This window comes from Pristiophorus japonicus, chromosome 5, assembly GCF_044704955.1.
Source record: "Pristiophorus japonicus isolate sPriJap1 chromosome 5, sPriJap1.hap1, whole genome shotgun sequence".
In the NCBI taxonomy this organism is placed as follows: domain Eukaryota; kingdom Metazoa; phylum Chordata; class Chondrichthyes; family Pristiophoridae; genus Pristiophorus; species Pristiophorus japonicus.
In genome coordinates, this window is record NC_091981.1 from 23,505,607 (window position 1) to 23,577,695 (window position 72,089).

The 72,089-nt window shown below is 45.5% G+C and overlaps 1 protein-coding gene and 1 long non-coding RNA gene across 2 annotated transcripts; both read left to right on the top strand.

The window, feature by feature from the left end:
• The first annotated feature begins 17,607 nt into the window (after positions 1 to 17,607).
• Positions 17,608 to 36,513, top strand: LOC139263763 (uncharacterized). The gene is made up of 3 exons (XR_011593199.1): positions 17,608 to 17,820; positions 27,045 to 27,294; positions 36,444 to 36,513. It is a non-coding gene; the product is annotated as an uncharacterized lncRNA (long non-coding RNA).
• Positions 36,514 to 63,931: 27,418 nt separating this feature from the next.
• LOC139263764 (C-C chemokine receptor type 4-like) lies at positions 63,932 to 65,576 on the top strand. The gene is made up of 3 exons (XM_070879811.1): positions 63,932 to 64,023; positions 64,214 to 64,291; positions 64,427 to 65,576. The coding sequence occupies exon 3, from the start codon at positions 64,438 to 64,440 to the stop codon at positions 65,485 to 65,487; it is 1,050 nt and encodes a 349-aa protein (XP_070735912.1). The 5' UTR covers positions 63,932 to 64,023; positions 64,214 to 64,291; positions 64,427 to 64,437; the 3' UTR covers positions 65,488 to 65,576.
• Positions 65,577 to 72,089: the final 6,513 nt, after the last annotated feature.

Below are 72,089 nucleotides of genomic sequence, written 5' to 3' on the forward strand. Positions count from 1 at the left end.
ATTCCATTACCGTGCACGAGGTCTCAGAAGGACTGACTCACGCAAGTGAATATGCGGAGATCAGCCACAGGGCCTTAACTTGGCACCAATCTGCCACCACTGTTAGAAGATGGAGGCAGAGTGGACTGGTGATTGCTGTGAATCAAGGATATCATCCACCGCAGCCCTAATCTACTGAATTCATTGAGAACTGACAAACAAGTACATGCACAATACGATGAATCCACCCAAATACTATGCAGACCGGTCAGTGGTGGTGGGACCCTGAGAAGGTCTCCAAATTCATTTGTGTCTGATGCATGTTGCATTATCCTGTCATCCTCTAGCTGAGCGTTGGGGAGACAGAAGCCATCGTTTCTTGGATGCTGCACAACCCCTACTCCCTTGCGACTGACTCCATTCGACTCCATGCTCCATAAATTAGGCTGTAAGAAACCTTGATGTCCTATTTGACCCTGATTTGAACATCAATCACCACATCCTGCCCATTGCTAACACTAAAACCACGTTTCCCTCTGAAACGTTTCCCACCTCGGTCCCAACGTGTGCTGACAACAACCTTGTTCACACATTTGTCATCTACATACTTTATTATTCCCATGGTCGGCTTGCTGGTCTTCCACCCTCCATAAGTTATTAATTGCTCAAAACTCGCTGTCCATATCCTGCCCTAAGTCTCGGTCTCCTGTCACCACCATCCTCACTAACCTACGTTGCCTCCCTGTCCCCCAATATATTACATTTCAAATCCTTGCCCCAATATTCCAATCTCCGCAGGGCCTTTCCCCATCTATCTCTGCAACTTCCTCCAGCCCATATCTTCAGTCAGCTGACTCTGGTGCTTTTATGCATTGTTCCTTGCTTATACCCACCCGCTCCCTGCCCACCATTGATAGAAGATCCTACCGCTGCCTCAGCCCTACACATCTGGCACAACTCTCCGCTTCTCCCTTTCTTGCTCAAGCTGAACCAGACAGTCCCAACATCTCCACATCGTGAGACTGCTGACAGAAAAAAAACTTTAAAAAGTGGAGAGATTCTGGGATTTATACCTTTGGACATTGACTACAATGGCAATGAAGTGATATATAATAATGTGTGCATTAAATTGGTTAGACCACAGTTCGGGTATTGCATGCTGTTCTCTGCAATTACATTATAGGAAGAAGCAGGGAATGGTTGCAGGGAAGGTTCAATAGAGTTGTACTGTGAGCGTAACGTTATACACGCCCACATGCTCTGCTCTCTACCTCTAACCTCCTCTAACATCCATTAGTGGTTGTATAGCATCAGGTATGGTGATACTAAACAGAGATGGAACAGTCTTCTATGCTGCCCAGAAACATGCTTACAGTCCTTTTACCTTCATGCTCATTGCTCACTTAAGTGGCAACATTGAATAATGAACATCACTGAAATAGGTAGATGCTGCATTTTAGATCCGATAAGCTGGAATGTTGGCGAATGTCATTCCTCTGTAGTCCTAGTAAATATATGGGAAAGTCAAGCAAGCTGATTTCAATAGCTGCTCAATATACTAAGGGCAGATAAAGACCGGGATTGGTATCCTGCTTGTCAGCACAGTTTCAAGAAACACGAGTAAGAATGAACTTCTACAAATGTCTTGGCACAAGCTGATTAAAAATATATCCCTGTGCCTGGTGGGGGTGATGTCATACATCAGCTGTGAACCTGACAAGATGCCCCCAGGTGACAGTGCAGGGGTGCTGCCTTATGCAGTAGCATTGAACAAAACAAATGAATATGCCTCACATGCTTTGAGAAAAGCAGATGAGAATTGTAGAATAGTATTACAGAAAAGAATGGAATATCAGAATAAGAGAACAGAATTACGGAGTAGAATTACAGAGCAGATTTATACTTAACACGAATAGAGTGAGGAGTGAGATTCGGAGAAATTATCTTTAGAGGGCTGTTGGAACATTGAAGTCTAGAAATTGTTGCGTGTTAGCTTCCTAAGTCCCCAAGATGGCAGACAGGAAGTACGCGGACATGTCTGGCTGGAAGTGCACCGCCCACTGGTACTGGAGGTAACGCTGTCAGCAGGAGCACATGCTGGCAACATTCTAAATGGGGAATAATGTATGTGAGTTAGTGTCATGTGCTTCTTGCACGACCCGTTCTCCTATTTAGACTGCCATTCGCCATGTGCTGACCTCGTTCATCGTGATGCTATCTGGCAGGATGTTTGGTCTACTAGGGTTGGCTTGAGGAATAATAGACAAGGGGGAGGAGCACGGAAGACACCACAGAGCAGCAGAAGCTGCCAGAAGAGGGAGGAGGAGGGCACTGAACAGGAGGCCATATCCACAGACGGTCTCCAGGGGGACCTCATCAACGTGTATGAAATGCCTTCGCTTTAACAAGGAGGTTGTTACTGAGCTCATCATCATAGGCAGTCCCTTTCACTTGCTTCCACTCTAAAAATGAGTTCTTAGGTGTCTGAAATGTCCAATACGAGAACCACAGTCCCTGTCACAGGTGGGACAGACAGTCATTGAGGGAAAGGGTAGGTGGGACTAGTTTACCGCTTGCTCTTTCCGCTGCCTGCGCTTGGTTTCTGCATGCTCTCGGCGATGAGACTCGAGGTGCTCAGCGCCCTCCTGGATGCACTTACTCCACTTTGGGCGGTCTTTGGCCAGGTACTCCCAGGTGTCGGTGGGGATGTTGCACTTTATCAGGGAGGCTTTGAGGGTGTCCTTGTAACGTTTACTCTGCCCACCTTTGGCTCGTTTGCCGTAAAGCAGTTCCGAGTAGAGCGCTTGCTTTGGGAGTCTCGTGTCTGGCATGCGAACTGTGTGGCCTACCCAGCGGTCACCTGCTGCAGCCACAACTCCAGTCTCAAACCATGGAATGGGCACACTGCCTGTGGCTGTCAAGATCACCGTCACACCCAACTTTTATTGTATTAGTATAGAGAAGAGATACAGGGTGCACAGAGGGCTGGAAGAGCCAGACCGCTTTATAATAAAGAGCAGTTCACAAGTAGGAAGGATCAGATGGGGGGAAATGAGAGACAGACTAAGATGGGTTTGGGGTGAATGTACGTAAATGGCTGGAGCATAGTTAATAAGGTACAATAAGGCACAAGTAGCCGCATGGGATTATGTTATAGTGGCAATAACGGAGACCAGGCTCAAACAAGGGAAGGAATGGTCACTTAATATTCCTGGCTACAATATATTCATTCAGGAAAGATAGAGCAGGAATAGAAACATAGAAACATAGAAAATAAGTGCAGGAGTAGGCCATTCGGCCCTTCTAGCCTGCACCGCCATTCAATGAGTTCATGGCTGAATATGCAACTTCAGTACCCTATTCCTGCTTTCTCGCCATAACCCTTGATCCCCCTAGTAGTAAGGACTTCATCTAACTCCTTTTTGAATATATTTAGTGAATTGGCCTCAACAACTTTCTGTGGTAGAGAATTCCACAGGTTCACCACTCTCTTGGTGAAGAGGTTTCTCATCATCTCGGTCCTAAATGGCTTACCCCTTATCCTTAGACTGTGACCCCTGGTTCTGGACTTCCCCAACATTGGGAACATTCTTCCTGCATCTAACCTGTCTGAACCCATCAGAATTTTAAATGTTTCTATGAGGTCCCCTCTCATTCTTCTGAACTCTATGTGAATACAAATCCAGTTGATCCAGTCTTTCTTGATAGGTCAGTCCTGCCATCCCGGGAATCAGTCTGCTGAACCTTCGCTGCACTCCCTCAATAGCAAGAATGTCCTTCCTCAAGTTAGGAGACCAAAACTGTACACAATACTCCAGGTGTGGCCACACCAAGGCCCTGTACAACTGTAGCAACACCTCCCTGCCCCTGTACTCAAATCCTCTCGCTATGAAGGCCAACATGTCATTTGCTTTCTTAACCGCCTGCTGTACCTGCATGCCAACCTTCAATGACTGATGTACCATGGCATCCAGGTCTCGTTGCACCTCCCCTTTTCCTAATCTGTCACCATTCAGATAATAGTCTGTCTCTCTGTTTTTACCACCAAAGTGGATAACCTCACATTTATCCACATTATACTTCATCTGCCATGCATTTGCCCACTCACCTAACCTATCCAAGTCACTCTGCAGCCTCATAGCATCCTCCTCGCAGCTCACACTGCCACCCAACTTAGTGTCATCCGCAAATTTGGAGATACTACATTTAATCCCCTCGTCTAAATCATTAATGTACAGTGTAAACAGCTGGGGCCGCAGCACAGAACCTTGCGGTACCACACTAGTCACTGAGTGCCATTCTGAAAAGTACCCATTTACTCCTACTCTTTGCTTCCTGTCTGCCAACCAGTTCTAAATCCATGTCAGCACACTACCCCCAATCCTATGTGCTTTAACTTTGCACATTAATCTCTTGTGTGGGAACTTGTCGAAAGCCTTCTGAAAGTCCAAATATACCACATCAACTGGTTCTCCCTCGTCCACTCTACTGGAAACATCCTCAAAAAATTCCAGAAGATTTGTCAAGCATGATTTCCCTTTCACAAATCCATGCTGACTTGGACCTATCATGTCACCTCTTTCCAAATGCGCTGCTATGACATCCTTAATAATTGATTCCATCATTTTACTCACTACTGAGGTCAGGCTGACCGGTCTATAATTCCCTGTTTTCTCTCTCCCTCCTTTTTTAAAAAGTGGGTTTACATTGGTTACCCTCCACTCGATAGGAACTGATCCAGAGTCATTGGAATGTTGGAAAATGACTGTCAATGCATCCGCTATTTCCAAGGCCACCTCCTTAAGTACTCTGGGATGCAGTCCATCAGGCCCTGGGGATTTATCGGCCTTCAATCCCATCAATTTCCCCAACACAATTTCCCGACTAATAAGGATTTCCCTCAGTTCCTCCTCCTTACTAGACCCTCTGACCCCTTTTATATCCGGAAATTGTTAGTGTCCTCCTTAGTGAATACTGAACCAAAGTACTTGTTCAATTGGTCTGCCATTTCTTTGTTCCCCGTTATGACTTCCCCTGATTCTGACTGCAGGCGACCTACGTTTGTCTTTACTAACCTTTTTCTCTTTACATATCTGTAGAAACTTTTGCAATCCATCTTAATGTTCTCTGCAAGCTTCTTCTCGTACTCCATTTTCCCTGCCCTAGTCAAACCCTTTGTCCTCCTCTGCTGAGTTCTAAATTTCTCCCAGTCCCCGGGTTCGCTGCTATTTCTGGCCAATTTGTATGCCACTTCCTTGGCTTTAATACTATCCCTGATTTCCCGTGATAGCCACGGTTGAGCCACCTTCCCTTTTTTATTTTTACGCCAGACAGGAATGTACAATTGTTGTAGTTCATCCATGCGGTCTCTAAATGTCTGCCATTGCCCATCCACAGTCAACCCCTTAAGTATCATTCGCCAATCTATCCTAGCCAATTCACGCCTCATACCTTCAAAGTTAGCCTTCTTTAAGTTCTGGACCATGGTCTCTGAATTAACTGTTTCATTCTCCATCCTAATGCAGAATTCCACCATATTATGGTCACTCTTCCCCAAGGGGCCTCGCACAACAAGATTGCTAATTAATCCTCTCTCATTACACAACACCCAGTGTAAGATGGCCTCCCCTAGTTGGTTCCTCGACATATTGGTCGAGAAAACCATCCCTTATGCACTCCAGGAAATCCTCCTCCACCGTATTGCTTCCAGTTTGGTTAGCCCAATCTATGTGCATATTAAAGTCACCCATTATAACTGCTGCACCTTTATTGCATGCACCCCTAATTTCCTGTTTGATGCCCTCCCCAACATCACTACTACTGTTTGGAGGTCTGTACCAAACTCCCACTAACATTTTTTGCCCTTTGGTGTTCTGCAGCTCTACCCATATAGATTCCACATCATCCAAGCTAATGTCCTTCCTAACTATTGCATTAATCTCCTCCTTAACCAACAATGCTACCCCACCTCCTTTTCCTTTTATTCTATCCTTCCTGAATGTTGAATACCCCTAGATGTTGAGTTCCCAGCCCTGATCATCCTGGAGCCACGTCTCTGTAATCCCAATCACATCATATTTGCACAATTAATTCATCCACCTTATTATGGATACTGCTTGCATTAAGACACAAAGCCTTCAGGCTCGTTTTTTTAACACCCTTTGTCCTTTTAGAATTTTGCTGTACAGTGGCCCTTTTTGTTCTTTGCCTTGGGTTTCTCTGCCCCCCACTTTTCCTCATCTCCTTTCTGTCTTTTGCTTTTGTCTCCTTTTTGTTTCCCTGTGTCTCCCTGCATTGGTTCCCATCCCCCTGCCATATTAGTTTAACTCCTCCCCAACAGCACTAGCAAACACTCCCCCTAGGACATTGGTTCCGGTCCTGCCCAGGTGCAGACCGTCCGGTTTGTACTGGTCCCACCTCCCCCAGAACCGGTTTAAATGCCCCAGGAATTTGAATCCCTCCCTGCTGCACCACTGCTCAAGCCACGTATTCATCTGCGCTATCCTGCGATTCCTACTCTGACTAGCACGTGGCACTGGTAGCAATCCAGAGATTACTACTTTTGAGGTCCTACTTTTTAATTTAGCTCCTAGCTCCTTAAATTCGTTTCGTAGGACCTCATTCCTTTTTTTACCTATGTCGTTGGTACCAATGTGCACCACGACAACTGGCTGTTCTCCCTTCCTTTTTAGAATGTCCTGCACCCGCTCCGAGACATCCTTGACCCTTGCACCATTGATGAAATCACCAATGAGAGAAGTATGCTGACATGCTTCCTTCTTATTTTCCCTTGACTATTTCTTCATTGTCCTCACTTCATCTTTGTATTCTCCTTTCCTGGCTGGTTGGCTGTTACTGCTAGGCTGGTGCTCGAACTGTTGGTATTTTGAATGTCTTTCAAGTCACTAAGTGCGGCAAATCTACTGATGAAAGCAAAGGTAGAATCGAGTGTCGGAAATGTTCCAGGTAATAGGGGATGAAGACATACCTGTCCAGGAAATAGTTGAAATCGCTAAGTAAGTCAGATTTGTGCCCGTTTCCTAAAGCAGCATTGGGGAAATTTTAATCTTTGCCCCCAGATTTCAATGGACTGAAAATCGCACAGGTTTTACAATGGGTGGGTGATCTTCTCTGCCAGGTTATTGTCCAGACAGCAAAGTTGAAAATTCCCCCATATATCTCCTGTGTTGAGGTTGCATCCCTTAAACATTTAACACAGGTAAATGTTCCACGGTGTTTCCACTCCACCCCCTCTCTCCCTCAGGTTACCGTACTGGCACACATGTTGTACACTCAGCACTGGACACCGTCTCCTCCCTTCTCTGCTCTGGACTTGGGGTCATCACGTTACATCTCTTAGCTCTAGGTTGAGAGGGGAAAAAACCCAACTGGTCCTTAAAGTGGTCTGTTTTAACTCCCTCTGGCCCCAGCTATCTTAGCAAATAACTGTCCGGCTCTGCAAAATTCTTGCTCTGCTTGACTAGGCCCTACTCCTGTCATAACCTTACTTCTGCAATCATTGTTTGGAATTCCCCTGCTGCTCCTGGGCCATGTGACTAGAAACATAGAAATCTACAATGCATTTCGGCCCATCGTGTCCGCGCCGGCCGACAAAGAGCCACGTGGCACTCGGTAAGCAGCCCTGAAGGTTACCTATAAACCTATGAACAATGAACAATGGCGGAAAGGTAAAGAGCATCCGGCCCAACCAGTCCACCCCACACAACTAAGACTAGTCATAGATACCAGGGCTTGAAGGTTTCAATTATGAGGACAGGTTGCATAAACCTGGTTTGTATTCCCTTGAAGTTAGACAGTTGAGGGTTGATGTAATCGAGGTGATTAAAATGATAAAGGGTTTCGATAGGGTAGATACAGAGAAACTGTTTCCTCTGATGGGGTAAATCCTGAACAAAAGGGCATAATATTAAAATTAGAGCTAGCCCAATCAGCAGGAAAATCAGGAATCACTTTTTCACAAAGGGGAGTGGAAATTTGGAATTCTCGCCTCCAGAATACGCTCCAGAAGGTCAATTGGAACTATCAAGATTAAAAAAAATAGATTTTTGTTAGATAAAGGTATTAAGGTATATGAACAAAATCGAGTTGAGCTATAGATCAGCCATGATCTAACTGACTGGCAGAACAGTCTCCAGAGGCTGCATAGCCTAGTCCTGTTCCTATGTTTCCCTATACTAACTGCTCTTTAATAATAGTAAGGTTAGGACATTCTAATATATGTCAAATACATCTGGCAGCATTGTCTTTGTTACATTTCTTCTTGCTGTTGTTTACTTCTGATTTTTTTTGCACTGCTAACCTGTTTTTCTCAAATCCTTTACACAATACTCTTGCTGACAGTTCTCTGTTTCACTTGCAGTAGCGGTTCCTTACAACATTCTCTTGGCATGGCTAGATTTGGAGGAAGAAGAAGGGTTTTTCATGGAAGAAGAAAGGGTATTTGTTCCTGGGATGTTGGCATCTCTGGATAGGCCAGCATTTATTGCCCATCCCTAATTGCCCTTGAGAAGGTGGTGGTGAGCCACCTTCTTGAACCACTGCAGTCCATGCGGTGAAGGTACTCCCACAGTGTTGTTAGGGAGGGAGTTCCAGGATTTTGACCCAGCGACGATGAAGGAATGACTCTATATTTCCAAGTCAGGATGGTGTGTGACTTGGAGGGGAACTTGCTCCCATGTGCCTGCTGCCCTTGTCCTTCTCGGTGGTAGAGGTTGCAGGTTTAGGAGGTGCTGCCGAAGAAGACTTGGCGAGTTGCTGCAGTGCATCTTGTAGATGGTACACACTGCAGCCACGGTTTGCCGGTGGTGAAGGGAGTGAATGCTTAAGGTGGTGGATGGGTGCCAATCAAGTGGGCTGCTTTGTCCTGGACTGTGTCGAGCTTCTTGAGTGTTATTGGAGCTACGCTCATTCAGGCAAGTGGAGAGTATTCCATCACACTCCTGACTTGTGCCTTGTAAATAGGGAGTTAGGATGTGAATACCTAGCCTCTGACCTTCTCTTGTAACCACATTCTTCAAACCACCCCTAGGCACATTAGCCAAATCAGTCTTTTCACCGCTGATGCACTAACTAACATAAATCCTGTTTACCAAGAAAACATTTTCAGCACTTTCATCAAGAAAGAGAGAGTGCAGCATTTACAGCAGCTCACAGGTTTCCCAAACATGCAAGGTGCCATTGATTGCACACTCGGGCACACCCATAGAAAAGCCTTGCATTCCATTACCGTGCACGAGGTCTCAGAAGGACTGACTCACGCAAGCGAATATGCGGAGATCAGCCACAGGGCCTTAACTTGGCACCAATCTGCCACCACTGTTTGAAGATGGAGGCAGAGTGGACAGGTGATTGCTGTGAATCAAGGATATCATCCACCGCAGCCCTAATCTACTGAATTCATTGAGAACTGACAAACAAGTACATGCACAATACGATGAATCCACCCAAATATTATGCAGACCGGTCAGTGGTGGTGGGACCCTGAGAAGGTCTCCAAATTCATTTGTGTCTGATGCATGTTGCATTATCCTGTCATCCTCTAGCTGAGCGTTGGGGAGACAGAAGCCATCGTTTCTTGGATGCTGCACAACCCCTACTCCCTTGCGACTGACTCCATTCGACTCCATGCTCCATACATTAGGCTGTAAGAAACCTTGATGTCCTATTTGACCCTGATTTGAACATCAATCACCACATCCTGCCCATTGCTAACACTAAAACCACGTTTCCCTCTGAAACGTTTCCCACCTCGGTCCCAACGTGTGCTGACAACAACCTTGTTCACACATTTGTCATCTACATACTTTATTATTCCCATGGTCGGCTTGCTGGTCTTCCACCCTCTATAAATTATTAGTTGCTCAAAACTCGCTGTCCATATCCTGCCCTAAGTCTCGGTCTCCTGTCACCACCATCCTCACTAACCTACGTTGCCTCCCTGTCCCCCAATATATTACATTTCAAATCCTTGCCCCAATATTCCAATCTCCGCAGGGCCTTTCCCCATCTATCTCTGCAACTTCCTCCAGCCCATATCTTCAGTCAGCTGACTCTGGTGCTTTTGTGCATCGTTCCTTGCTTATACCCACCCGCTCCCTGCCCACCATTGATAGAAGATCCTACCGCTGCCTCAGCCCTACACATCTGGTACAACTCTCCGCTTCTCCCTTTCTTGCTCAAGCTGAACCAGACAGTCCCAACATCTCCACATCGTGAGACTGCTGACAGAAAAAAAACTTTAAAAAGTGGAGAGATTCTGGGATTTATACCTTTGAACATTGACTACAATGGCAATGAAGTGATATATAATAATGTGTGCATTAAATTGGTTAGACCACAGTTCGGGTATTGCATGCTGTTCTCTGCAATTACATTATAGGAAGAAGCAGGGAATGGTTGCAGGGAAGGTTCAATAGAGTTATACTGTGAGCGTAACGTTATACACGCCCACATGCTCTGCTCTCTACCTCTAACCTCCTCTAACATCCATTAGTGGTTGTATAGCATCAGGTATGGTGATACTAAACAGAGATGGAACAGTCTTCTATGCTGCCCAGAAACATGCTTACACTCCTTTTACCTTCATGCTCATTGCTCACTTAAGTGGCAACATTGAATAATGAACATCACTAAAATAGGTAGATGCTGCATTTTAGATCCCATAAGCTGGAATGTTGGTGAGTGTCATTCCTCTGTAGTCCTAGTAAATATATGGGAAAGTCAAGCAAGCTGATTTCAATAGCTGCTCAATATACTAAGGGCAGATAAAGACCGGGATTGGTATCCTGCTTGTCAGCACAGTTTCAAGAAACACGAGTAAGAATGAACTTCTACAAATGTCTTGGCACAAGCTGATTAAAAATATATCCCTGTGCCTGGTGGGGGTGATGTCATACATCAGCTGTGAACCTGACAAGATGCCCCCAGGTGACAGTGCAGGGGTGCTGCCTTATGCAGTAGCATTGAACAAAACAAATGAATATGCCTCACATGCTTTGAGAAAAGCAGATGAGAATTGTAGAATAGTATTACAGAAAAGAATGGAATATCAGAATAAGAGAACAGAATTACGGAGTAGAATTACAGAGCAGATTTATACTTAACACGAATAGAGTGAGAAGTGAGATTAGGAGAAATTATCTTTAGAGGGCTGTTGGAACATTGAAGTCTAGAAATTGTTGCGTGTTATCCTCCTAAGTCCCCAAGATGGCAGACAGGAAGTACGCGGACATGTCTGGCTGGAAGTGCACCGCCCACTGGTACTGGAGGTAACGCTGTCAGCAGGAGCACATGCTGGCAACATTCTAAATGGGGAATAATGTATGTGAGTTAGTGTCGTGTGCTTCTTGCACGACCCGTTCTCCTATTTAGACTGCCATTCGCCATGTGCTGACCTCGTTCATCGTGATGCTATCTGGCAGGATGTTTGGTCTACTAGGGTTGGCTTGAGGAATAATAGACAAGGGGGAGGAGCACGGAAGACACCACAGAGCAGCAGAAGCTGCCAGAAGAGGGAGGAGGAGGGCACTGAACAGGAGGCCATATCCACAGATGGTCTCCAGGGGGACCTCATCAACGTGTATGAGATGCCTTCGCTTTAACAAGGAGGTTGTTACTGAGCTCATCATCATAGGCAGTCCCTTTCACTTGCTTCCACTCTAAAAATGAGTTCTTAGGTGTCTGAACAGTCCAATACGAGAACCACAGTCCCTGTCACAGGTGGGACAGACAGTCATTGAGGGAAAGGGTAGGTGGGACCAGTTTACCGCTTGCTCTTTCCGCTGCCTGCGCTTGGTTTCTGCATGCTCTCGGCGATGAGACTCGAGATGCTCAGCGCCCTCCTGGATGCACTTACTCCACTTAGGGCAGTCTTTGGCCATGTACTCCCAGGTGTCGGTGGGGATGTTGCACTTTGAGGGTGTCCTTGTAACGTTTCCTCTGCCCACCTTAGGCTCATTTGCCGTAAAGCAGTTCCGAGTAGAACGCTTGCTTTGGGAGTCTCGTGTCTGGCATGCGAACTGTGTGGCCTACCCAGCGGTCACCTGCTGCAGCCACAACTCCAGTCTCAAACCATGGCATGGGCACACTGCCTGTGGCTGTCAAGATCACCGTCACACCCAACTTTTATTGTATTAGTATAGAGAAGAGATACAGGGTGCACAGAGGGCTGGAAGAGCCAGACCGCTTTAGAATAAAGAGCAGTTCACAAGTAGGAGGGATCAGATGGGGGGAAATGAGAGACAGACTAAGATGCGTTTGGGGTGAATGTACGTAAATGTCTGGAGCATAGTTAATAAGGTACAATAAGGCACAAGTAGCCGCATGGGATTATGTTATAGTGGCAATAACGGAGACCAGGCTCAAACAAGGGAAGGAATGGTCACTTAATATTCCTGGCTACAATATATTCATTCAGGAAAGATAGAGCAGGAATAGAAACATAGAAACATAGAAAATAAGTGCAGGAGTAGGCCATTCGGCCCTTCTAGCCTGCACCGCCATTCAATGAGTTCATGGCTGAACATGCAACTTCAGTACCCCATTCCTGCTTTCTCACCATACCCCTTGATCCCCCTAGTAGTAAGGACTTCATCTAACTCCTTTTTGAATATATTTAGTGAATTGGCCTCAACAACTTTCTGTGGTAGAGAATTCCACAGGTTCACCACTCTCTGGGTGAAGAGGTTTCTCATCATCTCGGTCCTAAATGGCTTACCCCTTATCCTTAGACTGTGACCCCTGGTTCTGGACTTCCCCAACATTGGGAACATTCTTCCTGCATCTAACCTGTCTGAACCCATCAGAATTTTAAACGTTTCTATGAGGTCCCCTCTCATTCTTCTGAACTCTATGTGAATACAAATCCAGTTGATCCAGTCTTTCTTGATAGGTCAGTTCTGCCATCCCGGGAATCAGTCTGGTGAACCTTCGCTGCACTCCCTCAATAGCAAGAATGTCCTTCCTCAAGTTAGGAGACCAAAACTGTACACAATACTCCAGGTGTGGCCTCACCGAGGCCCTGTACAACTGTAGCAACACCTCCCTGCCCCTGTACTCAAATCCTCTCGCTATGAAGGCCAACATGTCATTTGCTTTCTTAACCGCCTGCTGTACCTGCATGCCAACCTTCAATGACTGATGTACCATGGCATCCAGGTCTCGTTGCACCTCCCCTTTTCCTAATCTGTCACCATTCAGATAATAGTCTGTCTCTCTGTTTTTACCACCAAAGTGGATAACCTCACATTTATCCACATTATACTTCATCTGCCATGCATTTGCCCACTCACCTAACCTATCCAAGTCACTCTGCAGCCTCATAGCATCCTCCTCGCAGCTCACACTGCCACCCAACTTAGTGTCATCCGCAAATTTGGAGATACTACATTTAATCCCCTCGTCTAAATCATTAATGTACAGTGTAAATGGCTGGGGCCCCAGCACAGAAACTTGCGGTACCCCACTAGTCACTGAGTGCCATTCTGAAAAGTACCCATTTACTCCTACTCTTTGCTTCCTGTCTGCCAACCAGTTCTAAATCCATGTCAGCACACTACCCCCAATCCTATGTGCTTTAACTTTGCACATTAATCTCTTGTGTGGGAACTTGTCGAAAGCCTTCTGAAAGTCCAAATATACCACATCAACTGGTTCTCCCTTGTCCACTCTACTGGAAACATCCTCAAAAATTTCCAGAAGATTTGTCAAGCATGATTTCCCTTTCACAAATCCATGCTGACTTGGACCTATCATGTCACCTCTTTCCAAATGCGCTGCTATGACATCCTTAATAATTGATTCCATCATTTTACTCACTACTGAGGTCAGGCTGACCGGTCTATAATTCCCTGTTTTCTCTCTCCCTCCTTTTTTAAAAAGTGGGTTTACATTGGTTACCCTCCACTCGATAGGAACTGATCCAGAGTCATTGGAATGTTGGAAAATGACTGTCAATGCATCCGCTATTTCCAAGGCCATCTCCTTAAGTACTCTGGGATGCAGTCCATCAGGCCCTGGGGATTTATCGGCCTTCAATCCCATCAATTTCCCCAACACAATTTCCCAACTAATAAGGATTTTCCTCAGTTCCTCCTCCTTACTAGACCCTCTGACCCCTTTTATATCCGGAAATTGTTAGTGTCCTCCTTAGTGAATACCGAACCAAAGTACTTGTTCAATTGGTCTGCCAGTTCTTTGTTCCCCGTTATGACTTCCCCTGATTCTGACTGCAGGCGACCTACGTTTGTCTTTACTAACCTTTTTCTCTTTACATATCTATAGAAACTTTTGCAATCCGTCTTAATGTTCCCTGCAAGCTTCTTCTCGTACTCCATTTTCCCTGCCCTAATCAAACCCTTTGTCCTCCTCTGCTGAGTTCTAAATTTCTCCCAGTCCCCGGGTTCGCTGCTATTTCTGGCCAATTTGTATGCCACTTCCTTGGCTTTAATACTATCCCTGATTTCCCGTGATAGCCACGGTTGAGCCACCTTCCCTTTTTTATTTTTACGCCAGACAGGAATGTACAATTGTTGTAGTTCATCCATGCGGTCTCTAAATGTCTGCCATTGCCCATCCACAGTCAACCCCTTAAGTATCATTCGCCAATCTATCCTAGCCAATTCACGCCTCATACCTTCAAAGTTAGCCTTCTTTAAGTTCTGGACCATGGTCTCTGAATTAACTGTTTCATTCTCCATCCTAATGCAGAATTCCACCATATTATGGTCACTCTTCCCCAAGGGGCCTCGCACAACAAGATTGCTAATTAATCCTCTCTCATTACACAACACCCAGTGTAAGATGGCCTCCCCTAGTTGGTTCCTCGACATATTGGTCGAGAAAACCATCCCTTATGCACTCCAGGAAATCCTCCTCCACCGTATTGCTTCCAGTTTGGTTAGCCCAATCTATGTGCATATTAAAGTCACCCATTATAACTGCTGCACCTTTATTGCATGCACCCCTAATTTCTTGTTTGATGCCCTCCCCAACATCACTACTACTGTTTGGAGGTCTGTACACAACTCCCACTAACGTTTTTTGCCCTTTGGTGTTCTGCAGCTCTACCCATATAGATTCCACATCATCCAAGCTAATGTCCTTCCTAACTATTGCATTAATCTCCTCCTTAACCAACAATGCTACCCCCACCTCCTTTTCCTTTTATTCTATCCTTCCTGAATGTTGAATACCCCTAGATGTTGAGTTCCCAGCCCTGATCATCCTGGAGCCACGTCTCTGTAATCCCAATCACATCATATTTGCACAATTAATTCATCCACCTTATTATGGATACTGCTTGCATTAAGACACAAAGCCTTCAGGCTAGTTTTTTTAACACCCTTTGTCCTTTTAGAATTTTGCTGTACAGTGGCCCTTTTTGTTCTTTGCCTTGGGTTTCTCTGCCCCCCACTTTTCCTCATCTCCTTTCTGTCTTTTGCTTTTGTCTCCTTTTTGTTTCCCTCTGTCTCCCTGCATTGGTTCCCATCCCCCTGCCATATTAGTTTAACTCCTCCCCAACAGCACGAGCAAACACTCCCCCTAGGACATTGGTTCCGGTCCTGCCCAGGTGCAGACCGTCCGGTTTGTACTGGTCCCACCTCCCCCAGAACCGGTTCCAATGCCCCAGGAATTTGAATCCCTCCCTGCTGCACCACTGCTCAAGCCACGTATTCATCTGCGCTATCCTGCGATTCCTACTCTGACTAGCACGTGGCACTGGTAGCAATCCAGAGATTACTACTTTTGAGGTCCTACTTTTTAATTTAGCTCCTAGCTCCTTAAATTCGTTTCGTAGGACCTCATCCCTTTTTTTACCTATGTCGTTGGTACCAATGTGCACCACGACAACTGGCTGTTCTCCCTTCCTTTTTAGAATGTCCTGCACCCGCTCCGAGACATCCTTGACCCTTGCACCATTGATGAAATCACCAATGAGAGAAGTATGCTGACATGCTTCCTTCTTATTTTCCCTTGACTATTTCTTCATTGTCCTCACTTCATCTTTGTATTCTCCTTTCCTGGCTGGTTGGGTGGGACTGCTAGGCTGGTGCTCGAACTGTTGGTATTTTGAATGTCTTTCAAGTCACTAAGTGCGGCAAATCTACTGATGAAAGCAAAGGTAGAATCGAGTGTAGGAAATGTTCCAGGTAATAGGGGATGAAGACATACCTGTCCAGGAAACAGTTGAAATCGCTAAGTAAGTCAGATTTGTGCCCGTTTCCTAAAGCAGCATTGGGGAAATTTGAATCTTTGCCCCCAGATTTCAATGGACTGAAAATCGCACAGGTTTTACAATGGGTGGGTGATCTACTCTGCCAGGTTATTGTCCAGACAGCAAAGTTCAAAATTCCCCCCTATATCTCCTGTGTTGAGGTTGCATCCCTTAAACATTTAACACAGGTAAATGTTCCACGGTGTTTCCACTCCACCCCCTCTCTCCCTCAGGTTACCGTACTGGCACACATGTTGTACACTCAGCACTGGACACCGTCTCCTCCCTTCTCTGCTCTGGACTTGGGGTCATCACGTTACATCTCTTAGCTCTAGGTTGAGAGGGGAAAAAACCCAAGTGGTCCTTAAAGTGGTCTGTTTTAACTCCCTCTGGCCCCAGCTATCTTAGCAAATAACTGTCCCGCTCTGCAAGATTCGTGCTTTGCTTGACTAGGCCCTACCCCTGTCATAACCTTACTTCTGCAATCATTGTTTGGAATTCCCCTGCTGCTCCTGGGCCATGTGACTAGAAACATAGAAATCTACAATGCATTTCGGCCCATCGTGTCCGCGCCGGCCGACAAAGAGCCACGTGGCACTCGGTAAGCAGCCCTGAAGGTTACCTATAAACCTATGAACAATGAACAATGGCGGAAAGGTAAAGAGCATCCGGCCCAACCAGTCCGCCCCACACAACTAAGACTAGTCATAGATACCAGGGCTTGAAGGTTTCAATTATGAGGACAGGTTGCATAAACCTGGTTTGTATTCCCTTGAAGTTAGACAGTTGAGGGTTGATGTAATCGAGGTGATTAAAGTGAGAGGTTTTCGATAGGGTAGATACAGAGAAACTGTTTCCTCTGATGGGGGAAATCCTGAACAAAAGGGCATAATATTAAAATTAGAGCTAGCCCAATCAGCAGGAAAATCAGGAATCACTTTTTCACAAAGGGGAGTGGAAATTTGGAATTCTCGCCTCCAGAATACGCTCCAGAAGGTCAATTGGAACTAGCAAGATTAAAAAAAATAGATTTTTGTTAGATAAAGGTATTAAGGTATATGAACATAGTCGGGTAAATGGAGTTGAGCTGTGGATCAGCCATGATCTAACTGACTGGCAGAACAGTCTCCAGAGGCTGCATAGCCTAGTCCTGTTCCTATCTCTCCCTATACTAACTGCTCTTTAATAATAGTAAGGTTAGGACATTCTAATATATGTCAAATACATCTGGCAGCATTGTCTTTGTTACATTTCTTCTTGCTGTTGTTTACTTATGTTTTTTTTTTGCACTGCTAACCTGTTTTTCTCAAATCCTTTACACAATATTCTTGCTGACAGTTCTCTGTTTCACTTGCAGTAGCGGTTCCTTACAACATTCTCTTGGCACGGCTAGATTTGGAGGAAGAAGAAGGGTTTTTCATGGAAGAAGAAAGGGTGTTTGGCAGCCACTAGTCTTTGGTCCGGCAGCTGTGTGTTCAGACTGAGGCCCAGCTCCCTGGGTGTGTCTGAAGGGTCCTGAAGGAGTCAGTCACTGAGTGTTGCCATTTCCTCCAGTCCCAGCTCCAGAGACATTTCACAAAAGGGATTGCTCTGCCACCATGGGAAAGGTGATCATAGTGTCGTACTTTTTTGTATTTTACGTATTTGTTCCTGGGTTGTTGGCATCTCTGGATAGGCCGGCATTTATTGCCCGTCCCTAATTGCCCTTGAGAAGGTGGTGGTGAGCCACCTTCTTGAACCACTGCAGTCCATGTGGTGAAGGTACTCCCACAGTGTTGTTAGGGAGGGAGTTCCAGGATTTTGACCCAGCGACGATGAAGGAATGACTCTATATTTCCAAGTCAGCATGGTGTGTGACTTGGAGGGGAACTGGCTCCCATGTGCCTGTTGCCCTTGTCCTTCTCGGTGGTAGAGGTTGCAGGTTTAGGAGGTGCTGCCGAAGAAGCCTTGGCGAGTTGCTGCAGTGCATCTTGTAGATGGTACACACTGCAGCCACGGTTTGCCGGTGGTGAAGGGAGTGAATGCTTAAGGTGGTGGATGGGTGCCAATCAAGTGGGCTGCTTTGTCCTGGACTGTGTCGAGCTTCTTGAGTGTTATTGGAGCTACGCTCATCCAGGCAAGTGGAGAGTATTCCATCACACTCCTGACTTGTGCCTTGTAAATGGGGAGTTAGGATGTGAATACCTAGCCTCTGACCTTCTCTTGTAACCACATTCTTCGAACCACCCCTAGGCACATTCGCCAAATCAGTCTTTTCTCCGCTGATGCACTAACTAACATAAATCCTGTTTACCAAGAAAAAATTTTCAGCACTTTCTTCAAGAAAGAGAGAGTGCAGCATTTACAGCAGCTCACAGGTTTCCCAAACATGCAAGGTGCCATTGATTGCACACTCGGGCACTTAATGGGGCTTCTCCCCATAGAAAAGCCTTGCATTCCATTACCGTGCACGAGGTCTCAGAAGGACTGACTCACGCAAGCGAATATGCGGAGATCAGCCACAGGGCCTTAACTTGGCACCAATCTGCCACCACTGTTAGAAGATGGAGGCAGAGTGGACTGGTGATTGCTGTGAATCAAGGATATCATCCACCGCAGCCCTAATCTACTGAATTCATTGAGAACTGACAAACAAGTACATGCACAATACGATGAATCCACCCAAATACTATGCAGACCGGTCAGTGGTGGTGGGACCCTGAGAAGGTCTCCAAATTCATTTGTGTCTGATGCATGTTGCATTATCCTGTCATCCTCTAGCTGAGCGTTGGGGAGACAGAAGCCATCGTTTCTTGGCTGCTGCACAACCCCTACTCCCTTGCGACTGACTCCATTCGACTCCATGCTCCATACATTAGGCTGTAAGAAACCTTGATGTCCTATTTGACCCTGATTTGAACATCAATCACCACATCCTGCCCATTGCTAACACTAAAACCACGTTTCCCTCTGAAACGTTTCCCACCTCGGTCCCAACGTGTGCTGACAACAACCTTGTTCACACATTTGTCATCTACATACTTTATTATTCCCATGGTCGGCTTGCTGGTCTTCCACCCTCCGTAAATTATTAGTTGCCCAAAACTCGCTGTCCATATCCTGCCCTAAGTCTCGGTCTCCTGTCACCACCATCCTCACTAACCTACGTTGCCTCCCTGTCCCCCAATATATTACATTTCAAATCCTTGCCGCAATATTCCAATCTCCGCAGGGCCTTTCCCCATCTATCTCTGCAACTTCCTCCAGCCCATATCTTCAGTCAGCTGACTCTGGTGCTTTTGTGCATCGTTCCTTGCTTATACCCACCCGCTCCCTGCCCACCATTGATAGAAGATCCTACCGCTGCCTCAGCCCTACACATCTGGTACAACTCTCCGCTTCTCCCTTTCTTGCTCAAGCTGAACCAGACAGTCCCAACATCTCCACATCGTGAGACTGCTGACAGAAAAAAAACTTTAAAAAGTGGAGAGATTCTGGGATTTATACCTTTGGACATTGACTACAATGGCAATGAAGTGATATATAATAATGTGTGCATTAAATTGGTTAGACCACAGTTCGGGTATTGCATGCTGTTCTCTGCAATTACATTATAGGAAGAAGCAGGGAATGGTTGCAGGGAAGGTTCAATAGAGTTATACTGTGAGCGTAACGTTATACACGCCCACATGCTCTGCTCTCTACCTCTAACCTCCTCTAACATCCATTAGTGGTTGTATAGCATCAGGTATGGTGATACTAAACAGAGATGGAACAGTCTTCTATGCTGCCCAGAAACATGCTTACACTCCTTTTACCTTCATGCTCATTGCTCACTTAAGTGGCAACATTGAATAATGAACATCACTAAAATAGGTAGATGCTGCATTTTAGATCCCATAAGCTGGAATGTTGGCGAATGTCATTCCTCTGTAGTCCTAGTAAATATATGGGAAAGTCAAGCAAGCTGATTTCAATAGCTGCTCAATATACTAAGGGCAGATAAAGACCGGGATTGGTATCCTGCTTGTCAGCACAGTTTCAAGAAACACGAGTAAGAATGAACTTCTACAAATGTCTTGGCACAAGCTGATTAAAAACATATCCCTGTGCCTGGTGGGGGTGATGTCATACATCAGCTGTGAACCTGACAAGATGCCCCCAGGTGACAGTGCAGGGGTGCTGCCTTATGCAGTAGCATTGAACAAAACAAATGAATATGCCTCACATGGTTTTAGAAAAGCAGATGAGAATTGTAGAATAGTATTACAGAAAAGAATGGAATATCAGAATAAGAGAACAGAATTACGGAGTAGAATTACAGAGCAGATTTATACTTAACACGAATAGAGTGAGGAGTGAGATTAGGAGAAATTATCTTTAGAGGGCTGTTGGAACATTGAAGTCTAGAAATTGTTGCGTGTTAGCCTCCTAAGTCCCCAAGATGGCAGACAGGAAGTACGCGGACATGTCTGGCTGGAAGTGCACCGCCCACTGGTACTGGAGGTAACGCTGTCAGCAGGAGCACATGCTGGCAACATTCTAAATGGGGAATAATGTATGTGAGTTAGTGTCGTGTGCTTCTTGCACGACCCGTTCTCCTATTTAGACTGCCATTCGCCATGTGCTGACCTCGTTCATCGTGATGCTATCTGGCAGGATGTTTGGTCTACTAGGGTTGGCTTGAGGAATAATAGACAAGAGGGAGGAGCACGGAAGACATCACAGAGCAGCAGAAGCTGCCAGAAGAGGGAGGAGGAGGGCACTGAACAGGAGGCCATATCCACAGACGGTCTCCAGGGGGACCTCATCAACGTGTATGAGATGCCTTCGCTTTAACAAGGAGGTTGTTACTGAGCTCATCATCATAGGCAGTCCCTTTCACTTGCTTCCACTCTAAAAATGAGTTCTTAGGTGTCTGAAATGTCCAATACGAGAACCACAGTCCCTGTCACAGGTGGGACAGACAGTCATTGAGGGAAAGGGTAGGTGGGACCAGTTTACCGCTTGCTCTTTCCGCTGCCTGCGCTTGGTTTCTGCATGCTCTCGGCGATGAGACTCGAGATGCTCAGCGCCCTCCTGGATGCACTTACTCCACTTAGGGCGGTCTTTGGCCATGTACTCCCAGGTGTCGGTGGGGATGTTGCACTTTATCAGGGAGGCTTTGAGGGTGTCCTTGTAACGTTTCCTCTGCCCACCTTAGGCTCGTTTGCCGTAAAGCAGTTCCGAGTAGAGCGCTTGCTTTGGGAGTCGGGTGTCTGGCATGCGAACAGTGTGGCCTACCCAGCGGTCACCTGCTGCAGCCGCAACTCCAGTCTCAAACCATGGCATGGGCACACTGCCTGTGGCTGTCAAGATCACCATCACACCCAACTTTTATTGTATTAGTATAGAGAAGAGATACAGGGTGCACAGAGGGCTGGAAGAGCCAGACCGCTTTAGAATAAAGAGCAGTTCACAAGTAGGAGGGATCAGATGGGGGGAAATGAGAGACAGACTAAGATGCGTTTGGGGTGAATGTACGTAAATGTCTGGAGCATAGTTAATAAGGTACAATAAGGCACAAGTAGCCACATGGGATTATGTTATAGTGGCAATAACGGAGACCAGGCTCAAACAAGGGAAGGAATGGTCACTTAATATTCCTGGCTACAATATATTCATTCAGGAAAGATAGAGCAGGAATAGAAACATAGAAACATAGAAAATAAGTGCAGGAGTAGGCCATTTGGCCCTTCTAGCCTGCACCGCCATTCAATGAGTTCATGGCTGAACATGCAACTTCAGTACCCCATTCCTGCTTTCTCGCCATACCCCTTGATCCCCCTAGTAGTAAGGACTTCATCTAACTCCTTTTTGAATATATTTAGTGAATTAGCCTCAACAACTTTCTGTGGTAGAGAATTCCACAGGTTCACCACTCTCTTGGTGAAGAGGTTTCTCATCATCTCGGTCCTAAATGGCTTACCCCTTATCCTTAGACTGTGACCCCTGGTTCTGGACTTCCCCAACATTGGGAACATTCTTCCTGCATCTAACCTGTCTGAACCCATCAGAATTTTAAACGTTTCTATGAGGTCCCCTCTCATTCTTCTGAACTCTATGTGAATACAAATCCAGTTGATCCAGTCTTTCTTGATAGGTCAGTCCTGCCATCCCGGGAATCAGTCTGGTGAACCTTCGCTGCACTCCCTCAATAGCAAGAATGTCCTTCCTCAAGTTAGGAGACCAAAACTGTACACAATACTCCAGGTGTGGCCTCACCAAGGCCCTGTACAACTGTAGCAACACCTCCCTGCCCCTGTACTCAAATCCTCTCTGTACTCAAATCCTCTCGCTATGAAGGCCAACATGTCATTTGCTTTCTTAACCGCCTGCTGTACCTGCATGCCAACCTTCAATGACTGATGTACCATGGCATCCAGGTCTCGTTGCACCTCCCCTTTTCCTAATCTGTCACCATTCAGATAATAGTCTGTCTCTCTGTTTTTACCACCAAAGTGGATAACCTCACATTTATCCACATTATACTTCATCTGCCATGCATTTGCCCACTCACCTAACCTATCCAAGTCACTCTGCAGCCTCATAGCATCCTCCTCGCAGCTCACACTGCCACCCAACTTAGTGTCATCCGCAAATTTGGAGATACTACATTTAATCCCCTCGTCTAAATCATTAATGTACAGTGTAAACAGCTGGGGCCGCAGCACAGAACCTTGCGGTACCCCACTAGTCACTGAGTGCCATTCTGAAAAGTACCCATTTACTCCTACTCTTTGCTTCCTATCTGCCAACCAGTTCTAAATCCATGTCAGCACACTACCCCCAATCCTATGTGCTTTAACTTTGCACATTAATCTCTTGTGTGGGACCTTGTCGAAAGCCTTCTGAAAGTCCAAATATACCACATCAACTGGTTCTCCCTTGTCCACTCTACTGGAAACATCTCAAAAAATTCCAGAAGATTTGTCAAGCATGATTTCCCTTTCACAAATCCATGCTGACGTGGACCTATCATGTCACCTCTTTCCAAATGCGCTGCTATGACATCCTTAATAATTGATTCCATCATTTTACTCACTACTGAGGTCAGGCTGACCGGTCTATAATTCCCTGTTTTCTCTCTCCCTCCTTTTTTAAAAAGTGGGTTTACATTGGCTACCCTCCACTCGATAGGAACTGATCCAGAGTCATTGAAATGTTGGAAAATGACTGTCAATGCATCCGCTATTTCCAAGGCCATCTCCTTAAGTACTCTGGGATGCAGTCCATCAGGCCCTGGGGATTTATCGGCCTTCAATCCCATCAATTTCCCCAACACAATTTCCCGACTAATAAGGATTTCCCTCAGTTCCTCCTCCTTACTAGACCCTCTGACCCCTTTTATATCCGGAAATTGTTTGTGTCCTCCTTAGTGAATACCGAACCAAAGTACTTGTTCAATTGGTCTGCCATTTCTTTGTTCCCCGTTATGACTTCCCCTGATTCTGACTGCAGGCGACCTACGTTTGTCTTTACTAACCTTTTTCTCTTTACATATCTATAGAAACTTTTGCAATCCGTCTTAATGTTCCCTGCAAGCTTCTTCTTGTACTCCATTTTCCCTGCCCTAGTCAAACCCTTTGTCCTCCTCTGCTGAGTTCTAAATTTCTCCCAGTCCCCGGGTTCGCTGCTATTTCTGGCCAATTTGTATGCCACTTAGTTGGCTTTAATATTATCCCTGATTTCCCTTGATAGCCACGGTTGAGCCACCTTCCCTTTTTTATTTTTACGCCAGACAGGAATGTACAATTGTTGTAGTTCATCCGTGCGGTCTCTAAATGTCTGCCATTGCCCATCCACAGTCAACCCCTTAAGTATCATTCGCCAATCTATCCTAGCCAATTCACGCCTCATATCTTCAAAGTTAGCCTTCTTTAAGTTCTGGACCATGGTCTCTGAATTAACTGTTTCATTCTCCATCCTAATGCAGAATTCCACCATATTATGGTCACTCTTCCCCAAGGGGCCTTGCACAACAAGATTGCTAATTAATCCTCTCTCATTACACAACACCCAGTCTAAGATGGCCTCCCCTAGTTGGTTCCTCGACATATTGGTCGAGAAAACCATCCCTTATGCACTCCAGGAAATCCTCCTCCACCGTATTGCTTCCAGTTTGGTTAGCCCAATCTATGTGCATATTAAAGTCACCCATTATAACTGCTGCACCTTTATTGCATGCAGCCCTAATTTCCTGTTTGATGCCCTCCCCAACATCACTACTACTGTTTGGAGGTCTGTACACAACTCCCACTAACATTTTTTGCCCTTTGGTGTTCTGCAGCTCTACCCATATAGATTCCACATCATCCAAGCTAATGTCCTTCCTAACTATTGCATTAATCTCCTCCTTAACCAACAATGCTACCCCCACCTCCTTTTCCTTTTATTCTATCCTTCCTGAATGTTGAATACCCCTAGATGTTGAGTTCCCAGCCCTGATCATTCTGGAGCCACGTCTCTGTAATCCCAATCACATCATATTTGTTAACATCTATTTGCACAATTAATTCAACCACCTTATTATGGATACTGCTTGCATTAAGACACAAAGCCTTCAGGCTAGTTTTTTTAACACCCTTTGTCCTTTTAGAATTTTGCTGTACAGTGGCCCTTTTTGTTCTTTGCCTTGGGTTTCTCTGCCCCCCACTTTTCCTCATCTCCTTTCTGTCTTTTGCTTTTGTCTCCTTTTTGTTTCCCTCTGTCTCCCTGCATTGGTTCCCATCCCCCTGCCATATTAGTTTAACTCCTCCCCAACAGCACTAGCAAACACTCCCCCTAGGACATTGGTTCCGGTCCTGCCCAGGTGCAGACCGTCCGGTTTGTACTGGTCCCACCTCCCCCAGAACCGGTTCCAATGCCCCAGGAATTTGAATCCCTCCCTGCTGCACCACTGCTCAAGCCACGTATTCATCTGCGCTATCCTGCGATTCCTACTCTGACTAGCACGTGGCACTGGTAGCAATCCAGAGATTACTACTTTTGAGGTCCTACTTTTTAATTTAGCTCCTAGCTCCTTAAATTCGTTTCATAGGACCTCATCCCTTTTTTTACCTATGTCGTTGGTACCAATGTGCACCACGACAACTGGCTGTTCTCCCTTCCTTTTTAGAATGTCCTGCACCCGCTCCGAGACATCCTTGACCCTTGCACCAATGAAATCACCAATGAGAGAAGAATGCTGACATGCTTCCTTATTATTTTCCCTTGACTATTTCTTCATTGTCCTCACTTCATCTTTGTATTCTCCTTTCCTGGCTGGTTGGGTGGGACTGCTAGGCTGGTGCTCGAACTGTTGGTATTTTGAATGTCTTTCAAGTCACTAAGTGCGGCAAATGTACTGATGAAAGCAAAGGTAGAATCGAGTGTCGGAAATGTTCCAGGTAATAGGGGATGAAGACATACCTGTCCAGGAAATAGTTGAAATCGCTAAGTAAGTCAGATTTGTGCCCGTTTCCTAAAGCAGCATTGGGGAAATTTTAATCTTTGCCCCCAGATTTCAATGGACTGAAAATCGCACAGGTTTTACAATGGGTGGGTGATCTACTCTGCCAGGTTATTGTCCAGACAGCAAAGTTGAAAATTCCCCCCTATATCTCCTGTGTTGAGGTTGCATCCCTTAAACATTTAACACAGGTAAATGTTCCACGGTGTTTCCACTCCACCCCCTCTCTCCCTCAGGTTACCGTACTGGCACACATGTTGTACACTCAGCACTGGACACCGTCTCCTCCCTTCTCTGCTCTGGACTTGGGGTTATCACGTTACATCTCTTAGCTCTAGGTTGAGAGGGGAAAAAACCCAAGTGGTCCTTAAAGTGGTCTGTTTTAACTCCCTCTGGCCCCAGCTATCTTAGCAAATAACTGTCCCGCTCTGCAAAATTCTTGCTCTGCTTGACTAGGCCCTACCCCTGTCATAACCTTACTTCTGCAATCATTGTTTGGAATTCCCCTGCTGCTCCTGGGCCATGTGACTAGAAACATAGAAATCTACAATGCATTTCGGCCCATCGTGTCCGCGCCGGCCGACAAAGAGCCACGTGGCCCTCGGTAAGCAGCCCTGAAGGTTACCTATAAACCTATGAACAATGAACAATGGCGGAAAGGTAAAGAGCATCCGGCCCAACCAGTCCGCCCCACACAACTAAGACTAGTCATAGATACCAGGGCTTGAAGGTTTCAATTATGAGGACAGGTTGCATAAACCTGGTTTGTATTCCCTTGATGTTAGACAGTTGAGGGTTGATGTAATCGAGGTGATTAAAGTGATAAAGGGTTTCGATAGGGTAGATACAGATAAACTGTTTCCTCTGATGGGGGAAATCCTGAACAAAAGGGCATAATATTAAAATTAGAGCTAGCCCAATCAGCAGGAAAATCAGGAATCACTTTTTCACAAAGGGGAGTGGAAATTTGGAATTCTCGCCTCCAGAATACGCTCCAGAAGGTCAATTGGAACTAGCAAGATTAAAAAAAATAGATTTTTGTTAGATAAAGGTATTAAGGTATATGAACATAGTCGGGTAAATGGAGTTGAGCTGTGGATCAGCCATGATCTAACTGAATGGCAGAACAGTCTCCAGAGGCTGCATAGCCTAGTCCTGTTCCTATCTCTCCCTATACTAACTGCTCTTTAATAATAGTAAGGTTAGGACATTCTAATATATGTCAAATACATCTGGCAGCATTGTCTTTGTTACATTTCTTCTTGCTGTTGTTTACTTATGTTTTTTTTTTGCACTGCTAACCTGTTTTTCTCAAATCCTTTACACAATATTCTTGCTGACAGTTCTCTGTTTCACTTGCAGTAGCGGTTCCTTACAACATTCTCTTGGCACGGCTAGATTTGGAGGAAGAAGAAGGGTTTTTCATGGAAGAAGAAAGGGTGTTTGGCAGCCACTAGTCTTTGGTCCGGCAGCTGTGTGTTCAGACTGAGGCCCAGCTCCCTGGGTGTGTCTGAAGGGTCCTGAAGGAGTCAGTCACTGAGTGTTGCCATTTCCTCCAGTCCCAGCTCCAGAGACATTTCACAAAAGGGATTGCTCTGCCACCATGGGAAAGGTGATCATAGTGTCGTACTGTTTGTATTTTACGTATTTGTTCCTGGGTTGTTGGCATCTCTGGATAGGCCGGCATTTATTGCCCGTCCCTAATTGCCCTTGAGAAGGTGGTGGTGAGCCACCTTCTTGAACCACTGCAGTCCATGTGGTGAAGGTACTCCCACAGTGTTGTTAGGGAGGGAGTTCCAGGATTTTGACCCAGTGACGATGAAGGAATGACTCTATATTTCCAAGTCAGCATGGTGTGTGACTTGGAGGGGAACTTGCTCCCATGTGCCTGCTGCCCTTGTCCTTCTCGGTGGTAGAGGTTGCAGGTTTAGGAGGTGCTGCCGAAGAAGCCTTGGCGAGTTGCTGCAGTGCATCTTGTAGATGGTACACACTGCAGCCACGGTTTGCCGGTGGTGAAGGGAGTGAATGCTTAAGGTGGTGGATGGGTGCCAATCAAGTGGGCTGCTTTGTCCTGGACTGTGTCGAGCTTCTTGAGTGTTATTGGAGCTACGCTCATCCAGGCAAGTGGAGAGTATTCCATCACACTCCTGACTTGTGCCTTGTAAATGGGGAGTTAGGATGTGAATACCTAGCCTCTGACCTTCTCTTGTAACCACATTCTTCGAACCACCCCTAGGCACATTCGCCAAATCAGTCTTTTCTCCGCTGATGCACTAACTAACATAAATCCTGTTTACCAAGAAAAAATTTTCAGCACTTTCTTCAAGAAAGAGAGAGTGCAGCATTTACAGCAGCTCACAGGTTTCCCAAACATGCAAGGTGCCATTGATTGCACACTCGGGCACTTAATGGGGCTTCTCCCCATAGAAAAGCCTTGCATTCCATTACCGTGCACGAGGTCTCAGAAGGACTGACTCACGCAAGCGAATATGCGGAGATCAGCCACAGGGCCTTAACTTGGCACCAATCTGCCACCACTGTTAGAAGATGGAGGCAGAGTGGACTGGTGATTGCTGTGAATCAAGGATATCATCCACCGCAGCCCTAATCTACTGAATTCATTGAGAACTGACAAACAAGTACATGCACAATACGATGAATCCACCCAAATACTATGCAGACCGGTCAGTGGTGGTGGGATCCTGAGAAGGTCTCCAAATTCATTTGTGTCTGATGCATGTTGCATTATCCTGTCATCCTCTAGCTGAGCGTTGGGGAGACAGAAGCCATCGTTTCTTGGATGCTGCACAACCCCTACTCCCTTGCGACTGACTCCATTCGACTCCATGCTCCATACATTAGGCTGTAAGAAACCTTGATGTCCTATTTGACCCTGATTTGAACATCAATCACCACATCCTGCCCATTGCTAACACTAAAACCACGTTTCCCTCTGAAACGTTTCCCACCTCGGTCCCAACGTGTACTGACAACAACCTTGTTCACACATTTGTCATCTACATACTTTATTATTCCCATGGTCGGCTTGCTGGTCTTCCACCCTCTATAAATTATTAGTTGCTCAAAACTCGCTGTCCATATCCTGCCCTAAGTCTCGGTCTCCTGTCACCACCATCCTCACTAACCTACGTTGCCTCCCTGTCCCCCAATATATTACATTTCAAATCCTTGCCTCAATATTCCAATCTCCGCAGGGCCTTTCCCCATCTATCTCTGCAACTTCCTCCAGCCCATATCTTCAGTCAGCTGACTCTGGTGCTTTTGTGCATCGTTCCTTGCTTATACCCACCCGCTCCCTGCCCACCATTGATAGAAGATCCTACCGCTGCCTCAGCCCTACACATCTGATACAACTCTCCGCTTCTCCCTTTCTTGCTAAAGCTGAACCAGACAGTCCCAACATCTCCACATCGTGAGACTGCTGACAGAAAAAAAACTTTAAAAAGTGGAGAGATTCTGGGATTTGTACCTTTGGACATTGACTACAGTGGCAATGAAGTGATATATAATAATGTGTGCATTAAATTGGTTAGACCACAGTTCGGGTATTGCATGCTGTTCTCTGCAATTACATTATAGGAAGAAGCAGGGAATGGTTGCAGGGAAGGTTCAATCGAGTTATATTGTGAACGTAACGTTATACACGCCCACATGCTCTGCTCTCTACCTCTAACCTCCTCTAACATCCATTGTGGTTGTATAGCATCATGTATGGTGATACTAAATAGAGATGGAACAGTCTTCTATGCTGCCCAGAAACATGCTTACACTCCTTTTACCTTCATGCTCATTTCTCACTTAAGTGGCAACATTGAATAATGAACATCACTAAAATAGGTAGATGCTGCATTTTAGGTCCCATAAGCTGGAATGTTGGCGAATGTCATTCCTCTGTAGTCCTAGTAAATATATGGGAAAGTCAAGCAAGCTGATTTCAATAGCTGCTCAATATACTAAGGGCAGATAAAGACCGGGATTGGTATCCTGCTTGTCAGCACAGTTTCAAGAAACACGAGTAAGAATGAACTTCTACAAATGTCTTGGCACAAGCTGATTAAAAACATATCCCTGTGCCTGGTGGGGGTGATGTCATACATCAGCTGTGAACCTGACAAGATGCCCCAGGTGACAGTGCAGGGGTGCTGCCTTATGCAGTAGCATTGAACAAAACAAATGAATATGCTTCACATGCTTTGAGAAAAGCAGATGAGAATTGTAGAATAGTATTACAGAAAAGAATGGAATATCAGAATAAGAGAACAGAATTACGGAGTAGAATTACAGAGCAGATTTATACTTAACACGAATAGAGTGAGGAGTGAGATTAGGAGAAATTATCTTTAGAGGGCTGTTGGAACATTGAAGTCTAGAAATTGTTGCGTGTTAGCCTCCTAAGTCCCCAAGATGGCAGACAGGAAGTACGCGGACATGTCTGGCTGGAAGTGCACCGCCCACTGGTACTGGAGGTAACGCTGTCAGCAGGAGCACATGCTGGCAACATTCTAAATGGGGAATAATGTATGTGAGTTAGTGTCGTGTGCTTCTTGCACGACCCGTTCTCCTATTTAGACTGCCATTCGCCATGTGCTGACCTCGTTCATCGTGATGCTATCTGGCAGGATGTTTGGTCTACTAGGGTTGGCTTGAGGAATAATAGACAACGGGGAGGAGCATGGAAGACATCACAGAGCAGCAGAAGCTGCCAGAAGAGGGAGTAGGAGGGCACTGAACAGGAGGCCATATCCACAGACGGTCTCCAGGGGGACCTCATCAACGTGTATGAGATGCCTTCGCTTTAACAAGGAGGTTGTTACTGAGCTCATCATCATAGGCAGTCCCTTTCACTTGCTTCTACTCTAAAAATGAGTTCTTAGGTGTCTGATATGTCCAATACGAGAACCACAGTCCCTGTCACAGGTGGGACAGACAGTCATTGAGGGAAAGGGTAGGTGGGACTAGTTTACCGCTTGCTCTTTCCGCTGCCTGCGCGTGAGGTGCTCAGCGCCCTCCTGGATGCACTTACTCCACTTTGGGCGGTCTTTGGCCAGGTACTCCCAGGTGTCGGTGGGGATGTTGCACTTTATCAGGGAGGCTTTGAGGGTGTCCTTGTAACGTTTCCTCTGCCCACCTTAGGCTCGTTTGCCGTAAAGCAGTTCCGAGTAGAGCGCTTGCTTTGGGAGTCTCGTGTCTGGCATGCAAACTGTGTGGCCTACCCAGCGGTCACCTGCTGCAGCCACAACTCCAGTCTCAAACCATGGCATGGGCACACTGCCTGTGGCTGTCAAGATCACCGTCACACCCAACTTTTATTGTATTAGTATAGAGAAGAGATACAGGGTGCACAGAGGGCTGGAAGAGCCAGACCGCTTTATAATAAAGAGCAGTTCATAAGTAGGAGGGATCAGATGGGGGGAAATGAGAGACAGACTAAGATGGGTTTGGGGTGAATGTATGTAAATGTCTGGAGCGTAGTTAATAAGGTTGGTGAGCTGCAGGCAAAAGTAGCCGCATGGGATTATGTTATAGTGGCAATAACGGAGACCAGGCTCAAACAAGGGGAGGAATGGTCACTTAATATTCCTGGCTACAATATATTCATTCAGGAAAGATAGAGCAGGAATAGAAACATAGAAACATAGAAAATAAGTGCAGGAGTAGGCCATTTGGCCCTTCTAGCCTGCACCGCCATTCAATGAGTTCATGGCTGAACATGCAACTTCAGTACCCCATTCCTGCTTTCTCGCCATACCCCTTGATCCCCCTAGTAGTAAGGACTTCATCTAACTCCTTTTTGAATATATTTAGTGAATTGGCCTCAACAACTTTCTGTGGTAGAGAATTCCACAGGTTCACCACTCTCTGGGTGAAGAAGTTTCTCATCATCTCGGTCCTAAATGGCTTACCCCTTATCCTTAGACTGTGACCCCTGGTTCTGGACTTCCCCAACATTGGGAACATTCTTCCTGCATCTAACCAGTCTGAACCCATCAGAATTTTAAACGTTTCTATGAGGTCCCCTCTCATTCTTCTGAACTCCAGTGAATACAAGTCCAGTTGATCCAGTCTTTCTTGATAGGTCAGTCCCGCCATCCCGGGAATCAGTCTGGTGAACCTTCGCTGCACTCCCTCAATAGCAAGAATGTCCTCCCTCAAGTTAGGAGACCAAAACTGTACACAATACTCCAGGTGTGGCCTCACCAAGGCCCTGTACAACTGTAGCAACACCTCCCTGCCCCTGTACTCAAATCCTCTCGCTATGAAGGCCAACATGTCATTTGCTTTCTTAACCGCCTGCTGTACCTGCATGCCAACCTTCAATGACTGATGTACCATGGCATCCAGGTCTCGTTGCACCTCCCCTTTTCCTAATCTGTCACCATTCAGATAATAGTCTGTCTCTTTGTTTTTACCACCAAAGTGGATAACCTCACATTTATCCACATTATACCTCATCTGCCATGCATTTGCCCACTCACCTAACCTATCCAAGTCACTCTGCAGCCTCATAGCATCCTCCTCGCAGCTCACATTGCTACCCAACTTAGTGTCATCCGCAAATTTGGAGATACTACATTTAATCCCCTCGTCTAAATCATTAATGTACAGTGTAAACAGCTGGGGCCGCAGCACAGAACCTTGCAGTACCCCACTAGTCACTGACTGCCATTCTGAAAAGTACCCATTTACTCCTACTCTTTGCTTCCTGTCTGACAACCAGTTCTCAATCCATGTCAGCACACTACCCCCAATCCCATGTGCTTTAACTTTGCACATTAATATCTTGTGTGGGACCTTGTCGAAAGCCTTCTGAAAGTCCAAATATACCACATCAACTGGTTCTCCCTTGTCCACTCTACTGGAAACATCCTCAAAAAATTCCAGAAGATTTGTCAAGCATGATTTCCCTTTCTCAAATCCATGCTGACTTGGACCTATCATGTCACCTCTTTCCAAATGCGCTGCTATGACATCCTTAATAATTGATTCCATCATTTTACTCACTACTGAGGTCAGGCTGACCGGTCTATAATTCCCTGTTTTCTCTCTCCCTCCTTTTTTAAAAAGTGGGGTTACATTGGCTACCCTCCACTTAATAGGAACTGATCCAGAGTCATTGGAATGTTGGAAAATGACTGTCAATGCATCCGCTATTTCCAAGGCCACCTCCTTAAGTACTCTGGGATGCAGTCCATCAGGCCCTGGGGATTTATCGGCCTTCAATCCCATCAATTTCCCCAACACAATTTCCCGACTAATAAGGATTTCCCTCAGTTCCTCCTCCTTACTAGACCCTCTGACCCCTTTTATATCCGGAAGTTGTTTGTGTCCTTCTTAGTGAATACCGAACCAAAGTACTTGTTCAATTGGTCCGCCATTTCTTTGTTCCCCGTTATGACTTCCCCTGATTCTGACTGCAGGCGACCTATGTTTGTCTTTACTAACCTTTTTCTCTTTACATATCTATAGAAACTTTTGCAATCCGTCTTAATGTTCCCTGCAAGCTTCTTCTCGTACTCCATTTTCCCTACCCTAATCAAACCCTTTGCCCTCCTCTGCTGAGTTCTAAATTTCTCCCAGTCCCCGGGTTCGCTGCTATTTCTGGCCAATTTGTATGCCACTTCCTTGGCTTTAATACTATCCCTGATTTCCCGTGATAGCCACGGTTGAGCCACCTTCCCTTTTTTATTTTTACGCCAGACAGGAATGTACAATTGTTGTAATTCATCCATGCGGTCTCTAAATGTCTGCCATTGCCCATCCACAGTCAACCCCTTAAGTATCATTCGCCAATCTATCCTAGCCAATTCACGCTTCATACCTTCAAAGTTAGCCTTCTTTAAGTTCTCTGAATTAACTGTTTCATTCTCCATCCTAATGCAGAATTCCACCATATTATGGTCACTCTTCCCCAAGGGGCCTCGCACAACAAGATTGCTAATTAATCCTCTCTCATTACACAACACCCAGTCTAAGATGGCCTCCCCCCTAGTTGGTTCCTCGACATATTGGTCGAGAAAACCATCCCTTATGCACTCCAGGAAATCCTCCTCCACCGTATTGCTTCCAGTTTGGTTAGCCCAATCTATGTGCATATTAAAGTCACCCATTATAACTGCTGCACCTTTATTGCATGCACCCCTAATTTCCTGTTTGATGCCCTCCCCAACATCACTACTACTGTTTGGAGGTCTGTACACAACTCCCACTAACGTTTTTTGCCCTTTGGTGTTCTGCAGCTCTACCCATATAGATTCCACATCATCCAAGCTAATGTCATTCCTAACTATTGCATTAATCTCCTCCTTAACCAGCAATGCTACCCCACCTCCTTTTCCTTTTATTCTATCCACCCTGAATGTTGAATACCCCTAGATGTTGAGTTCCCAACCCTGATCATCCTGGAGCCACATCTCTGTAATCCCAATCACATCATATTTGTTAACGTCTATTTGCACAATTAATTCATCCACCTTATTATGGATACTCCTTGCATTAAGACACAAAGCCTTCAGGCTAGTTTTAGAATTTTGCTGTACAGTGGCCCTTTTTGTTCTTTGCCTTGGGTTTCTCTGCCCCCCACTTTTCCTCATCTCCTTTCTGTCTTTTGCTTTTGTCTCCTTTTTGTTTCCCTCTGTCTCCCAGCATTGGTTCCCATCCCCCTGCCATATTAGTTTAACTCCTCCCCAACAGCACTAGCAAACACTCCCCCTAGGACATTGGTTCCGGTCCTGCCCAGGTGCAGACCGTCCGGTTTGTACTGGTCCCACCTCCCCCAGAACCGGTTCCAATGCCCCAGGAATTTGAATCCCTCCCTGCTGCACCACTGCTCAAGTCACGTATTCATCTGCGCTATCCTGCGATTCCTACTCTGACTAGCACGTGGCACTGGTAGCAATCCAGAGATTACTACTTTTGAGGTCCTACTTTTTAATTTAGCTCCTAGCTCCTTAAATTCATTTCGTAGGACCTCATCCCTTTTTTTACCTATGTCGTTGGTACCAATGTGCACCACGACAACTGGCTGTTCTCCCTTCCTTTTTAGAATGTCCTGCACCCGCTCCGAGACATCCTTGACCCTTGCACCATTGATGAAATCACCAATGAGAGAAGTATGCTGACATGCTTCCTTCTTATTTTCCCTTGACTATTTCTTCATTGTCCTCACTTCATCTTTGTATTCTCCTTTCCTGGCTGGTTGGGTGGGACTGCTAGGCTGGTGCTCGAACTGTTGGTATTTTGAATGTCTTTCAAGTCACTAAGTGCGGCAAATCTACTGATGAAAGCAAAGGTAGAATCGAGTGTAGGAAATGTTCCAGGTAATAGGGGATGAAGACATACCTGTCCAGGAAACAGTTGAAATCGCTAAGTAAGTCAGATTTGTGCCCGTTTCCTAAAGCAGCATTGGGGAAATTTTAATCTTTGCCCCCAGATTTCAATGGACTGAAAATCGCACAGGTTTTACAATGGGTGGGTGATCTACTCTGCCAGGTTATTGTCCAGACAGCAAAGTTGAAAATTCCCCCCTATATCTCCTGTGTTGAGGTTGCATCCCTTAAACATTTAACACAGGTAAATGTTCCACGGTGTTTCCACTCCACCCCCTCTCTCCCTCAGGTTACCGTACTGGCACACATGTTGTACACTCAGCACTGGACACCGTCTCCTCCCTTCTCTGCTCTGGACTTGGGGTCATCACGTTACATCTCTTAGCTCTAGGTTGAGAGGGGAAAAAACCCAAGTGGTCCTTAAAGTGGTCTGTTTTAACTCCCTCTGGCCCCAGCTATCTTAGCAAATAACTGTCCCGCTCTGCAAGATTCGTGCTCTGCTTGACTAGGCCCTACTCCTGTCATAACCTTACTTCTGCAATCATTGTTTGGAATTCCCCTGCTGCTCCTGGGCCATGTGACTAGAAACATAGAAATCTACAATGCATTTCGGCCCATCGTGTCCGTGCCGGCCGACAAAGAGCCACATGGCCCTCGGTAAGCAGCCCTGAAGGTTACCTATAAACCTATGAACAATGAACAATGGCGGAAAGGTAAAGAGCATCCGGCCCAACCAGTCCGCCCCACACAACTAAGACTAGTCATAGATACCAGGGCTTGAAGGTTTCAATTATGAGGACAGGTTGCATAAACCTGGTTTGTATTCCCTTGAAGTTAGACAGTTGAGGGTTGATGTAATCGAGGTGATTAAAGTGATAAAGGGTTTCGATAGGGTAGATACAGAGAAACTGTTTCCTCTGATGGGGGAAATCCTGAACAAAAGGGCATAATATTAAAATTAGAGCTAGCCCAATCAGCAGGAAAATCAGGAATCACTTTTTCACAAAGGGGAGTGGAAATTTGGAATTCTCGCCTCCAGAATACGCTCCAGAAGGTCAATTGGAACTATCAAGATTAAAAAAAATAGATTTTTGTTCGATAAAGGTATTAAGGTATATGAACAAAGTCGGGTAAATGGAGTTGAGCTATGGATCAGCCATGATCTAACTGACTGGCAGAACAGTCTCCAGAGGCTGCATAGCCTAGTCCTGTTCCTATGTCTCCCTATACTAACTGCTCTTTAATAATAGTAAGGTTAGGACATTCTAATATATGTCAAATACATCTGGCAGCATTGTCTTTGTTACATTTCTTCTTGCTGTTGTTTACTTCTGGTTTTTTTTGCACTGCTAATCTGTTTTTCTCAAATCCTTTACACAATACTCTTGCTGACAGTTCTCTGTTTCACTTGCAGTAGCGGTTCCTTACAACATTCTCTTGGCACGGCTAGATTTGGAGGAAGAAGAAGGGTTTTTCATGGAAGAAGAAAGGGTGTTTGGCAGCCACTAGTCTTTGGTCCGGCATCTGTGTGTTCAGCCTGAGGCCCAGCTCCCTGGGTGTGTCCGAAGGGTCCTGAAGGAGGCAGTCACCGAGTGTTGCCATTTCCTCCAGTCCCAGCTCCAGAGACATTTCACAAAAGGGATTGCTCTGCCACCATGGGAAAGGTGATCATAGTGTCGTACTTTTTTGTATTTTATGTATTTGTTCCTGGGTTGTTGGCATCTCTGGATAGGCCAGCATTTATTGCCCGTCCCTAATTGCCCTTGAGAAGGTGGTGGTGAGCCACCTTCTTGAACCACTGCAGTCCATGTGGTGAAGGTACTCCCACAGTGTTGTTAGGGAGGGAGTTCCAGGATTTTGACCCAGCGACGATGAAGGAATGACTCTATATTTCCAAGTCAGGATGGTGTGTGACTTGGAGGGGAACTTGCTCCCATGTGCCTGCTGCCCTTGTCCTTCTCGGTGGTAGAGGTTGCAGGTTTAGGAGGTGCTACCGAAGAAGCCTTGGCGAGTTGCTGCAGTGCATCTTGTAGATGGTACACACTGCAGCCACGGTGTGCCGGTGGTGAAGGGAGTGAATGCTTAAGGTGGTGGATGGGTGCCAATCAAGTGGGCTGCTTTGTCCTGGACTGTGTCGAGCTTCTTGAGTGTTATTGGAGCTACGCTCATCCAGGCAAGTGGAGAGTATTCCATCACACTCCTGACTTGTGCCTTGTAAATGGGGAGTTAGGATGTGAATACCTAGCCTCTGACCTTCTCTTGTAACCACATTCTTCGAACCACCCCTAGGCCCATTAGCCAAATCAGTCTTTTCTCCGCTGATGCACTAACTAACATAAATCCTGTTTACCAAGAAAACATTTTCAGCACTTTCTTCAAGAAAGAGAGAGTGCAGCATTTACAGCAGCTCACAGGTTTCCCAAACATGCAAGGTGCCATTGATTGCACACTCGGGCACTTAATGGGGCTTCTCCCCATAGAAAAGCCTTGCATTCCATTACCGTGCACGAGGTCTCAGAAGGACTGACTCACGCAAGCGAATATGCGGAGATCAGCCACAGGGCCTTAACTTGGCACCAATCTGCCACCACTGTTAGAAGATGGAGGCAGAGTGGACAGGTGATTGCTGTGAATCAAGGATATCATCCACCGCAGCCCTAATCTACTGAATTCATTGAGAACTGACAAACAAGTACATGCACAATACGATGAATCCACCCAAATACTATGCAGACCGGTCAGTGGTGGTGGGACCCTGAGAAGGTCTCCAAATTCATTTGTGTCTGATGCATGTTGCATTATCCTGTCATCCTCTAGCTGAGCGTTGGGGAGACAGAAGCCATCGTTTCTTGGATGCTGCACAACCCCTACTCCCTTGCGACTGACTCCATTCGACTCCATGCTCCATACATTAGGCTGTAAGAAACCTTGATGTCCTATTTGACCCTGATTTGAACATCAATCACCACATCCTGCCCATTGCTAACACTAAAACCACGTTTCCCTCTGAAACGTTTCCCACCTCGGTCCCAACGTGTGCTGACAACAACCTTGTTCACACATTTGTCATCTACATACTTTATTATTCCCATGGTCGGCTTGCTGGTCTTCCACCCTCTATAAATTATTAGTTGCTCAAAACTCGCTGTCCATATCCTGCCCTAAGTCTCGGTCTCCTGTCACCACCATCCTCACTAACCTACGTTGCCTCCCTGTCCCCCAATATATTACATTTCAAATCCTTGCCCCAATATTCCAATCTCCGTAGGGCCTTTCCCCATCTATCTCTGCAACTTCCTCCAGCCCATATCTTCAGTCAGCTGACTCTGGTGCTTTTGTGCATCGTTCCTTGCTTATACCCACCCGCTCCCTGCCCACCATTGATAGAAGATCCTACCGCTGCCTCAGCCCTACACATCTGATACAACTCTCCGCTTCTCCCTTTCTTGCTAAAGCTGAACCAGACAGTCCCAACATCTCCACATCGTGAGACTGCTGACAGAAAAAAAACTTTAAAAAGTGGAGAGATTCTGGGATTTATACCTTTGGACATTGACTACAGTGGCAATGAAGTGATATATAATAATGTGTGCATTAAATTGGTTAGACCACAGTTCGGGTATTGCATGCTGTTCTCTGCAATTACATTATAGGAAGAAGCAGGGAATGGTTGCAGGGAAGGTTCAATAGAGTTATATTGTGAGCGTAACGTTATACACGCCCACATGCTCTGCTCTCTACCTCTAACCTCCTCTAACATCCATTGTGGTTGTATAGCATCATGTATGGTGATACTAAATAGAGATGGAACAGTCTTCTATGCTGCCCAGAAACATGCTTACACTCCTTTTACCTTCATGCTCATTGCTCACTTAAATGGCAACATTGAATAATGAACATCACTAAAATAGGTAGATGCTGCATTTTAGATCCCATAAGCTGGAATGTTGGCGAATGTCATTCCTCTGTAGTCCTAGTAAATATATGCGAAAGTCAAGCAAGCTGATTTCAATAGCTGCTCAATATACTAAGGGCAGATAAAGACCGGGATTGGTATCCTGCTTGTCAGCACAGTTTCAAGAAACACGAGTAAGAATGAACTTCTACAAATGTCTTGGCACAAGCTGATTAAAAACATATCCCTGTGCCTGGTGGGGGTGATGTCATACATCAGCTGTGAACCTGACAAGATGCCCCCAGGTGACAGTGCAGGGGTGCTGCCTTATGCAGTAGCATTGAACAAAACAAATGAATATGCCTCACATGCTTTGAGAAAAGCAGATGAGAATTGTAGAATAGTATTACAGAAAAGAATGGAATATCAGAATAAGAGAACAGAATTACGGAGTAGAATTACAGAGCAGATTTATACTTAACACGAATAGAGTGAGGAGTGAGATTAGGAGAAATTATCTTTAGAGGGCTGTTGGAACATTGAAGTCTAGAAATTGTTGCGTGTTAGCCTCCTAAGTCCCCAAGATGGCAGACAGGAAGTACGCAGACATGTCTGGCTGGAAGTGCACCGCCCACTGGTACTGGAGGTAACGCTGTCAGCAGGAGCACATGCTGGCAACATTCTAAATGGGGAATAATGTATGTGAGTTAGTGTCGTGTGCTTCTTGCACGACCCGTTCTCCTATTTAGACTGCCATTCGCCATGTGCTGACCTCGTTTATCGTGATGCTATCTGGCAGGATGTTTGGTCTACTAGGGTTGGCTTGAGGAATAATAGACAACGGGGAGGAGCATGGAAGACATCACAGAGCAGCAGAAGCTGCCAGAAGAGGGAGGAGGAGGGCACTGAACAGGAGGCTATATCCACAGACGGTCTCCAGGGGGACCTCATCAACGTGTATGAGATGCCTTCGCTTTAACAAGGAGGTTGTTACTGAGCTCATCATCATAGGCAGTCCCTTTCACTTGCTTCCACTCTAAAAATGAGTTCTTAGGTGTCTGAAATGTCCAATACGAGAACCACAGTCCCTGTCACAGGTGGGACAGACAGTCATTGAGGGAAAGGGTAGGTGGGACTAGTTTACCGCTTGCTCTTTTCGCTGCCTGCGCGTGAGGTGCTCAGCGCCCTCCTGGATGCACTTACTCCACTTAGGGCGGTCTTTGGCCATGTACTCCCAGGTGTCGGTGGGGATGTTGCACTTTATCAGGGAGGCTTTGAGGGTGTCCTTGTAACGTTTCCTCTGCCCACCTTAGGCTCGTTTGCCGTAAAGCAGTTCCGAGTAGAGCGCTTGCTTTGGGAGTCTCGTGTCTGGAATGCAAACTGTGTGGCCTACCCAGCGGTCACCTGCTGCAGCCACAACTCCAGTCTCAAACCATGGCATGGGCACACTGCCTGTGGCTGTCAAGATCACCGTCACACCCAACTTTTATTGTATTAGTATAGAGAAGAGATACAGGGTGCACAGAGGGCTGGAAGAGCCAGACTGCTTTATAATAAAGAGCAGTTCACAAGTAGGAAGGATCAGATGGGGGGAAATGAGAGACAGACTAAGATGGGTTTGGGGTGAATGTACGTAAATGTCTGGAGCGTAGTTAATAAGGTTGGTGAGCTGCAGGCACAAGTAGCCGCATGGGATTATGTTATAGTGGCAATAACGGAGACCAGGCTCAAACAAGGGGAGGAATGGTCACTTAATATTCCTGGCTACAATATATTCATTCAGGAAAGATAGAGCAGGAATAGAAACATAGAAACATAGAAAATAAGTGCAGGAGTAGGCCATTCGGCCCTTCTAGCCTGCACCGCCATTCAATGAGTTCATGGCTGAACATGCAACTTCAGTACCCCATTCCTGCTTTCTCGCCATACCCCTTGATCCCCCTAGTAGTAAGGACTTCATCTAACTCCTTTTTGAATATATTTAGTGAATTGGCCTCAACAACTTTCTGTGGTAGAGAATTCCACAGGTTCACCACTCTCTGGGTGAAGAAGTTTCTCATCATCTCGGTCCTAAATGGCTTACCCCTTATCCTTAGATTGTGACCCCTGGTTCTGGACTTCCCCAACATTGGGAACATTCTTCCTGCATCTAACCAGTCTGAACCCATCAGAATTTTAAATGTTTCTATGAGGTCCCCTCTCATTCTTCTGAACTCCAGTGAATACAAGTCCAGTTGATCCAGTCTTTCTTGATAGGTCAGTCCCGCCATCCCGGGAATCAGTCTGGTGAACCTTCGCTGCACTCCCTCAATAGCAACAATGTCCTCCCTCAAGTTAGGAGACCAAAACTGTACACAATACTCCAGGTGTGGCCTCACCAAGGCCCTGTACAACTGTAGCAACACCTCCCTGCCCCTGTACTCAAATCCTCTCGCTATGAAGGCCAACATGTCATTTGCTTTCTTAACCGCCTGCTGTACCTGCATGCCAACCTTCAATGACTGATGTACCATGGCATCCAGGTCTCGTTGCACCTCCCCTTTTCCTAATCTGTCACCATTCAGATAATAGTCTGTCTCTCTGTTTTTACCACCAAAGTGGATAACCTCACATTTATCCACATTATACCTCATCTGCCATGCATTTGCCCACTCACCTAACCTATCCAAGTCACTCTGCAGCCTCATAGCATCCTCCTCGCAGCTCACACTGCCACCCAACTTAGTGTCATCCGCAAATTTGGAGATACTACATTTAATCCCCTCGTCTAAATCATTAATGTACAGTGTAAACAGCTGGGGCCCCAGCACAGAACCTTGCAGTACCCCACTAGTCACTGCCTGCCATTCTGAAAAGTACCCATTTACTCCTACTCTTTGCTTCCTGTCTGACAACCAGTTCTCAATCCATGTCAGCACACTACCCCCAATCCCATGTGCTTTAACTTTGCACATTAATATCTTGTGTGGGACCTTGTCGAAAGCCTTCTGAAAGTCCAAATATACCACATCAACTGGCTCTCCCTTGTCCACTCTACTGGAAACATCCTCAAATAATTCCAGAAGATTTGTCAAGCATGATTTCCCTTTCACAAATCCACGCTGACTTGGACCTATCATGTCACCTCTTTCCAAATGCGCTGCTATGACATCCTTAATAATTGATTCCATCATTTTACTCACTACTGAGATCAGGCTGACCGGTCTATAATTCCCTGTTTTCTCTCTCCCTCCTTTTTTAAAAAGTGGGGTTACATTGGCTACCCTCCACTCAATAGGAACTGATCCAGAGTTATTGGAATGTTGGAAAATGACTGTCAATGCTATTTCCAAGGCCACCTCCTTAAGTACTCTGGGATGCAGTCGATCAGGCCCTGGGGATTTATCGGCCTTCAATCCCATCAATTTCCCCAACACAATTTCCGGACTAATAAGGATTTCCCTCAGTTCCTCCTCCTTACTAGACCCTCTGGCCCCTTTTATATCCGGAAGTTGTTTGTGTCCTTCTTAGTGAATACCGAACCAAAGTACTTGTTCAATTGGTCTGCCATTTCTTTGTTCCCCGTTATGACTTCCCCTGATTCTGACTGCAGGCGACCTATGTTTGTCTTTACTAACCTTTTTCTCTTTACATATCTATAGAAACTTTTGCAATCCGTCTTAATGTTCCCTGCAAGCTTCTTCTCGTACTCCATTTTCCCTACACTAATCAAACCCTTTGTCCTCCTCTGCTGAGTTCTAAATTTCTCCCAGTCCCCGGGTTCGCTGCTACTTCTGGCCAATTTGTATGCCACTTCCTTGGCTTTAATACTATCCCTGATTTCCCGTGATAGCCACGGTTGAGCCACCTTCCCTTTTTTATTTTTACGCCAGACAGGAATGTACAATTGTTGTAGTTCATCCATGCGGTCTCTAAATGTCTGCCATTGCCCATCCACAGTCAACCCCTTAAGTATCATTCGCCAATCTATCCTAGCCAATTCACGCCTCATACCTTCAAAGTTAGCCTTCTTTAAGTTCTGGACCATGGTCTCTGAATTAACTGTTTCATTCTCCATCCTAATGCAGAATTCCACCATATTATGGTCACTCTTCTCCAAGGGGCCTCGCACAACAAGATTGCTAATTAATCCTCTCTCACTACACAACACCCAGTCTAAGATGGCCTCCCCCCTAGTTGGTTCCTCGACATATTGGTCGAGAAAACCATCCCTTATGCACTCCAGGAAATCCTCCTCCACCGTATTGCTTCCAGTTTGGTTAGCCCAATCTATGTGCATATTAAAGTCACCCATTATAACTGCCGAAGAAGCCTTGGCGAGTTGCTGCAGTGCATCTTGTAGATGGTACACACTGCAGCCACGGTGTGCCGGTGGTGAAGGGAGTGAATGCTTAAGGTGGTGGATGGGGTGCCTATCAAGTGGGCTGCTTTGTCCTGGACTGTGTCGAGCTTCTTGAGTGTTATTGGAGCTACGCTCATCCAGGCAAGTGGAGTGTATTCCATCACACTCCTGACTTGTGCCTTGTAAATGGGGAGTTAGGATGTGAATACCCAGCCTCTGACCTTCTCTTGTAACCACATTCTTCAAACCACCCCTTGGCACATTAGCCAAATCAGTCTTTTCTCCGCTGATGCACTAACTAACATAAATCCTGTTTACCAAGAAATCATTTTCAGCACTTTCATCAAGAAAGAGAGAGTGCAGCATTTACAGCAGCTCACAGGTTTCCCAAACATGCAAGGTGCCATTGATTGCACACTCGGGCACTTAATGGGGCTTCTCCCCATAGAAAAGCCTTGCATTCCATTACCGTGCACGAGGTCTCAGAAGGACTGACTCACGCAAGCGAATATGCGGAGATCAGCCATAGGGCCTTAACTTGGCACCAATCTGCCACCACTGTTAGAAGATGGAGGCAGAGTGGACAGGTGATTGCTGTGAATCAAGGATATCATCCACCGCAGCCCTAATCTACTGAATTCATTGAGAACTGACAAACAAGTACATGCACAATACGATGAATCCACCCAAATACTATGCAGACCGGTCAGTGGTGGTGGGACCCTGAGAAGGTCTCCAAATTCATTTGTGTCTGATGCATGTTGCATTATCCTGTCATCCTCTAGCTGAGCGTTGGGGAGACAGAAGCCATCGTTTCTTGGCTGCTGCACAACCCCTACTCCCTTGCGACTGACTCCATTCGACTCCATGCTCCATAAATTAGGCTGTAAGAAACCTTGATGTCCTATTTGACCCTGATTTGAACATCACCACATCCTGCCCATTGCTAACACTAAAACCACGTTTCCCTCTGAAACGTTTCCCACCTCGGTCCCAATGTGTGCTGACAACAACCTTGTTCACACATTTGTCATCTACATACTTTATTATTCCCATGGTCGGCTTGCTGGTCTTCCACCCTCCATAAGTTATTAGTTGCTCAAAACTCGCTGTCCATATCCTGCCCTAAGTCTCGGTCTCCTGTCACCACCATCCTCACTAACCTACGTTGCCTCCCTGTCCCCCAATATATTACATTTCAAATCCTTGCCCCAATATTCCAATCTCCGCAGGGCCTTTCCCCATCTATCTCTGCAACTTCCTCCAGCCCATATCTTCAGTCAGCTGACTCTGGTGCTTTTGTGCATCGTTCCTTGCTTATACCCACCCGCTCCCTGCCCACCATTGATAGAAGATCCTACCGCTGCCTCAGCCCTACACATCTGGTACAACTCTCCGCTTCTCCCTTTCTTGCTCAAGCTGAACCAGACAGTCCCAACATCTCCACATCGTGAGACTGCTGACAGAAACAAAACTTTAAAAAGTGGAGAGATTCTGGGATTTATACCTTTGGACATTGACTACAGTGGCAATGAAGTGATATATAATAATGTGTGCATTAAATTGGTTAGACCACAGTTCAGGTATTGCATGCTGTTCTCTGCAATTACATTATAGGAAGAAGCAGGGAATGGTTGCAGGGAAGGTTCAATCGAGTTATATTGTGAACGTAACGTTATACACGCCCACATGCTCTGCTCTCTACCTCTAACCTCCTCTAACATCCATTAGTGGTTGTATAGCATCAGGTATGATGATACTAAACAGAGATGGAACAGTCTTCTATGCTGCCCAGAAACATGCTTACACTCCTTTTACCTTCATGCTCATTGCTCACTTAAGTGGCAACATTGAATAATGAACATCACTGAAATAGGTAGATGCTGCATTTTAGATCCCACAAGCTGGAAGGTTGGCGAATGTCATTCCTCTGTAGTCCTAGTAAATATATGGGAAAGTCAAGCAAGCTGATTTCAATAGCTGCTCAATATACTAAGGGCAGATAAAGACCGGGATTGGTATCCTGCCTCTCGCCGACTGCCGCTGCGTGTGGAACACCGGCTGGGCCTAAAATGGATGGGGTGGAAGTATTGACAAAAATATTGTTACAGCACTGGAAAGACACAATGTACTTGAGGGTTGAAAGACAGAATCGGTTTGGTTAGAATTAAGGAACAATAAGGAGCTATTGCACTGCTGGGTGTATACTACAGGCCACCAAATAGTGAAAGGAGACAGAGCAGCAGATTTTCAGGCAAATTGCAGAAAGATACAAGAACTTTAGATTAGTGATAAAGGGGTACCTCAATTATCCGAATATAGACTAGGAAAAAAGAGGAGAAGGAATTGCTAAAATGTGTACAAAAGAACTTTCTTGATTGGAATGTTTCCAGCCGAACTATGAAGGAAGCAGAGCTGCATCTAGTTCTGGGGAATGAAATGGAACATGTTTCAGTGAAGGAGCATTTGGGAAACAGTGATCACAATATCATTAGTTTTAGAGCATTTATGGAAAAGGACAAGGAAAAATGAAATGTGAAAATATTCAACTGGAGGAGAGTAATTTCAATGGGGCCAAGTTTCGGCCTGAGTTGCTCCTGATTTTTTGGAGCAACTGGTTTAGAACGGAGTATCTTAGAAATTTGAATTCTCGGCATTTAGTTTGCTCCAGTTCTAGTCAGTTAGAACAGTTTCACTTTGGAACAGAATTTTTTTTTCAAAAGGGGGCGTGTCCGGCCACTTACGCCTGTTTTAAAAGTTTAGGCAGTGAAAACTTACTCCAAACTAACTTAGAATGGAGTAAGTGAAGATTTTTGTACATTCGAAAAAACCTTGTCTACACTTTCGAAAATCAGGCGTAGGTTACAATTTAGGCATAGGGAAGGCGGGGGCTAGGGTTTAAAAGGAAGTTTACAAACATTAAACACTTCAGTTTTACAAATAAAGAGCCATCATCAATAATAAATTATAAATACATCAATAAATCAATCAAAAAAAATTAATAAAATATAATTTTTTTTTAAAAAATCAATAAATAAAACATTTTCTACTTACCGACTGCAGCACCGGGAGTCCTCCAACAGCGTGCTGGGATGCCCCCCCAGTGTGTCTCTGTCAGTGTCTCTATCTCTCTGTCTGTCTGTGTGTGTCTCACACTCTCTGTCTGTCTGTGTTTCTGACAGCGAGGGGAGGGGGAGAAGGGGGGTGGGGGGGAGGGGGAGAAGGAGGTTGGGGGGGAGGGGGAGAAGGGGGAGGGGGGTCGGGTGGGGGGGAGGAGGAGGGGGGTGGGGGAGGTGGAGGGGGGGTTGGGGAAGGTTGGGGAGGAGGTGGAGGGGGAGAAGGGGGTGGCGAGGGGGAGGAGGAGGGGGTTTGGGGAGGAGGAGGGGGAAGGGGGGTAGGGGGGAGAGGAGGTGGGGGAGAGGAGGAGGAGGGGGGAAGAGGAGGGAGGGGGAAGAGGAGGGGGGAAGAGGAGGGGGAGAGAGGGGGAGAAGAGGGGGAGAGGGGGAGAAGGGAGAGAGGATGGAGGGAGGGAAGGAGGGAAGGAAGGAAGGGAGAAAAGGGAGAGAAGGAGGCTGAATGGCCGGGCCCAAGACTTCGGGCTGGATTTACAGGTAGGTGGCATCGGGTCTTGGTCTTGGGGGGGGGGGGTTGCGGAGGTCCGGAGGGGGGGGGGGGGAAGAGTCGCGGAGGTCCGGGGGGAGGAGAGTCGCGGAGGTCCGGGGGGGAGTCGCGGAGGTCGGGGTGGTGGGAGAGTCGCGGGGAGGGGGGAGTGGAGGTCGGGTCGCCGGGGGGTGGGACGGGGGGAAGCAGAGGTCGAGTCGGGTCCGGTCGGGTGGGAGGAGCCTTATCCACGCAGCCCCAGTGAGGCCATTCGGCCAGGGCTAGGGGCTGCGTGCTTTGGGCCCCTCCCACAGTTTCGGGCACCTGGAGCTACTGCACATGCGCGCCTACTGTAGCGCGCATGTGCAGAGGTCCCGGCACTGTTTTCAGCGCAGGGGCATGGCTCCGCCCCCTACAGCTCGTGCTGCGCCCCGCCCAGCTCCAGAGGACCTGCAGGAAACCGGAGAATAGGTAAGTTTTTTTTAGGCGCACTTTGTGGCGCGAAAAACGGGCGCCCAGGTCCGGGCTGTGCGGTATTAGGCGTGGCCCAAAACTTGGGCCCAATGAGTTGGCAGGTAAAACTGGGAGGCGCGGTGAAATTTGTTGTGCGCTGAACCTATAGCGCCATGTAGCACCCTCTAGTGGCACCGTCTGGAAAACCAGGTGGTCAGAGCTGTCCCGGCAGCAGTGAGTGATGGAATTGGTGAATGAGGTAAGTTTGGTTGTTTTACTTAGTTTTATTTTTGCGAGGTGTTAAGGTATTGGGAATGTTTGTTGTGTTTTTAGGTGCGATTTTTTTTCCTACAGAAGTCTCTCTCAGGGCTGGTGACATGTGCAGACACATGGCAGATGAAATTGAATGCAGAGAAGTGTGAAGTGATTCATTTTGGTAGGGAGAATAAGAGGCAATATAAACTAAATGGTACAATTTTAAAGGGGGTGCAGGAACAGCGAGACCTGGGGGTGTACGGACACAAGTCCTTGAAGGTGGCAGGGCATGTTGTGCAGGCTGTTACAAAGGCACGTGGGATTCTTGTCTTTATTAATAGAGGCATAGTGTGATGAAATGAAGGAAGTTAAGCTAAACCTTTATAAAACACCCATCATGCACCAGCTGGAGTATTGTGACCAATTCTGGGCACCGCACTTCAAAGCCTTGGAGGTGAAGAGGAGATTTACAAGAATGGTTCCATGGATCAAAGATTTCAGTAATGTGGAGAGACTGGAGAAGCTGCAGTTGTTCGCCTTAGAGCAGAGAAGGTTAAGGGGAGATTTGATAGAGGTGTTCAAAACCTCGAAGGGTTTTGATCGAGTGAATAAGGAGATACTGTTTCCAGTGGCAGAAGGGCTGGTGACCAGAGGACACAGATTTAAGGTCATTGGCAAAAGAAGCAGAGGCGAGATGAGGAAAAAGAATTTAAGCAGCGAGTTGTCATGATCTGGAATGCGCTGCCTGACAGGATGGTGGAAGCAGATTCAATAATAACTTTCAAAAGGGAATTGGATTAATGCTTGCAAAGGGAAAATTTGCAGGGCTATGGGGAAAGATCAGTGTTTTGGGACAAATTGGACAGCTCTTTCAAAGAGCCGACACAGGCACGATGGGCCGAATGGCCTTCTGTACTGCATCATTGTCTGATTCTGTGAGCGGTGCAACTGTGATCAGAAAGTATCAGCAGCCTTCTTACATTGTTAACTCTAGTTAGGTCATTGAATTCTTTCCAGTCTTGCAGCCATGTTCTTGTTGAAATGCTCCTGCCATTGACATACTCAGCACCCCCACCCCCCCCACCCCACTGCCTCCTAAGTAGATGTTTGAAGGGAATCCTGCCCTAAGGCGGGAAAGGCTGCCCCTCCTCATTTTCACCTCCTGCACCAAAGCCTCCTGTGCGGCATCGGAGAGTCTTTGTGGCTACTCTCTACCTCCTTCAGCCATTTCTTCCTGAACTTGCAATACAGATTTTGCAGGCAAAATACACCTCTCCTTTAATAGGTACTGACTGCCTTTAAGTAGCATCCTGGCCTCCCAATGTCGGCCCCCACCCCCCCACCCCCCCGCACGCACGAATCATTATAATCAACAGGCAGCACGGATTTTACATGGCTGTTTTTTCGCACGATCTGATTTCTCGGCCAGAACATTTAGTTACTAGGAAGTGGTAGACGAAGAGGCCATAGCTTCTTTAAACGGAAAACAAGGTAAAAATCTGAATCAGAAAAGGATACAGGCCTAACAAAGGAGAGAGGGCAGTGGGATTGTTTTTGCGTGTTCCAGTAAAGAGATAGCACAGACATGATAGGCCAAATGGCCTCCTTCTGTAAACTGTATTAGTCTGGAAACAGAATTACAGAACAGAATGATGGAACAGTATTACACAACAGTATCACAGCATGGGATTACCGGCAGCATCACAGAACAAAACTACAGAATGGAATTCTAGCAGAATTTCAGAGCAGAGTAACAACTCAGAATTACAAAATAGAATCACAAAATGTTTTCCCAGAACAGTATCACAGAACAGTGTCTGAGTACAGAATGATATAGCAGAATTATAGAACAGTGTCTGAGTGCAGAATGATATAGCAGAATTATAGAACAGTGTCTGAGTGCAGAATGATATAGCAGAATTATAGAACAGTGTCTGAGTACAGAATGATATAGCAGAATTATGGAGCAATATTTGATTACAGAATGATATAGCAGAATTATAGAATGGTATCACAGAACAATGGGGTACATTTTTGTCTTTACCATTTGGCACAGTTGATTGCTCACCTCTTGTAAATGGTTCACACGATTTTCACTCCATCAAAATTAATGAACAAAACTCAGGCAGATTATACAACAGGCAGGTGATCCATTCTGCTAAGATACTGCCCAGGTGGTGAACAGCAACTTGCATTTATATAGCGCCTTTAATGTAAAACGTCCCAAGGCGCTTCACAGGACTTATCAACCAAACCTGGACACCAAGTCACATAAGGGGATATTAGGGCAAATGACCAAAAGCTTGGTCAAAGAGGTAGGTATAAAGGAGCGTCTTAAAGGAGTAAAAATAGATACAGAGGCAGAGAGGTGTGGGAGGGAATTCTAGAGCTTAGGGCCTCGGCAGCTGACAGCACATCAGCCAACGGTGGAGCAATTAAAATCAGGGATAAGCAAGAGGCCAGAAAATGAAGAGCACAGATATGTCGGAGGGTTGTAGGGCTGGAGGAGGTTACGGAGATTGGGTGAGGCCATGGAGAGATTTGAACACAAGGATGATAATTTTAAAATCAAGGTGTTGGTGGACTGGGAGCCAATGTAGGTCAGCGAGATCAGGGGTGATGGATGAGTGGGTCTTGGTGCGGGTTAGGATATGGGCAGCAGAGTTTTGAAATGATGGCTCATCTGAGACTGGATGTCGGCCAAGCAGTCTGACAAATCATCATCATAGGCAGTCCCTCGGAATCGAGGGACTTGCTTCCACTCCTGAATTGAGTTCTTTGGTGGCTGAACAGTCCAATATGAGACCCACAGACTCTGTCACAGGTGAGACAGATAGTCGTTGAGGGAAGGGGTGGGTGGGACTGGTTTGCAGCACGCTCTTTCCACTGTCTGCGCTTGATTTCTGCATGCTCTCGGCGTTGAGACTCGAGGTGCTGAGCCCCCTCCCCGATGCACTTCCTTCACTTAGGGCGGTCTTTGGCCAGGGACTCCCAGACGTCAGTGGGGATGTCGCACTTTATCAGGGAGGTTTTGAGGATGTCCTTGTAGTGTTTCTCCTGCCCACCTTTGGCTCGTTTGCCATGAAGGAGCTCCGAGTAGAGCACTTGCTTTGGGAGTCCCGTGTCTGGCGTGCGAACTATGTGGCCTGCCCAGTGAAGCTGGTCAGTGCTTCAATGCTGGGGATGTTAGCCTGGACGAGGACGCTGATGTTGGTGTGCCTGCCTCTCAGGGGATTTGTAGGATCTTGCGGAGACATCATTGCCAATATTTCTCCAGCAACTTGATGTGTCTACTGTACATGGTCCATGTCTCTGAGCTATACAGGAGGGCAGGTATTACTACAGCCCTGTAAACCATGAGCTTGGTGGCAGCTTTGAGGGCCTGGTCTTCAAACACTCTTTTCCTCAGGCGGCCAAAGGCTGCACTGGTGCACTGGAGGCGGTGTTGGATCTCGTCGTCGATGTCTGCTCTTGTTGATAGGAGACTCCTGAGATATGGGAAGTGGTCCACGAACAGTGGTAGTGGAATGATTGGGAGAAGTGGTGGTGATGTAGATCTGGGTATCATCAGCATTCATATGGAATCTGACATCATGGCTTCAGATAATGTTGCTGAGGGACAGCATGTAGATGAGAAATAGCTGGGGGCCAAGGATAGATCATTGGAGATCTCCAGAGGTAACAGTGTGGGAGCGAGAAGAAAAGCCATTGCAGAAAGTTGTCAAGCCATGACTGGATAGATAGGAATAGAACCAGGCGAGGACTGGATAATGGAGCAGAAGCGATGGAGGTGGATAGTGTGGTCAGCAGCATCAAAAGTTACAGACAGGTCGAGAAGGATGAGGAGGAATAGTGCATCATTGTCTCAGTCACATAGGACACCATTTGTGACTATAATTAGGGCCGTTTCAGTGCTGTGGTAGGGTGGCAACCTGATCGGAGAGGTTCAAACATGGAGTTGCAGAAAAGTGAGCATGTATTTGGAGGCCATAATCTGTTCAAGGGCTTTGAAGAGGAAAGGGTGGTTGACGATGGGGCAGTAGTTTGCAAGGACAGAGCGGTCAAGGGCAGAGGTGATGGTGGCAAATTTGAAAGGGAGGGGCAGGGGGAATCAACAACAACTTAAATTTATATGGCGCCTTTAATGTTAAAAATATCAGCTAGCATTATGAGAGAATTCAAATCTGACACCAACTATGTGTTCAAACTGAGTCTTGACATACTCAATGCCTCTAGGCAGTAATATCACAGAGAAATAAATACAATTAACCTATTTTTCTTCTGGGTAAGGATGCAACCTTCATCGAACCTTTCGTCCTTGTCTCTCTCTACAAATTATGAAGGAAAACTCAAGATCTTTATAGGTCTTTAGTCATGCACACTGTCACAGAAGATTCATTATGGCATGATAAGTGTTATTGTGAACAAGACTCCTAGAAATGATGGAGTTCCTGTCAAAACACCAAATGCTAACTTGCTTACCATCTTGGCTCATTGTCCCACTTCCCATCACAAAATGGGCACAAATCACAACTCCTGTAATCCAGCGGGAAAGGAATAGCACAGTCAGCTAAATTGTACACTGATACATTAAAACCCTAAAGTATCCTAGAAATGAACAATTTACACATTTCATTATTTCTAGCAACACTACAAATCCACATATATATGTAAACACAAATAGGGTATCTTACAACATGGGGGCCAGGAAGATAAATTGGGTGGTCAGCAGTTTAGTGGGAATAGAGACGAGAAAGCAGGAGGTGGGTCGGGCATATGGGTAGACATGAGAGAAACAAGATAAAGATATGAGTTCAGGACTAGGGCAGGGGGGAACCTTGGGGGAAGCTTGGCTTGGTGGGCAACTGGAAGGGAGGGATGCGGCAGATCCGATGGTCTCAATCTTAGTGACAAAGAAGTCCATGAGCTCCTTGTACTTGTTGTTGAAGGTGAGGATGGAGGGGCAAGAGTGAGTGGTTATGGTGATCGTTAGCAGTGGAGACAAGAAGCTGGGGTTGTCTTTGCATTCCAGGATAATCATGAAGAAGTGAGAAATTTTAACAGAGGAGAGCAGAGGAGTGCTTGATATGGTCTCACCATATCTAGCGATGAATGGCTAAACCAGTTGAGCGCTTTAAACTTTCAAATCTGTGCCCCTTGGACTTAAGATGGGGGTCATACCAAGGGAAACAATCAGGGTGGGAGAGAGTAAGGGTTTTACTGGTATCAAAGGCTTGTGATTGAGCAAACCAATAGCTGCAGAAGTGCCGCGGCGAATGGTGGGCTAAAAGCTAGACAGTAGAGAGTTTGAGCATGCCATTGTCAGTAACTTGGGGAGAGTTATTTTCCTGGGTGGCCGCAGAAGGAAGTGGGGTTGGAAGGGCAATAATTTGTGAGGGATAGAAGAAAGTGATCAGAACTGGCGTGTCTGTGATTAGGACAATGAGAGTAGAGAGGCCACGTGAGGTGGCAAGGTCAAGGGAATGGCTTTGAATATGGTTAGGGAGTTTATATAGAGGGCGAGGTTAACCGACAACAGGAGGGCAGTGAACTCAGAGGAGAGAGGGCAAAGTGAGTTGAGATGGAGTTTGAAATTGGTAAGGATGAGAAGTCAGTCAGTGCAGAGACTGAGGGAGGAATGCAGTGAGGATATCTCGGTAAGAAAGTTGGCATGGAGCTTGGTTGGGTTGTAGAGGACGAGGATTTTAAAATAGAGAGGGTGGAACAAGATGAGGCAATCAAGGGAGGAGAAGGTGCCAGAGGAGTTGGGGGCAGATCAAAGTGAGATTTGATGATAAGGACCACCCCACCCATGCTGTGGTGTGTGTGGGTAGGTAGTGGAATAGATAGTCAAGCAGGGCGGCTTCAGTAAGAGGGAAGGTGTCATCACCCATGAGCCATTATATTACTCATTACTATACTAGATGCACCTTTTTGAAAGGTGAAACATACTGTAAATCTTTTAATCAGTTTATTTTTGTCACATATTTGAGGGAGGTGGAATTAACTGCCTCAGTAACTTTTAATCTGATTTCCCACTTTGTGGTAAAAGACAAGACTAATATCAGTCAACAGAATTTGACATACATTTACCACACCAGGAAATAATTTATGTTAGGAGACAAAAAAAATGGAGAGAAACGGAGAGAGTTGATGAGGGTAATGTGATTGATGTTGTGTATATGAACTTTCAAAAAGAGTTTGATAAAATGCCGCATAATAGACTTGTTAGCAAGATTGGAACCCATGGGGTTAAAGGGGTAGTGGCAGCCTGGAGACAAACTTAGAAACAGAAAGCAGAGAGTAGTGGTGAACGGTTGTTTCCAGTCATACTGGAGAGAAGTATAACATATTGGTAACAAAAATAAGGAGGTCACATATTACTTGGAAAATAAGAATCTAAATGGAGTAGCGGAGCAAAGGGATCTGGGAGTATAAAATACGCAAATCCCATAAGTTGTGATGCAGGGTGCAGATAAGGAATAATAAAGGGAAAAAGTCGATGGTGGGCATAGTCCACAGGCCCCCTAACAGTAGCTGGACAGAGTATAAATCAAGAAATAATGGAGGTTTGTAAAAAAGGAATGGCAATAATCATGGATGATTTTCACCTTCATATTGATTGGACAAAGCAAATTGGCCAGGGTAGCCTTGAGGAGCACTTCATAGAGTGTATCCGGGATAGTTTCCTTGAACAGTACGTTGCGGAACCAACCAGGGAGAAGGCTATCTTGGATCTAGTACTGTGTAATGAGGCAGAATTAATAAATGATCTCGCAGTAAAAGATCCTCTAGGAATAAGTGACTATAATATGGTTGAATTTCAAATTCAGTTGGAGGGAGAGAAAGTTGGTTCTCAAACCAGCTTTATTAAAGGGGACTAAAAAGCTTTGAGGGCAGAGTTGGCTAAAGTAGACTGGGAAAATAGATTAAAGTGTGGGACGGTTGATGAGCAGTTGCAGACATTTAAGGAGATATTTCATAACTCGCAACAAATATATATCCCAAGAGAAGGAAAGACTAAGAGAAGGGATAACCATCTGTGGCTAACTAACGAAATAAGAGAGGGTATCAAATTGAAAACAAAGGCATACAATGTGGGCAAGACTAGTGGGAGGCCAGAGGATTGGGACATTTTTTTAAGCCAGCAGAGAACGACTAAAAAAATAATTAAGAGAGGGAAGATAAATTATGAAAGTAAACTAGAACAAAATATAAAAACAGATAGTAAGAGTTTCTACAGGTACATAAAAAGGAAAAGAGTGGCTAAAGTAAATGTTGGTCCCCTGGAGGATGGGATTGGGGAATTAATAATGGAGAACAGGGAAATGGCAGAGACGTTGAACAAATATTTTGTATCGGTCTTCACGGTAGAAGACACTAAAAACATCCCAATAGTGGATAATCAAGGGACTATAGGGAGGGAGGAACTTAATACTATCACTATCACTAATGAAGTAGTACTTGGTAAAATAATGGGACTAAAGGCGGACAAGTCCCCTGGACCTGATGGCTTACAGCCTAGGGTCTTAAGAGAAGTGGCTGCAGAGATAGTGGATGCATTGTAATTTACCAAAATTCCCTAGATTCTGGGGCGGTCCCAGCAGATTGGAAAACTGCAAATGTAACGCCTCTATTTAAAAAAGCAGGAAACTATAGACCAGTTAACCTAACATCTGTCATTGGGAAAATGCTGGAGTCCATTATTAAGGAAGCAGTAGCGGGACATTTGGAAAAGCATGATTCAACATGGTTTTATGAAAGGGAAATCATGTTTGACAAATTTGCTGGAGTTCTTTGAGGATGTAACAAGCAGGGTGGATAAGGGGGAAGCAGTGGATGTGTTGTATTTGGATTTCCAGAAGGCATTCAATAAGGTGCTGCATAAGAGGTTACTGCACAAGATAAAAGTTCACGGGATTGAGGGTACCCCCTATAATATATTAGCATGGATAGAGGATTGGTTAACTCACAAAAAACAGAGTCGGGATAAATGGTTGGCAAACAGTGACTAGAGGGGTGCCGCAGGGATCGGAGTTGGGTCCTCAACTATTTACAATCTATATTAATGACTCGGATGAAGGGACCGAGTGTAATGTAGCCAAGTTTGCTGATGATACAAAGATGGGTGGGAAAGCAAATTGTGAGGAGAACACAATCAAATAGCCTATTCCTGCTCCTATTTCTTATGTTCTTATGTTCTTTGGCCAATAAAGTCATAACAAAGCAAACCAAGCACTAGGGTTTATGTCTAAAATATAGAATTAAAAAGTAGAGAAGTTATGCTAACCTTGTTTCGAACCTTGGTTAGACCACATTTGGAGTACTGTATGCAGTTCTGCTCTCCATATTAAAAAAGGATGATACCAGAACTATGAGGGTATACCAATCAGAAAATAGTGAACAGACTGGGTCTCCTTTTTCTTGAAAAGAAAAGGCTGAGAGAGGACATATAGAGGGATTTAAAATTATGAAAGGTTTTGATAGAGTAGATACAGAGAGAGCAAAACTAGAGGCCATCAATATAAGATCATCACCAAGAAATCAAATAGGGAATTCAGAAGAAACATCTTTATCCAGAGAGTGGTGAGAATGTGGAACTCGCTACCACAGGGAGTGGTTGAGGTGATTAGTATTAGCATTTAAGGGGAGGCTAGAAAAGGATATGAGGGCGAAGGGACTCGAGGGTAATGCAGATAGAGTGAGATGAGGAAGGACGGAGTAAGCTTGACTGAGCATAAACGTCAGCATGGACTGATTGGGCCGAATGGCCTGTTTCTGTTCTGTACATGCTATGTAATTCTATGTAAGGAGACAATGGTGTCCCCCAGGGGTCGATATTAGGGGGGAGAAATTGGGGTAATTTGTGCCTCCCGTTACCGCCCCCTTGGGGGGGGGGGGGGTTGTTTGCAAGCGACTTTTCACCTGGATGCAGCGTCGCTAATGACGACCCCCGCTAAGTTCCGCGGGAATTGAGCACTGTCAGTAACCGTTAGCGCCCCGCTCCGCTGGGGCGCTAATGACCCATTTTCGGCCCAGAGCAAAAATTCGGGAACGCCCCCTGAAGCTGCGCCAGGTGATGACAGCGACAGCCTCAGGGGGGCGCGTACCAGGCTGCGGGGCGCTAGTTAAAGGGGAGGTGGCACTCGGAAGAAAGAATAGTCAGCCGACTTACCAGTCGTGGCCCGTTGCATAGTGGATGATGGGGTCCGTGCCGCCATCTTCCAGCCTAGCACTCTGCTTGAGTGCTGGGCTGACTCCAGGGTGCCCTGCTCCCTGATGGTCCAGGAAGGGATCCGCAGAGTCAGCAGATTGACCCTCCCCTTTAATGAAGGTGAGGGCCCTTTCTACGCGGCTGCGATACCCGTCCCAGCGCGTTATTTTGCGCTCCACTTGCTCTCGGGCACCTGGCGCAGGAAACTTCCGCCCCCCCCCCCCCCTTGGACTATTGTCCTTTTTGATATATATTAATGACCTGGACTGGGGGATAAGGTGCATAATTTCAAAGATTGCTCATGATACAAAGCTTGAAAATGTAGTAAGCAGTGACAACGATAGCAGCAGACCCGGAGGAAATGGCGAGACATATAGATGATCAAACTTAATGCGGAGAAGTGTGAAGTGATCCATTTTGGAAGGAAAAATGAGGAGAGGTAAAATAAATTAAATGGTACAATTTTAAAGGGGGTGCAGGAACAGAGAGGCCACATACACAATCTTTGAAGGTGGCAGGATAGGTTGTTAAGGCTTCCTGCCGAAAGCCAAACGTGGTCAGTAAATTTAACCTTAGGTAAATTCAATTTTTTTATATTTAACTCTTTATACATCAATATACCTTCTTATGAAATCATTTTATAACTGCATCATAGAATCATAAAAATTCCCAAGGCTGGAATTATCGCAATGTCTAGCAAAGTGATAGACGGAGTGGTCAATGGTGAAATCAAACGACTCTTACACACCAATAACCTGCTCACCGATGCTTTGTGTTCGGCCAGGACCACTCGGCTCCAGACCACATTACAGCCTTGGTCCAAACATGGACCAAAGAGCTGAATTCCAGAGGTGAGCTGAGAGTGACTGCCCTTGCCATCAAGGCAGAGTGTGACACCGAGGAGCCCTACTATAACTGAAGTAAATGAGGATCAATAGGGAAAACTCTCCACTGGCTGGAGTCATGCCTAGCACAAACAAAGATGGTTGTGGTTGCTGGAGGCTAATCATCTCAGTGCAGGACATTGCTGCAGGAGTTCCTCTGGGCAGTGTCCTCGGCCCAACATTCAGAGCGCGTGCAGCATTTATTTCTCGAGGTGTCGAGAGGCCTAGCAGGCGATCCTTAACGAACCACTTTGGAGAGCTCCTCTGGGCCTCACAATAATCTACCGGCTCGATGCCAACCATGGCCCACACCCAGCGACCACTGCCCTTGACAGGCCTCACCTGATGGCCGTCTGAATGCTTCAAGCCAGACCATTTGCTGCTGCAGGAAAGCAGTGAGATCCAGAAGGGCGTCTATTTAGCACTCGCAGCTCGCCGACACCATATTAATGAGGCCCAAACCGGAAAGTGGTTCGGAGCTCCCGACTGCCGAGTTGGGTGGACGCTGTGGGAGCATCATTGATATCGTGCCCATTCAGCGCCCAAACTGAAAGTCTCCCCCGATATCTTTCCTTCTGTTGCAGTTCTTGGATTCCACGTGAGTGTCATCACTGCTTGAGAAGTTAACTCTGGTCACCCAAGATCCATCTATCGACAAGAACAACAAAAACAACTTATATTTATATAGCGCCTTTAACGTAGTTAAACGTCCCAAGGTGCTTCACAGGAGTGTAATAAGACGAAAAAAGTAAATTTGACACCGAGCCACATAAGAAGGAATTACAGCAGTTGACCAAAAGCTTGGTCAAAGAGTTAGGTTTTAAGGAGCGTCTTAAAGGAGGAAAGAGGTGGAGAGGTTTAGGGAAGGAATTCCAGAATTAGGGCCCAAACCGATAGTTGAGCAGTTAAAATCAGGGATGCTCAAGAGGGCAGAATTTGAGGAGCAGATATCTTGGGGGTTTGTGAGGCTGTAGGGAATTACTGAGAAAGGGAGGGGCGAGGCCTTGGAAGGATTTGTAAACAAGGATGAAAATTTTGAAATCGAGGCGTTGCTTAACCGGGAGCCGATGTAGGTCAGCGAGCACAGGGGTGATGGGTGAGCGGGACTTGGTGCAAGTTAGGACACAGGCTGCCGAGTTTTGGATTACCTCAATTTTACGTAGGGTAGAATGTGGGAGGCCAGCCAGTAGTGCATTGTCTAGAGGTAACAAAGGCATGGATGAGGGTTTCAGCAGCAGATGAGCTGAGACAGGGGCGGAGGTGGGCAATGTTCCGGAGGTGGAAATAGGCGGTTTTAGCTATGTCGCGGATATGTGGCCGGAAGCTCATTTCAGGATCAAATATGACGCCTAGGTTGCGAACAGTCTGGTTTCGCCTCAGACAGATGCTAGAGAGAGGGATGGAGTCGGTGGCAAGGGAACACAGTTTGTAGCGGGGACCAAAGACAATGGCTTCAGTCTTCCCAATATTTAATTGGAGAAAATTTCTGCTCATCCAGTACTGGATGTCGGACAAGCAGTCTGACAATTTAGAGACCTTGGAGGGGTCGAGAGAAGTGGCGGTGAGCTACAGCTGTGTGTCATCAGCGTACATGTGGAAACTGACTCCCTGTTTTCAGATGATATCGCCAAAGGGCAGCATATAGATGAGAAATAGGAGGAGGCCAAGGCTAGATCCTTGGGGGACACCAGAGGTAACGATGCAGGAGCAGGAAGAGAAGCCATTGCAGGTGATTTTCTGGCTATGATTAGATAGATAAGAATGGAAAAACCTTCCTGATAAAATGCAACATCCCCACTGACACCTGGGAGTCCCTGGTCAAAGACCGCCCTAAGTGGAGGAAGTGCATCCGGGAGGGCGCTGACCACCTTGAGTCTCGTCGCCGAGAGCATGCAGAAACCAAGCGCAGGCAGCGGAAGGAGCGTGCGGCAAACCAGTCCCACCCACCCCTTCCCTCAACGACTGTCTGGCCCACCTGTTACAGAGACTGTAATTCCCGTATTGGACTGTTCAGTTATCTAAGAACTAATTTTTAGAGTGGATGCAAGTCTTCCTCGATTTCAAGGGACTGCCTATGATGATGATAAAGAATGGAACCAGGTGAGTGCAGTCCCACCCAGCTGGACGACGGTGGAGAGGCGTTGGTGGAGGATGGAGTGGTCAACCATGTCAAAGACTGCAGACAGGTGGAGAAGGACGAGGAGAGATAGTTTATCTTTGTTGCAGTCACACCTAGGACTGAACTGCCTTGAAACAATGGTGGGACTATAGACTGGCATCAGAATAATGCATAGCGGCAGCTGCCGCGGTTACTGGCATCCACCTGCATGATGCACTTATGATGATTATATACAACCTGCATGCTGATCTTTTCCTGTTCAAATATGCCATTGCTTTGGCGCAAGGGGTCTTCATAGCGCTATAAGTGAAATCCTCTAGTGTGTAGGAATCAAGGCAGGAGGTGACCAATCCTGTGAATTCTATCTGCTCAGTGCCTCACCCATGGAAGCAAATGAGAAAGAAGCTCACAAGGCTGAGGAAGAGTGCCAAGGCAGCAACCAATCAAAGCAAAGGGATGTCTGTAGCATTCATGCGGCCAACATAAGAACATAAGAAATAGGAGCAGGAGTAGGCCATTCGGCCCCTCGAGCTTGCTCCGCCATTTAATAAGATCATGGTTCATCTGATCTTGGGCTCAGCTCCACTTCCCTGCCAGCTCCCCATAACCCTTGATTCCCTTATCATTCAAAAATCTGTCTATCTCCACCTTAACTTTATTCAATGACCCAGCCTCCACAGCTCTCTGGGGCAGAGAATTCCACAGATTTACAACCCTCTGAGAGAAGGAATTCTTCCTCATCTCAGTTCTAAATGGGCGGCCCCTTATTCTTAATCCATGCCCCCTAGTTCTAGATTCCCCCACAAGTGGAAACATCCTCTCTGCATCTATCTTGTCTTGCCCCCTCAGTATCTTATATGTTTCAATAAGATCACCTCTCATTGTTCTAAACTCCAAGCACTCAGCCCACAGTAAGCTGCCACATCTACAATGCTGCCTGCAGACCACTGGCCCCACCTCTAATGGCTTAAATGTCCCAAGTAATGTCTCTGAAGCTTCACCTCCAACTTGGTGGCTTCCTTTCACTCACGTAACTCTCGTGCATTTTGATAAGAACTAACTGTGCTCCTATGATTCCTTGCACACTCCTTTCATAACAGGTGCAATGCTGGCTGCTCTTTAGGCTACCTCACCTCTTACCCAAAGGGTGGCTTTCTTCTCTTTGCAAAGGAGAAGGCTGCACATAACCATCAGCAGAGAACCTGCAGTCAACCTGTAAGCCTCGCCTGCTCTAAGCAGCTGGCCCTCCAGATATTTGAGGCGGAGGCAATTGAGGAGTTCAGCGAGGGAAAGTTTGAAGACTTCATGCTAGCCCAATAAGGTAGAAGTTCACTTCCACTTTTTCTTCTTGCTATCACTTAAGACTCAATCAGGGACTAACAGACAGCCACTGCAAGGTCTGCCAGTTGAGGTTGCTTAAAAGCAAGCTGTGTTTGACAACATTTAATAGCATTTTTTGGAAGAAGTAATCACTTGAATAGATAATGGTAATGCATTAGATGTACCCTATATGGACTTCAAGAAAGTGTTCACTGAGGTAACTTGCAAAATGCTTGTTATAAGAGGAAATATAGCAGTATGAATGGAAAGTTGGTTGGCAGACAGGAAAAGCCTCAGGGTTGAAGGATGTTGCTCAAGTTGGAGAAGAGGTGAACATGATGTATCCCAGAGGTGAGTGCAGGTTCCACAGCTCACAGCGTCTCTTTTCCTTGGAAATTTCGTTGGGGATATTTCCTGATCGACAGCAACCGGCGGCAACGAAACAGGGTTTCTGCTTACCAAAATGTACTACCTCGCACTTATCTATATTGCAAACAGGTTTTTATGGTTATTGTATTAAGTTATCAGTAAAATAAGGTTGCTCTTCAAACAAATCGTAGTAAAAACAAAAACACCAACTCCAGTGTTCGGTTTGCAGATGGTTTTATTTTCAGACACAGCTTACAAGGGTTACATTTTGATCAAATGTGAGAACAGCGTATATATACATATTTACAGGCACTTTCAAATTGTATAAAAACATTCTGAACTATAGAACTGTGGACGAGTCCTGGCCACTACTGGACTGTGAATGAACAGAGGTAGTAAGCTCACGAGAAGCAAAATGAACTTTGTTGCGTGCTTTACATCTAAGTACTGGAGGAAAACAGCTGTGAAAAAGTCTGCAGGGTACTGAGGTGAAAGATCAGCCATGATCTTACTGAATGGTGGTGCAGGCTCGAAGGACCGAATGGCCTACTCCTGCACCTATTTTCTATGTTTCCATGTTTCTGAGTTCCTCTGCTGATGTTACATGGTCGACAGCGAGAATCTCCGAGGAAATTCCAGCCATTCAATCAGAAGAACTGAACCATGGTGCCTGATGAGCCAGTTTGGGCAACGGTGCTCATTTTTATCCACAATCACACGGAAGCTGACACTGGCATCTGGATTGTTGCTGCGTATGTAAATTTGTAGCTTGACCTCACCTTGGCCTGGACCAATGATTCGGTAGTCCTGAGTTCAAATCCCACCACGGCAGAAACATAGAAACATAGAAAATAGGTGCAGGAGTAGGCCATTCAGCCCTTCTAGCCTGCACCGCCATTCAATGAGTTCATGGCTGAACATGAAACTTCAGTACCCACTTCCTGCTTTCACGCCATACCCCTTGATCCCCCGAGTAGTAAGGACTTCATCTAACTCCCTTTTGAATATATTTAGTGAATTGGCCTCAACTACTTCCTGTGGTAGAGAATTCCACAGGTTCACCACTCTCTGGGTGAAGAAGTTTCTCCTTATCTCGGTCCTAAATGGCTTACCCCTTATCCTTAGACTGTGACCCCTGGTTCTGGACTTCCCCAACATTGGGAACATTCTTCCTGCATCGAACCTGTCCAAACCCGTCAGAATTTTAAACGTTTCTATGAGGTCCCCTCTCACTCTTCTGAACTCCAGTGAATACAAGCCCAGTTGATCCAGTCTTTCTTGATAGGTCAGTCCCACCATCCCGGGAATCAGTCTGGTGAATCTTCGCTGCACTCCCTCAATAGCAAGAATGTCCTTCCTCAAGTTAGGAGACCAAAACTGTACACAATACTCCAGGTGTGGCCTCACCAAGGCCCTGTACAACTGTAGCAACACCTCCCTGCCCCTGTACTCAAATCCCCTCGCTATGAAGGCCAACATGCCATTTGCTTTCTTAACCGCCTGTTGTACCTGCATGCCAACCTTCAATGACTGATGTACCGTGACACCCAGGTCTCGTTGCACCTTCCCTTTTCCTAATCTGTCACCATTCAGATAATAGTCTGTCTCTCTGTTTTTACCACCAAAGTGGATAACCTCACATTTATCCACATTATACTTCATCTGCCACGCATTTGCCCACTCACCTAACCTATCCAAGTCACTCTGCAGCCTCATAGCATCCTCCTCGCAGCTCACACTGCCACCCAACTTAGTGTCATCCGCAAATTTGGAGATACTACATTTAATCCCCTCGTCTAAATCATTAATGTACAATTAAAAAGCTAGCATCAGTAATGGTGACCATGAGACAATCGGATTGTCGTAAAACCTCATCTGTTTCACGAATGTCCCTTAGGGAAGGAAATCTGCCACCCTTACCCGATCTGGCCTGTATATGACTCCAGACCCGCAATGTGGTTGACTCTTAACTGCCTTCTGAAATGGCCTAACAAGTTATACCAAACCGCTACATCAGGGGTTCAAGAAGGTGGCTCATCACCATCTTCTCAAGGGCAATTAGAGATGGGCAATAAATGCTGGCCTCGCCAATGATGCCCAAATATCGTGAACAAATAAAATAAAAAAGATTGAGGCAAGACAAAGGTCCAAACTGGGAATGTCAGATTAGATCAGACATGTGTGAGGGGCTTTTGATGCGGAGAATGATCAACTTTTGGAATGGTTCCCCAGCTAGGGCAGGTAACAGCCTTAGATTCAAGCTGTGGTTGGTAGGTTTATGTTATAGGGCTATCAGTTTTCACTCTGGGCAGATGGGTAAAGTAGCTTTGCTCACCTGTGTCAAACTCGTAATCTCATTTGTTAGTTAAAGATTGATTAAAATCAGAGCCCTGATTCGCAGCCAACAGACAGGAAATGCTGCATTTCCTCATTCATACTTGAAAGCAGAATCATCCTTCTAAAGATCATCTGCAATACTTGATTCTCAGGCAATAATTTGTCTGAAAACTGAGAGAACTGCAAATCATCTGTCTGTGTGAAAAGTAAGTGTTATTTGCAAGTAGTTTTTATTTTAATTTGTATTTTTTTTAAACTTTTAAATAAATGATTAATTAATGTACATTATTAATGTAATGAATCTGGAGAAATCATTCTCCCACTTCTGTGCATAGGTCTTTATGACTAGAATGTGCGGAATGCATCCCTTACCTTATTGTTCCTACATTACAACAGTGACTACACTCCAAAAGTACTTCATTGTCTGTAAACCGCTTTGAGACATCTGGTGGTCGTGAAAGGCGCTATATAAATGTAAGTCTTTCTTTCTTTAACACTGTTTATGGCTGGACTAGCTGAAGTTTGAAGCTAATGGCAACGTAGCACTGTGATCCAACTGTGAGCTGATTCAGTGACAACCATCACCACCATCTGATTGTTTGTCTCTAGATTACTGAAAGATGAATACGACTGAAGTACCAGACTACGACTACGGTGACTATTCTCCGTGTAACGTAGAACCTGCAAATGATTTTGGTGGAAGTTTCCTGCCAGTCCTTTACTCACTTGTGTTTGTGTTTGGCCTCCCAGGGAATGCCCTTGTACTATGGGTGCTCCTAAAATACGTACGGCTGAAGGGCATGACAGACATTTATCTTCTCAATTTAGCAATATCTGATTTGCTTTTTGTAATGTCACTTCCTTTCTGGGCATATTCTGTTGCAAATGAGTGGATTTGGGGAAATGCCATGTGTAAAATCATTAATGCTGCTTACGTGCTTGGCTACTATGGTGGCACAATGTTCATAATCCTTATAAGTATAGACCGCTACCTTGCGATTGTTTATGCTGTGCAGTCTGGCAGAGCAAGGACTGTTCGACATGGAATTATTTCAAGCGTGGTCATGTGGTTTGTAGCCATTTTAACCTCACTTCCCACACTGATATATAACAATATTTACATTGTTAAAGGAAGAATTATTTGTAATACCTTCTTTCCACCTGAAAGCACTTTCACTTGGAAACTCGTTACCCTTTTCAAGGCCTGTGTGTTGGGTTTCTTTATTCCTTTGACTATAATGGTTTTCTGTTATACAAGTATCATTCTAACCCTGCTTAAAAACAAAGGTTTTAAGAAACATAGGGCGATAAAAGTTATATTCACGGTAGTGATTGTGTTTTTTGTATTTTGGTCACCGCTTAATATAGTGTTGTTCCTGCATTCCTTGAGGGAACTGGGTCATTTCAGTGGTTGTGAAATTAACTCCAGGATGACTGTTGCCCTGCAAGTAACCGAATCTATCGCATTTGTACATTGCTGTTTGAACCCAGTCATTTACGCATTTTTGGGTGAAAAGTTTCAATCGTATCTCCGCAGACTTTTTCACAGCTGTTTGCCTCCAACACTTAGATGTAAAGCACGCAACAAAGTTCACTTTGCTTCTCGTGAGCTTACTACCTCTGTTCGTTCACAGTCCAGTGGTGACCATGATTCGTCCACAGTTCTATAGTTCAGCATTCAGAATGTTTTTATACAATTTGAAAGTGCCTGTAAATATGTATATATTCGCTGTTCTCACATTTGATCAAAATGTACATACTTGTAAGCTGTGTCTGAAAATAAAACCATCTGCAAACCAAACACTGGAGTTGGTGCTTTTTTTTTTAAAACTACGATTTGTTTGAAGAGCAACCTTATTTTACTGATGGCTTAATACAATAACCATAAAAAACCAATATAGATAAGTGCAAAGGAGCACATTTTGGTAAGAAGATTAAGGAAGCCACACACTCCTCGGAAAACAAGTGTCTAAATGGCATAGAGGAACAGAGGGATCGCTGAGTACAGTTACACAGATCACTAAAAGTAGCAACGTAAGTTAACAAGACCATAAAACAGCAAACAAAGCACAGGGTCATTTTCAGAGGGATAGAATTGACAAGCAGAGAATTATGTTAAACTTGTATCGAACCTTGGTTAGACCACACCTGGAGTACTGTAAACAGTTCTGATCTCCGTTTTATAAAAAGGATATAGAGGCAGCACGAAGGTGCAAGAAAAGATTTACTAGAATAATACCAGAACTGAGAGAACATAAGGACATAAGAATTAGGAACAGGAGTAGGCCATCTAGCCCCTCGAGCCTGCTCTGCCATTCAACAAGATCATGGCTGATCTGGCCGTGGACTCAGCTCCACTTACCCGCCCGCTCCCGTAACCCTTAATTCCCTTATTGGTTAAAAATCTATCTATCTGTGATTTGAATACATTCAATGAGCTAGCCTCAACTGCTTCCTTGGGCAGAGAATTCCACAGATTCACAACCCTCTGGAAGAAGAAATTCCTTCTCAACTTGGTTTTAAATTGGCTCCTCCGTATTTTGAGGCTGTGCCCCCTAGTTCGAGTTTCCCCGACCAGTGGAAACAACTCTCTGCCTCTATCTTGTCTATCCCTTTCATTATTTTAAATGTTTCTATAAGATCGCCCCTTATCCTTCTGAACTCCAAACGATTAAAGACCCAGTCTACTCAATCTATCATCATAAGGTAACCCCCTCATCTCCGGAATCAGCCTAGAGATTCCACCTATCAGGAAAGATTGAACAGGCTAACGTTCTTTTCTCTGGAGAAGAGAAGGCAGAGAGGTGAGGTGATAGAGGTCTTTAGGAAAGGGTTTGCTAGGTAGACGTAGAGAAGATGTTTCCACTTGCGGGCGAGGCCAGAAATAGGAGCCATAAATATAAGAGTGTCACTAATAAATCCAATAGGGAATTCAGGAGAACCGTCTTTACCCAGAGAGGGGTGAGAACTTGCTACCACAAGGAATAGATGAGGTGAATAGCATAGAGGAAGTTTTTGGAAGCTAGATAAGCACATGAGGGAGAAGGGAATAGAAGATATGTTGAAGGGGTTAGATGAAGAGAGGTGGGGGGGAGGTTCGTGTGGAGCATAAAACAACGGCATGGACCTGCTGGGCCGAATGAGCTGTTTCGGTGCTGTAAATACTTCAAAATACTCTGTAATTGTAATAGCACTGACGCATTAAACAAGATAATCACATCATATTTTATGACTGTACATTAGGTGTGATCCCAGTGAGTAGAAAAAATGTGACAGCATTGTAACCTTGATTCTCCTAACCTCATGCCCTGACTGTTCCATACTCTGCTGGAGCACTGAATCGCAGAATCACCCCGGTTAAGTTAGATGGTGTTATATGTTGGTGTAGAACAGACTCATATCTCCTTTTCACAAGATTGCTCTGTCTTTATTCATAATGAAAACAGAAAATGCTGGAAATACTCAGCAGGTGAGGCAACATCTGTGGAGAGAGAAACAGCGGTAAAGTTTCCAGTCGATGACCTTTCGTCAGAGACATCACCGACCTGAAACGTTAACTCTGTTTCTCTCCCCACAGATGCTGCCTGGCCTGCTGAGTATTTCCAGTATTTTCTGTTTTTAGTTCAGATTTCCAGCATCTGCAGTATTTTTCTTTTGTATCACTGTCTTTATTCATGTTCATATCACTCCTTCACCAGCCATGTTGTAACTTGTTGACCCCCCACCTCTCAGCCATGACTTTACCAAACCAATGACAGCAGCACCTCCAGCAACGTGCCGGACACGTGATGAGGGCTGCCAGCTCTGGTTGAATGGTCTCCTGCCTCCACTGCCCCGCCCACAAGCTCCCATCATAGGTCACCCCACCCGTCCATCGAAACGACGCGCTGTCTTCCCACGGCCAATTGGAAAGTGAAAGAACTCTTCATTATCCGATTCTTGACTGTCTGTCAAACAGCTTTTTTCCCATCTGGGAGTGTGGGATTTACTGCATTTATCCTTTCTTCAAAAGCGAATGCTCAACAATAATATGACATCACTTTTTAACATGTTCTAATTGATTAAAAAACAGCATTCTCACACATATATCGAGGGGTTAAATTTCCACAAGGTTTCTCCCAATTGTCTGCCACAACTTCAGCAGATAATCCACGGAAGCCCCAAAGAAACGGCATGGCAGGGTTTTCCACAGATCTTCCTGTTGGTGAAGACATGCTGGGGTAACTCATGGTTAAAATGTAATGTTACAAGGTTTTAACGTACTTTCAATCCAACAGTAGCTTTCGCGTTTCCAATTGTTTCCCCATCCTAGCTATCAGGTGGCTCTGCATTATTCTGCTTATCCCATCCAAAAACTTAGTAAGTGGTGAATCATAGAATCATAGAAAATTATTACGCAAAAGGTGTCATTCGGCCCTTCGTGTCTACGTCGGTTGAAAAAGAGTTACCCAGCCTAATCCCACCTTCCAGCACTAGGTCCATAGCCCTGTAGGTTATGGCTTTTTAAGTGCATATCTAAGTAGCTTTTATATATAATGAAGCTTTCTGCCTCTACCACCCTTTCAGGCAGTGAGTTACAGACTCCCACCACCCTCTGGGTGAAGAAATGTTTCCTCATCTCACCTCTAATCCTTCTACCAACTACTTTAAATCTATACCCCCTGGTTATTGAGTCCTCTGCTAAGGGAAATAGGTCCTTCTTCTCCTCGTAATTTTATACACCTCAATTAAACCTCCCCTCAGCCTCCTCTGTTCCAAGGAAAAAAATGTTGGAGTCCATTATTAAAGAAGCAGTAGCAGGACATTTGGAAAAGCAAAATTCGGTCAGGCAGAGTCAGCATAGATTTATGAAGGGGAAGTCATGCCTGACAAATTTTCTGGAATTCTTTGAGGATGTAACGAACATGGTGGATAAAGGGGAACCAGTGGATGTGCTGTATTTGGACTTCCAGAAGCATTTGACAGGTGCCACATAAAAGGTTACTGCACAAGATAAAAGTTCACAGGGTTGGGGGTAATATATTAGCATGGCTAACGAACAGAAAACAGAGAGTCGGGATAAATGGTTCATTCTCGGGTTGGAAATCAGTAACTAGTGGGGTGCCACAAGTATCAGTGCTGGAACCCCAATTATTTACAATCTATATTAATGACTTGGAAGAAGGGACTGAGTGTAATGTAGCCAAGTTTGCTGACGAGACAAAGATGGGAGGAAAAGCAATGTGTGAGGAGGACACAAAAAATCTGCAAAAGGACATAGACAGGCTAAGTGAATGGACAAAAATTTGACAGATGGAGTATAATGTTGGAAAGTGTGAGGTCATGCACTTTGGCAGAAAAAATTAAAGAGCAAGTTATTCTTTAAATGGAGAAGGATTGCAAAGTGCCGCATTACAGCGGGACCTGGGGATACTTGTGCATGAAACATAAAAGGTTAATATGCAGGTTCAGCAAGTGATCAAGAAGGCCAATGGAATTTTGCCTTTATTGCAAAGGGGATGGAGTATAAAAGCAGGGAAGTCTTGCTATAGTTGTACAGGGTATTGGTGAGGCCATGCAGTTTTGGTTTCCATATTTACGAAAGGATATACATGCTTTGGAGGCAGTTCAGGGAAGGTACACTAGGTTGATTCCGGAGATGTAGGGGTTGATTTATGAGGAAAGGTTGAGTAGGTTGGGCCTCTATTCATTGGAATTCAGAAGAATGAGAGGTGATCTTATCAAAATGTCTAAGATTATGAGGGGGCTTGACAGGGTGGATGCAGAGAGGATGTTTCCACTGATGGGGGAGACTAGAACTAGAGGGCATGATCTTAGAATAAGGGGCCGCCCATTTAAAACTGAGATGAGGAGAAATTTCTTCTCTCAGAGGGTTGTAAATCTGTGGAATTCGCTGCTTCAGAGAGCTGTGGTAGCTGGGACATTGAATAAATTAAAGACAGAATAGACAGTTTCTCAAACATTAAGGGGTTATGGAGAGCGGGTAGGAAAGTGGAGCTGAATCCATGATTGAATCAGGCATGATCATATTGAATGGCGGAGCAGGCTCGAGGGGCCGTATGGACTACTCCTGCTCCTATTTCTTATGTTCTTACGTTCTAACCCCAGCCTATCCAATCTTTCCTCATAGCTAAAGTTTTCCAGTCCTGGCAACATCCTCATAAATCTCCTCTGCACCTTTTCCAATGCAATCACATCCTTCCTGTCATGTGGTGACCAGAACTGCATGCAGTACTCAAGCTGTGGCTTAACTAGTGTTGTATACAGTTCTGGCATAACTTCCTTGCTCTTGTATTCTGTGCCTCAGCCAACAAAGGAAAGCATTCCGTATACCTTTTTAACTACCTTATCGACCTGTCCTGCTACCTTTAAGGATCTGTGGATATATACTCCAAGGTCCCTCTGTTCCTCCACGCCTCTCAGTATCCTCCCATTTATTTTATTCCCTTGCCTTATTGCTCCTCCACAAATGCATTACCTCACACTTTTCCGGATTGAATTCCATTTGCCACTTTTCTGCCCAACTGACCAGCTCATTGATATCTTCCTGCAGTCTGTAGTGCTTTGAATAACTTTGGAATTAGAATAATTATACATTTTTTTACAGATACTTTCCCAATACCTCCCCAAAATTTATTTCAGGAATCTTCAGCATTCATGCTCACTATAGGTGACAGATAGGAACAGGGGTAGCCCATTCAACACCTCGAACCTGGTCTGACATTCAATTGGATCATGGCTGATCTGTATCTTAACTCCAGGATGGTTCTGCAACCCTTAAATACCTTAAATACCCTTGCCTAACAAAAATCAGTTTTGAAATCTTCAACTGATCTAGCTATTCCATCTTTTGGGAGAGAAAGTTTCATATTTCCACTACCTTTTGTGTGGAGAGATGGTTTCTGACATCATCCCTGAACGGCCCAGCTCTAACTTTAAGGATATACCTCCTGGTTCTGGACTCTCCCACCTGAGGAAATCGTTTCTCTCTATCTACCCTCTCAACTGCTTTGGTCATCTTAAACAGCTCAATTAGTTCGCCCCTTAATCTTCTGTATTCAAGGGAATACAAGCCTCGTCATAATTTAACCCTTTTAGCCCGATATAATTCTGGTGAATCTATGCTGCATTCCCTCCAAAGCCAATATATCCTTCCTGGGGTCGGTGCCCAGAACTGAACGCAGTACTGGGTCTAACTAGAACTGAACATAGTATTAGGTCTAACCAGAGATTAATATAATAGTAACATAGCTTCCAGCCTCCTTGAGGTAACTGTCAAATTCCATTATCCTTTTTAATTATTTTACGTACCTGTCCACTACAGGCAACTCTCAATTATCCGGGTCCCTTGGGGATTGGGCTATGCTGGGTAAATGATTTCTCCGTTAGAGCGACTGACATTAGAAAGTTAAAACCCTGGCCGAAAGGACTCCGAACGCATGGCCCGATGCCTTCCAGGGCCGAAATTTTAAATCCCGTTACAATGGTTTCCTGTTGGATCCGTGTGCGGATAATCGAGAGTTGCCTGTATCTTTTAGTGATTTCTGTCCTTGGACCCCTAATTCCCTCTGCTCATCTACAGTTTTTAGCTTCTTGCAATTCAAAAGATACTCTGATCTGTCTGTCTTAGGCCCAAAATGGAAGACCTCACACTTTCCCACATGTTGAACTCCATCTAGTAAACAACGTAAGGGAGCTGCAGGCACAAATGGCCACATGGGAATATGATGTTGTGGCATTAACAGAGCTGGCTCAAAAAAGGGTAGGCCTGGGAATTAAATACTCCTTGTTTTAAGGTGTTTAGGAAATATAGGGAAGGAAAGAAAGGAGGTGGGGTGGCAGTATTGGTTAAGGAGAATGTTACAGTGCTGGAGAGGGAGGGGTGAAGGACAGAATCTATATGGCTAGAGTTAAGAAACAATAGGAGTGCCATTACACTACTAGATGTATTCTATAGACCACCAAATAGTGAAAAAGATAAAGAGGAGCAAATTTGCTGAGAAATTACAAAGAGGTGCAAGAACTATAGAGTAGTAATAATAGGGGACTTCAACTATCCTAATATAGACTGGGATCGTAATAGTGTAAAGGGCAGGGATGGGGAAACATTTCTGAAGTGTTTTCAGGAGAATTTCTGGATCAGTATGTTTCCATCAGAACTCCTTGGATGACGAAATAGATAGAGAATATGATGAAACAGAAAAAGAGTGCGTATTACAGATGTCAGGTTGTAAATACATCTGATAATCAGGCTATATATAGAAAGGTCAAG

What these genes read in the sequence shown, in the direction of transcription:
- LOC139263764 (XM_070879811.1), top strand. Translation starts at nt 64,438, where the DNA reads ATGAATACGACTGAAGTACCAGACTACGACTACGGTGACTATTCTCCG.